The 72,089-nt window shown below is 44.1% G+C and overlaps 4 non-coding genes across 4 annotated transcripts; all 4 read left to right on the top strand.

Moving 5' to 3' along the window:
- The first annotated feature begins 7,971 nt into the window (after positions 1 to 7,971).
- On the top strand, positions 7,972 to 8,053 carry trnas-uga (transfer RNA serine (anticodon UGA)). The gene has a single exon. It is a non-coding gene; the product is annotated as a tRNA-Ser (tRNA).
- Positions 8,054 to 33,617: 25,564 nt separating this feature from the next.
- Positions 33,618 to 33,699, top strand: trnaf-aaa (transfer RNA phenylalanine (anticodon AAA)). Its single transcript has one exon. It is a non-coding gene; the product is annotated as a tRNA-Phe (tRNA).
- A 4,001-nt stretch (positions 33,700 to 37,700) lies between these two features.
- trnaf-aaa (transfer RNA phenylalanine (anticodon AAA)) lies at positions 37,701 to 37,782 on the top strand. Its single transcript has one exon. It is a non-coding gene; the product is annotated as a tRNA-Phe (tRNA).
- Positions 37,783 to 39,912: 2,130 nt separating this feature from the next.
- On the top strand, positions 39,913 to 39,986 carry trnar-ucg (transfer RNA arginine (anticodon UCG)). The gene has a single exon. It is a non-coding gene; the product is annotated as a tRNA-Arg (tRNA).
- Positions 39,987 to 72,089: the final 32,103 nt, after the last annotated feature.

The following is a 72,089-nucleotide window of genomic DNA, read 5'->3' as shown; positions in this document are numbered from 1 at the left end:
ACAGAATTCCGCTAACAAAATTGAGAATTAGAATGTATACACATTACTGATTTCACACAATATGCATGCGGTAAAAGTCTCTCATATCACGACGCCTGATGCCTCCATTGAGTTCAGGAACATTCCACTCATCTTTATTGGCGTCAACTCTCTGAACTGTCTTGATTTGAGGAGTGAATGTGCTGGTCATGTATCTACCAAAAAGGTAACTGGTGTACCTTCCACATATAACATAGAGGTAGGCATTGACATATATGCATCATTGTTATATTGAACATATTGTCCACACTTCGCAATCTCAATGTTCAATGTAGAGTTGGGACACATCTCAGTGCCCGTTAGGTTAGTAGAAGTCATTAGCATAAGGGATTCTCTGTTGCCAAGTATAAAGGAAAGAGGGTTACCTGCACCTTGTGGCCTGCCCACCTCAACCTCAGTCGTCCCCTGTCAGTCACCATGCTGTCCAGCCTCCAGGACTGATTGAGGCTGTCTGTGCGGGCACTGTCTCGACCAGTGGTCCATTGCTCCGCAAACAAAGCACCAGCCAGATCTATCTCTGAAAGTGCACTTCCGCGATCCCTTCCTCTTTTGTGAACTCCACCTGTGCCTCTCTCTTTTCCCGCAGTTCCTCCCTCCAACGGCTGAACGACCATTTGCATCATAATAAGCTGAGGTTTATGTGATTGCTGTTCCATCTTTAATTTCCGGTTATGGTTCTCTTGAGCCAGCGATTTTTCAGCATGTACCATGTATTGTTCTATCTAATCCAGCTTTCCCGTGTCCCAGGTAATACACGGATATTGTTACCTATTTTGTTGTTTCGTACTTCATTCCATTGATGAAGCTGCTCCTCAGGTGTGCCTCATACAGTGTGATCTCTGCCGTCGTTATGTCCTTGGGTGGTATCAGTCCACAATAGACTTTATCGACTTTCGTGAGGTGCTTAAGGTACTGGGACATTGCCTCGACTTCTTTAGGGATTCTTGCTTCAATTGATTGTGGGTACGATATGCTATTGGTGATTCAGCAGACCCTGAGGCGCGACCGTTGACTTGGAATCTTCGCGAAGTGGATCTCGTAGGGGGGCTGTAGCTCTTCGAGGGCACCCATTAAGGTCAGGATCTGATCCAGTCTTAAGACACTGTCCAGCTTCATTAGGTTGTTTTCCATGTGTGTGTGCATGTGCGCTGGTGTTTGTACGTGTACTTGATCTATCTTTGATGAGAGATGTTCTTTCCCTGAAATCAGGCTCAGCCTTCAACATGTTATAAGCACTCCAATTCACAGGTTCTATTTTACTTTCCATTTCTCCGTCTCTCTCCTCGAACGGTGACCTCAGCATTTGCAACAGCATGTTACTAAAACTTCCTTCCTCCAGAAAATCACATTCCTTGATTTGCATTTTTAACTGCTTTACAGAAAGTGGGCCATAATTATTTAGCATATATTGTATTTTTTCTTGACCATTCCGAGTTGTCTGTCGACCCTCATTTGTTCGCTCTTGCTGGAGCCGATTTTCATGGATATTGGAAAAGTGTTCATCTCTCTCTGTCTGTCTCTCTGTCTGTATATCTGTCTATCTGTCTCTCTCTCTAACGATACCATAATCTTCTCTTTGCCAATAATACTTGCTTTTACCTCCGGAGGTCCCCTCTCATTGGGCACCACCGTTTCATTACCTTGGTTTTCACAAAAACTTCCAGTTCGGCGAACAGAACCACAACAGTCAGATGTAAATTAGGTTGAACTTTACATTTTTCTGTCTTTTTGCAAAGTTAGGTCCATATTTCTTTGTTTCAAGCATGCTTTCACAGATTTCACAATAAATGATAATTTTCTATTACAGGGGATCAGGCTGACAGTGACTTAATAAGTGTGATGGAGTGAGGATGATAGTGACACAATGAGGGTGAGGTGTCAGCGTGGTAGTGACGCAGACTGTGTGAGTGGATCAGGCCTATAGTTACGCAGTGAGGGGGGTCAGAGTAATAGTGATGCAGTAAGTCTGAGGGATCAGACCGATAGTGACGTAGTAAGTGTGAGGTGGTCAGGGTGATAGTGAAGCACTTCGTGTGAGGGGTCAGTGTGACAGTGAAGCAGTAAAAGTGAGTGGTCAGGCTGATAGTGACGCAGTAATTGGAAGGAGATCAGGCTGATAGTGATGCAGTAAGTGTTACTGTGTCAGGCTGATCCTGACGCAAAAAGTGGGAGGGGACAGAGTGATAGTGACGCAGTAAGTGTGATGGAGTCAGGCAGAGACTGACGCAGTGAGTGTGAGACAGTCAGGGTGATAGTGAGGGAGTAAGTGTGTGCGTTCAGGCTGGTGGTGACACCGTAAGTTGAGAGCGTCAGGCTGATAGTGGCCAATAAAAGTGAGGTATTAGGGGATTGGTGACGCAGTAAGTGTGAGGTGTCAGGCTGTTAGGGATGCGGTAAGTGTGATAGGTCAGTCTGATAGTGAAACAGTAGGTGTGAGGGGGTCAGGCTAATAGCGACGCAGCAAGTGTGGTAGGGTCAAGCTGATAGTGGCACAGTATGTGTGAGAGGTCAGGCTGATATTGATGCAGTAAGTGTCCGTGAGTCAGAGTGATACTAATGCAGGAAGTGAGAGGGAACAGGGTGACAGTGACGCAGTGAGTCTGAGGTGTCAGCGTGATGGTGACGGAGTCAGTGTGAGTGTTCAGGCTGATATTGATGCAGTAAGTTGAGGGCGTCAGGCTAATACTGGCCAGTAAGTGTTAAGTGACAGGGTGATAGTGATGCAGGAAATGTGAGGAGTCTGACTGATAGACACGGTGAAATTGTGAGGGGTCAGGCCTGGCAGTGATGCGGAAAGTGTGCGATTGTCAGGCTGATAGTGACGCAGTAAGTGTGTTGGGAGCAGAATGATAGGAACGCAATAAGTGTGAGCGGCTCTGGATGAAAGTGACAGGTCAGTGTGAGGTGGAGGATGGTAGTGATGCAGTGAGTGTGAGGTGTCAGGATGACAGTGAAGCAGACTGTGTGAATGTGTCATTGTGATGGTGACATGGCAAGTGTGATGGGGTCAGGGTGACAGTGACGCAGATGCTTTCAGAGGGTCAGGTTGTAGTGATGCAATAATTGTGAGGGGTCAGGGTGATAGTGACGCAGTGAGTGTGAGATGTCAGTGTGATAGTGACGCAGAACATTTGAGAAGCTAGGCTTATAGTGACGCAGTATGGGCACGGAGTCAGGGTGACAGTGATGTAGATGCACTCACAGGGCCAGGTTGTAGTGAAACTATAAGTGTGAGTGTCTCAGGCTGATAGTGATGAAGTAAATGCGAGGGGCTAAGGCAGATAGGGATGTAGTAAGTGTGCAGGGATAGTGCTAGAAGTGACGCAGTAAATGTGAGTGTTGAAGCTGATAGTGACGCATTAAGTTTGAGGGGATCAGGCTGATCTTGACGCAGTGAGTGTGACGTTGTCAGGATGATAGTTATGCTGTAAGTGTATGGGGGCACAATGATTTTGACGCAGTAAGAATGGGGAGTCAGGGTGATAGTGACGCAGTAAGCATGAGTGGGTAAGTCTGATAGTGACGCAGGATATGTGAGAGAGTCAACCTGGTAGTGGCGCAGTATGTGTGAGATGGTCAGGCTGATATTGATGCAGTTAGTGTGGGGTCAAAGTGATAGTGACGCAATAGGTGTAAGCGGTTCAGGATGATAGTGACACAGTGGGTGTGAGATACCAGTGTGATAGTGACGCAGTAAGTGTAAGGGGTCAGGATGACAGTGACACTAAGTGTAAGGCCCTCAGTGTGATAGTGCCGCAGCAAGTGTGAGGTGTCATGGTGTAAATGACGTCGTAAGTGAGAGAGGAGCATTGCGACAGTGAAGCAGTAAGTGTGAGGGGGTCAGGCTGATAGTGACACAGTCAATGTGACGGGGCATTGTTTTAGTGACAAGATAAGTGTGAGGCGTCAGTCTGATACTGACACAATAAATGTGATGGAGTCAGGCTGATAGTGACACAGTAAGTGTGAGGGGTCAGACTGATAGTGACACAATAAGTCTAAGGATTCAGGGTGATAGTAACATGGGAAGTGTGAGGGCGTGACTGAAAGTGACGCAATAAGTGTCTGGCGGTTAGGCTGATGGTGACGCAGTAAAAATAAGGCCGGCAAGGTGAAAATGGCAAAGACTGTGTGAGTGGGTCAGGGTGATAGTGATGCAGTAAATGTGAGGAGGTCAGGGTGAGAGTGACGCAGTAAATGAGAGAGGATCGGAGTGAGAGTGACGCAGTAAGTCTGAGGGGACAGACTGATATTGACGCAGTAAGTATGAAGGGGTCAGTCTGATAGTGACACAGTCAGTGTGACAGGGGAGAGTTTTAGTTACACAGTAAGTGCGAGGCGTCAGACTGAAACTGATACAAAAAGTGTGAGTGGGTCAGGGTGATAGTGACGCAGTACGTCTGAGGGGTCAGGCTGATAGTGACGCAGTCAGTGTGATGGGGCACAGTTTTAGTAACAAGGTAAGCGTGAGGCGTCAGTCTGATACTGACACAAAAAGTGTGATGGAGTCAGGCTGATAGTGACGCAGTAGTTTTAGGAGTGAGGGTGATATTAACATAGGAAGTACGAGGACGTCACTGATAGTGACGCAATATGTGTGTGGCTGTCAGGCTGATGGTTACGCAGTAAAAATGAAGATGTCAAGGTGAAACTGGTGCAGTAAGTATGAGGATGGCAGATAGACAGTGATGCAGTAAGTGTGAGGGGTTCACGCTGATATTGAGGCATGCAAGTGTGAGGGGCCAGTTTGATCGTGATGCTGTGTGCCGGCGGGTCCGGCTGGTAACGACGCAGAAAATGTGAGTGTCTCAGTGTGACAGTGACGCATTACGTGTGAGAGGGTCAGGGTGATAATGACAGAGAAAGTGTGAGGGGGTCAGGTTGATAGTGATGCTGTAATTGTGAGCTTGGTCAGCGTGATAGTGAGGAGCTCAGGCTGATAGCGACACAGCAATTGTGAGGGGGTCAGTGTTGTAGTGATGCAAAACGTGTGAGCGGGTCAGGCTAATAGTGATGCAGTACGTGTGAGGTGTCTGGCCGATAGTGACGCAGTAAAGGTGAGAGTGTTGGTGTGCTAGTGACGCAGTACGTGTGAGCCGCTCAGGATGATAGTGATGCAATAAGTGTGAGGTTTCACGTAGACACCCATGCGGTAAGTGTGACGTGTTCAGGGTGACAGTGACGCAGACACTTTGAGGGTGTCAGATTGAGAGTGACACAGGAAATGTGAGGGGACAGGTTGATAGTGACACAGTAAGTGAAAGGGGTCAGGCTGATAATGATATACTAATAGTGATGGAGTCAGGATAATAGTGGTGCAGTGAGTATGCGCTGTCAGGGTGATAGTGACACACACGGTGTGAGTGGGATAGAGTTATAGTGATGCAGCAAGTATGAGGAGGTCAGAGTGATAGTGTGCAGGGTCTGGCTGAAGGTGACGCAAGAAGAGTGAAAGGTTCAGCGTGATCTGGACGCACTAATTTTGGGGGTCAAGGTGATAGTGATGCTGTAAGTATGAGTGGGTCAGTCTGATAGCGACACAGTACATTTGAAAGGATCAGGCTGGTAGTGATGCAGTAAGCGTGAGGGGGTTAGGCTGATATTGATGCACGAAGTGAGAGAATGTCAAGGTGTGAGCAGGTTATAGAGAGAGTGACGCCATTAGTGAGTGGGGTTTGGCTGATAGGGATGCAGTGGGTGTGCATGTGTCAGGGAGTGAGTGATGCAGGAAGTATGAGGGTGCCAGAGGGATAGTGACGCATTAAGTATGAGGGGATCAGAGTGGTTGTGACGCAGTAATTCTGAGGGGATAAGAGAGATACGAACGCAGTAAGCATGAGGGGGTCAGTTTGTTAGTGACGCTGTCAGTGTGAGTGCCTCAGCCTAATAATGATGAAATAAATTTGAGACAGTAATGCTGATTGTCAAGTGATAAGTGTGAGTGAGTCAGGCTGGTAGTGACGCTGTAAGTGTGAGTGTTGAAGCTCATAGTGAAGCAGTAGGTGTGAGGTGGTCAGTGTGATTGTGGCGCAGTAAATGTGAGAGGGTCAAGGAGATAGTGACATAGTAAGTTTGAGGAGGCAGTGTTGTCGTGACACGGTAAGTGTGAGGCGTCAGTCTGATACTTACATAATAAGTGTGATGGAGTCAGGCTGATAGTGACACAGTAAGTGTAAGGAGTCAGGGTGATAGTAACATAGGAAGTGTAAGGGCGTGACTGATAGTGACAAAGTAGGTGTTTGGCAGTCAGGCTGATAGTGACGCAGTCAAAATGAGGGTCTCGAAGTGAAAGTGGCGCAGTAAATGTGAGGGCGCCAGATGGATAGTGATGCAGTACGTTTGAAGGGTTCACGCTGATATTAAGGCAGTAAGTGTGAGGTGTCAGGTCTATAGTGATGCAGTAAGTGTCGGCGGGTCAGGCTGATAGTGATGCATTCAAAGGCCACATATCCAAGGCTCACTGTCGTGCTGAACAGCGAGACTTCTCAAGGCTAAGACAAAAATCAATAGTTCTCATCCTGGTCATTTTAATGCTTCATTTTAAAATTGTCCTCTCCTGCTCCTAGATTCACCAATGAGGGAACAAAATTTAATTGCACCACCTTGTTTATCTCTTCAAATATTTTGCAGCGCTCAATGAGATTACCTTTCTTGTTTTGAAACTGTTAAGAAAAGGCGGGATTTGCCCAATTTCAATTCAGAGGACTAACGTTCATCCATGATATCAAGGCTAATCACCATTCGTGGTATTCCTCATATGGCATTAGTATCTTTCCTAAATTGAGGATTATAATTCCTCATACTGTAGTCCAAGTGCAGTCGAACTGAGCCACCACACATTGGAAGTAATGCTTCGTTCTCGTGCCCTGAAATCTTTTTGCAGCTTTCACAACAGACTTCTACAACTGCTACTAGACTTCAATGACTTATTAAAAACTTCTTCAAGGTGCTTTTCTAAAAATCTGTACATCAGACTTTCTACTTCAAACCCTCGACAAATAATCTCCACACATGTCCCTCCTGACAAGTATGATAAAGTCAAATCGTTGCTATTTATTAGATCATGAGGGACATGGACAGGTTGACTCGTCAAGGTGTTTTCCGGCTGGTGAGGAAGTCAAAATTTAGAAAACATCGGTTTAAAATTAGTGGTAAGGATTTAAAAGTGACGTCAGAGGCAACTTTTTCAGACGTGTCCAGAATGAGCTGCAGAGAAATTGGTGGAGACTGGTACAACTGTAACATTGAATGGCATCTGGATGGATATATGAGTAACAAGGTTTAGAGGGATGTGGGCCAAATGTTGGCAAATGGGACCTATTAATTTAGGATATCTGTCCACCATGGTCATGTTGGAAAGAAGGGCCACTTTCCGTGTTGTATTGTTCAAAAACCTTCCAAATAATTCCGTCAAGACGATTTCAAAGTTCCAAATCTTCGGTTAATCTTCCTCTCTTGTGCTCACAAGTTCATTACCTGATGTCAGAACTTACGGATTAGTTGCTGGATCCATTCCTGTAAATTGGTTCTGCATTCTTTCTAATTCCGATTTTGTTTACGAATGTAGCTAGTGTTTATGGACTTAGCATCAATTTTTCTAATACCATATTTCGATGAATATTAAAACACAACAGCATATCTAATTTGGCACCAGATGATGAGCAATTGAGTCAAAATCGATCGGACGCAGTGAGACAATGATCCTCTCTTCGTGTGGTGCACATCCGTGACTCTAAATAATTCGACGAAGAATCATTCCCACAACTTCAGCTGTGTCAGAATCTAGTTTGCGGTGAAAGCCTGTCAATCTGCTAAGGTAATGATCGTCTGGGTCTCTGCAAAGGATTTGGCGAAATCTTTGGGTCTTGACAATTTGTTCTTCCAACAAATGAGTTCAGTTGTTTTACTGTGAAAATTGATGGCTGCGTCGCAGTTGTGATGGCTGAGAGGTTAAGGCGTTGGATTTGAAATCCAATAGGGTCTCCCTGCGTCGGTTCGAATCCTGTTCACAGCGTAGAATCTTTTAAAAATCATTAATTCCTTTGTAGGATTTGGATTTCGTGGTTTTTGAGCTTTGCATTCAATCGAAAGTAAATTTTCAACTGTGAAGAATCCGAAGTAATTTCAAGACTGACCCAGTCATCAAATTGAATAAATTATATGTCGAGACACAAAAAGCCACCAACTTCCAACACGCATCAGTTTCAACACATTGGTCGAACTATCATGAAATTTGAATGTTCGGGGGGTGGAACTCAGCAAAACAAGAAGCAATGCAATACATTTACCTGCAGGTGATTAATTTTTTTTTAGGATCAGTTGAAAGTCAAGCTGAGAAAGTTCAACCTAATTTACAGCTGACTCTCAAGGCCAATAATCTATTATATCAGCAGTCAATGAATTAGAAAAAAGCAACTCCATGTGTGGAAAGGAACTCGACTGATCCAGGTTCCTGGCTTGCGATGTGAAAAGGCAAGACGATATCAGCGATGTAGAATTTTCTGGAAATATTAGAAATGGAATGTTAACGGTGTTCTGCTGTCCACATTCGTAAAAAACTGTGCATTAAGAACTGAAATTGAAAATTAACGATGAAAATCAGACTTAGCCCTCTGCTTGTAGTGTAGCATTGTTTAGAACAATAGGTTGTTGTTGAGGCTAAAATTGACCAAAATAATCGATGGGGAACTTCTTCGTTGGAGCAGTTGGTGTGGAGAGCTCAGCTTGAAGAACCAAATGCCAATTATTAATCCTGGCTGTCTGAATTGCTTAGTTAAACATACTCCCAGTTTAATGAAAAAACCTTTGCTATCAGAGTTAGATGTTTCCATGTCAGCATGTTCCGATATGAGAAGACACTCCATGGAGTAGATGTGACTTAAATTTTGACTCTAACGTCAGAGATGTTGACACATTTCTGTACCAAAACAGCACTACCATTGCTATCAAATCAAACTGAACAAAGGACTCGTCACTTAGACATTTCCTGTCTGCAGACTCTGCCAATGGACCGTTCAGGCCCGATGTAGGAACAGGGCGTGGTGACATCTGTTCGCAAGTGGATCACTTCATTCTTGCTCACGATCCATAAACCGTAATTCATTTTGAACTTCTTAGCCATCAGCATGATAAGTGATACATAATGCACAGGTTTCCTTCTCGAAAGAAAGAGCGAAGTCTTATTCAATGCAGACTCAAATTCAAGTTATCCCTGGTCGACCAGAAGACAGATATCGCGAAACAAAGTGAATACAGAAAACAATCAATGTTTTCTGGGAGTCAAAAAGATGTACTGGAAGAACGGCAACATATAATTGGATCTAAAGTCACATACCACTTCCACAGACTAAATGTTCTTGATCCGTCATCTTAATTTGACCTTCATGTCCACCATTGCTGCAAAAATTATCTTAACAACTGAGAACGTTGTGTTCTTTGATATTCTCTCCTTCATGTTTCTCTTGATTTTCAAACTAAAACCGAGCAATAGTAATGCACCCTATTTCACTTGCAAAGATCAGAAGAAGATCAATTTATAAGAGAACAGTAATAAAGCTACGTCTGTCTTGCGAGAGAAAACACAGTAACCATTTCGACTCGAAAAAGTCTTCTTCAGAAGTCTGCGCAATGAACTCGAAATAGTAGACCGAAAATGAAAAAAAGAAGCCAAAATGCCGCGAATACACCACCCGCAAGCGCATCAAGTCCAACTCGAATATGCCGGATTTCTACTATCAACATCAGTGGAGAACGGAACAAAGCTCATCCTGCAGTTGGCAACCTGTTATGACGTAGTTTGTAAAGTCAGAAATATGATTAGGTAAGAAGCGGGATGAAAGCGGGATATAGGAAGTCTGAAAAAACAAGTGCGTGCTTTCCTTTGAAGTAGGTTGGCAGTGATGAAAATGGAAATTAACTACAGTGAGGGGAGCTTAATTAATACTCAGCATCGTTGCAACACACAGGGATGCAATTCTTTTTCCTAGGTTTCTGTTCTGCCATTTTATAATCACGACTGCTGTCGGGTTTGGTTTCCATTCCAGGCTTAGGTGACAGCCTGATAGAAATTTGCACATTCACCCAATTTCTGTGTGGTTGCTCTGGTTTGCTGCCACATTCTAAACATTTGCAGGTTATTTGGAATCGCCATTGAACGCACGCGGTTACAGAGACAGTGATGTCTCTGTAATAGGAGTGTCTGGATAGGACGTACTTCAGAGGATATTTGTGAACTTAAATAACAGAGTGGGGTTAGTCTGCTGTTTCCTGGGTGAGCTACATGGACAGAGAGGGGTCAGGGTCTTCTTCCCTGAGGGAGATACGTTGACAGAGTTGAGTTAGTTGCTCTTACCTGTTTCAGTCACGCAGATACAGTAGGGTCAGTCTGCCCTTCCCTGGGCGAATTTCTTTCACAGAGTAGTGACAGTCTGCTCTTCCCTGCGTGAGTGAAATAGAAAGAGCGGGGTCAGTATTCTCTTCCCTCGATAATTTATGTTGACAGTCTGGCTTCCATCTGCTTTTCCCTGGCGAGTTACATTGGTAGAGTGGGGTTAGTGTTCATTCATTGGGTGAGTGCCATAGACAGAATGGGATCAGTCTGCTCTTCCCTGCGGAAATTACATTTATAGAGTGGGGTCAGACTGCTCTTCAGAGAATGACTTATATTGACAGTGTGGGATCAGTCTGCTGAGTTACACTGAGAGTGTGGGGTCAGTTTGCCCTTCCCTCAGTGAGTTACATTGACAGAGTGGCGTCAGGAGTGGCGTCTTTGAGGAGTTGACAAAAGTAACTCGTCCCTGACATCTTTGGGATAATTAGGGATGGGCAGTGAATCTTATCTCATTGAAAGTCAACTGTGTCCCAGAAATGCATTTCTAATAATTGCATGTACTAATTCGACACTGCAAGCGGTCGGGAATAATTTGAGGAGAGGTGCAGGGAAGAATATTTAAAGTCAAATGAACTGATTACGAGGAGACATGACACAAGAAGTGAATGTGGAGCTGATGGTGCAAGGCTCAGTGTCAGTGCTATTGGTTCAGCATTTATTTCTCACTGTTCGCAATGACTCACACACCACTGATGTCAATTCACAACAATGAGCCTGTTCATCTTGGTTTGAAAATCCCTGCGTGTGAATTAACGTGGTTAATGGGGCGCGAGAGCGATGAGCACATCCTCTATATTCTGTCAGTTTAAACAGATGAAAATATCGGTTGGATGCTAATGCAAGAGGATACTGTCTTTTTCTGTGCCTTTTCAGTGGGGCATGCTCAGCATTGAAATGTCTGCTTTTGCACAAGCAGAGTTTGATTGCCATTCATACTGAGCAACGCTAATACAGAAAACGCGTTTTCGAATTCTTGTGATCAAGTGGTTCAGACATTGCACATATGGACGACAAATCTGGTTTTTAACGTGGCGCCGTGGCTTAGCTGGTGAAAGCACCTCCCATCACACTGGTGCCTGCTCATTGTATTGAAAGCTCGTTATTCCTCGCAAGTATTGTGTTGATAGAAGCTACAGGGACATAGTTACGCCGGAGAACAGAGGTAGCTGGGTAACAGTTAGAGGTGGGAAGGGGAAGAAGCAGGCAGTGCAGGGTTCCCCTGTGGTCGTTCCCCTAAAAAATAAGTATACAGCTTTGGAAAATGTTGGGGGGGGGGACAGCGTTGCAGGTGTAAGCTGCAATGAAGGGGTCTGTGGCTCTGAGACTCAGAAGGGAAAGGGGGAGAGGAGGAGAGCGCTAGTTATAAGGGACTCTCTAGTTAGAGGGACGGACAGGCGGTTCTGTGGACATGGGCGAGACTCACGGATGGTTTGTTGCCTCCCGGGTGCTAGGGTCCGAGACGTCTCAGACCGTGACTTCAGAATCCTTAAGGGGGAGGGTGTGCAGCCAGAAGTCGTGGTACACATTGGCACTAACGACATAGGTAGGAAGAGGGGTGGGGAGGTCATTCAAGAGCTCAAGGAGTTAGGATGGAAGCTAAAAGCTAGGATAGACAGAGTCGTCATCTCTGGGTTGTTGCCGGTGCCACGTGACAGTGAGGCAAGGAATAGGGAGAGAGTGCAGTTGAACACGTGGCTGCAAGGCTGGTGTAGGAGGGAGGGTTTCAGATATTTGGACAATTGGACTGCATTCTGGGGAAGGTGGGACCTGTACAAACAGGACGGGTTGCACCTGAACCAGAAGGGCACCAATATCCTGGGGGGTAGGTTTGCTAGCACTCTTCGGGGGGGTTTAAACTAATTTGGCAGGGGGATGGGATCCGGACTTGTAGTCCAGCAAGTAAGCTAGCTGTGTGTCAGGATGCCCAAGACTGTAGGGAGGCTGTGGAGAAGGTAGCACTGACAGGGACCACTTGCGGACACAGAGATGGGCTCAAGTGCGTATACTTCAACGCAAGGAGTATCAGAAATAAGGTGGGTGAACTTAAGGCGTGGATCGGTACCTGGGACTACGATGTTGTGGCCATCACGGAAACGTGGATAGATGAGGGACAGGAATGGCTGTTGGAGGTTCCTGGTTACAGGTGTTTCAGTAAGATTAGGGAGGGTGGGAAAAAAGGAGGGGGTTGGCATTGCTAATTAGAAATGGTATAACGGCTGCAGAAAGGAAGTTTGAGGGGGATCTGCCTCTGGAGGTAGTATGGGCTGAAGTCAGAAATAGGAGAGGTGCAGTCACCTTATTGGGTGTTTACTATCGGCCCCCCAATAGCAGCAGAGATGTGGAGAAACAGATTGGGAAACAGATTTTGGAAAGGTGCAGAAGCCACAGGGTCGTAGTCATGGGCGACTTCAACTTCCCAAATATTGATTGGAAGCTCTTTAGATCAAGTAGAATGGATGGGGCGGTGTTTGTGCAGTGTGTCCAGGAAACCTTTCTAACGCAGTATGTAGATTGTCCAACCAGAGGGGAGGCCATATTGGATTTGGTACTCGGTAATGAACCGGGACAAGTGGTGGGCTTGTTAGTGGGTGAACATTTTGGTGATGGTGACCACAATTCTGTGACTTTCACCTTGGTGATGGAGAGAGATAGGTGCGCACAACAAGGTAGATTTTATAATTGGGGGAAGGGAAATTACGATGCTTTAAGGCAGGATTTGAGGAGCATACGTTGGGAGCATAGGCTGTCAGGGAAGGATGTGGTGGAAATGTGGAACTTTTTCAAAGAGCAGATACGACGTGTCCATGATATGTATGTAGCTATCAGGCAGGAAAGAAATGGTCGTGTGAGGGAGCCTTGGTTGACGAGAGAGGTTGAATGTCTGGTAAAGAGGAAGAAGGAGGCTTACATAAGGTTGAGGAAACAGGATTCAGACAGAGCAGTGGAGGGATACAGGATAGCCAGAAGGGACCTGAAGAAAGGGATTAGGAGAGCTAAGAGAGGGCATGAAAAATCGTTGGCGGATAGGATCAAGGATAACCCCAAGGCATTTTATGCGTATGTGAGAAACCTGAGAATGACGAGAACGAGGGTAGGTCCGATCAAGGACAGTAGTGGGAGACTGTGTATTGAGTCGGAAGAGATAGGAGAGTTCTTGAACAAGTACTTCTCTTCAGTATTTACGAACGAGAGGGACCGTATTGTAGAAGAGGAGAGTGTGAAATGGACTGGTAAGCTAGAAGAGATACCTGTTAGGAAGGAAGATGTGTTGGACATTTTGAACAACTTGAGGATAGACAAGTCCCCCGGGCCTGACGGGATATATCCTAGGATTATGTGGGAAGCAAGAGAGGAAATTGCAGTACCGTTGGCAATGATCTTCTCGTCTTCACTGGCAACGGGGGTGGTACCAGGGGACTGGAGAGTAGCGAATGTTGTGCCCCGTTCAAAAAAGGGAATAGGGATAACCCCGGGAATTACAGGCCTGTTAGTCTTACTTCTGTGGTAGGCAAAGTAATGGAAAGGGTACTGAGGGATAGGATTTATGAGTATCTGGAAAGACACTGCTTGATTAGGGACAGCTGGCACGGATTTGTGAAGGGGAGGTCTTGCCTTACAAGTCTTATTGAATTATTTGAGGAGGTGGCCAAGCATGTGGATGAGGGTAGAGCAGTGGATGTAGTATACATGGATTTTCGTAAGGCATTTGATAAGGTTCCCTATGGTAGGCGTATGCGGAAAGTCAGGAGGCATGGGATAGAGGGAAATTTGGCCAATTGGATAGAAAACTGGCTAACCGGTCGAAGGCAGAGAGTGGTGGTAGATGGTAAATATTCAGCCTGGAGCCCAGTTACAAGTGGAGTTCCGCAGGGATCAGTTCTGGGTCCTCTGCTGTTTGTAATTATCATTTAATGACTTAGATGATTTGAGTCAAAGGGTGGGTCAGTAAATTTGCAGATGATACGAAGATAGGTGGAGTTGTGGACAGTGAGGAGGGCTGTTGTCGGCTGCAGAGGGACTTAGATATGATGCAGAGCTGGGCTGAGGAGTGGCAGATGGAGTTCAACCCTGCCAAGTGTGAGGTTGTCCATTTTGGAAGAACAAATAAGAATGCGGAATACAGGGTTAATGGTAGGGTTCTTAGTCAGTGGAGGAACAGAGGGATCTTGGGGTCTATGTACATAGATCTTTGAAGGTTGCTACTCAGGTGGATAGAGTTTGTAAGAAGGCCTATGGAGTATTATCGTTCATTAGCAGAGGGATTGAATTCAAGTTTCGTGAAGTGATGTTGCAGCTGTACAGGACTTTGGTTAGGCCACAGTTGGAGTACTGTGTGCAGTTCTGGTCGCCTCACTTTAGGAAAGATGTGGAAGCTTTGGAGAGGGTGCAGAGAAGATTTACCAGGATGTTGCCTGGAATGGAGAGGAAGTCGTACGAGGATAGGTTGAGAGTTCTCGGCCTTTTCTCGTTGGAACGGCGAAGGATGAGGGGTGACTTGATAGAGGTTTATAAGATGATCAGGGGAATAGATAGAGTAGACAGTCAGAAACTTTTTTCCCCGGGTACAACAGAGTGTTACAAGGGGACATAAATTTAAGGTGAAGGGTGGAAGGTATAGGGGAGATGTCAGGGGTGTGTTCTTTACCCAGAGAGTGGTGGGGGCATGGAATGCGCTGCCCGTGGGAGTGGTAGAGTCGGAATCATTGGCGACCTTTAAGCGGCATTTGGATAGGTACATGGATGGGTACTTAATCTAGGTTAGAAGTTCGGCACAACATCGTGGGCCGAAGGGCCTGTTCTGTGCTGTATTGTTCTATGTTCTATGTTCTATGATCGAGACACTCAGTGTCTGTTTGAATTGCTTTATATTCTGATTTCGAGATCCGGCTTCATTTTCCAGGTTTAAATCCAGTAGTGTATGTTGCTCTTTTCAACTACTATTTTAACTTCTGCTTCTCATCCTCTTATTCTCATTCCTTCATTCCCAGTTTTGTGGAAATTATGTGGTGAGGCAGGAGACACTGCAGCATTCCCGGGGAATGTTGTGGTAATGGCACTCACACCACGACATGATCACCCTCATTCTATGCTGTCACCATTCATTTGTTGTGCACCAAAAGTAAATGCATCCTTGTTCTTGTTCAGCTATCATGTAAATACTTTATTTTTCTGTTGGATAAGGAATTCAACATTAACTTCGAAAGGGTCTTTAGATTTTGAGGAAGAAATGTCTCCTTGCCTCAGGTCGAAGTGATAGACGCATTATCCAGAGAATGTGAGACTACTTCGACCGACTCCAGCCAGGCATCAGAAAGCCTCTCAGCAATTCGAATCTCAAACTGTCTCTGAATGTCAGGCTTTTCAAGAGCAGAAATGGGAAATGAGGGATATGGACAGCCAGAGAGTAGGAGAATGTGAAAAAGGCCCAAAGGATACAGAGACAAATATAGAAAAAACAAAGACACATATTGAGGCAGACACTAAAAGAAACAATTCTCCATTCGGCGTGACTGCTAAATAACAGAAAGCAAAAGGAAATGTAGCCATTAAAACATAGCCTTCCACCAGCTCAGGAAAATGAAAGTAGCATGACAGCTGATTCAGTCATTTTAAGATTGTAAATTCAACGTTTGTAAGCTCAAGAGTGATTTTGATAAATATCCTGATTCGACAGATAAGATTATCATTTTCCCAACAGTATAATCTAGAAATCTATAACTAACCTGTTTCCTGTCCATCCAAAAAAAAATCTGTTTCTCTCCACAGATGTTGCCAGGTGTAGCGGGTTTCTTTATCAATTCTCGTTTTTAGTTCAGCTTTCCAAAACCTGCATCTTTTTGATTTTTGATAACCTGGCACTAAACCAAGCATTACCAGGATTGGACCAGTGGTCAGAAATACTGGTACCACGATATATTTGCACAATAAAACATTCATTCCCTGTCCGAAAATAGAATTAATGCCATGGCAGTTCTAGTTGCAAATCCTACCTACGCGATTACACTGAATGAAGACAGACGCTCCTTTCATTTCAGATCAGTTTCACTGCAGATTGTTTTCTATTCGTCTTCAAGTTTTGCAGAATGGAAAAGCCCATTTGGCCCATGGTGCAGTCTGGTTTAAAGACATTCGTCTAATCCATTCCCAGTTTCCAGCTTTGGTCTATAACCTTATGTGTTCTGATGTTTCCAGTGCAAATGGCAGTGAGGTTCTCGCTTTGAACTTAGATGACACAACAATGGGATTGACGTTTGACATAGTCACACTGTGTTATTACCCACGTCGTGTCTCCGACAGAAAGAGACACACAGACACATTCCCCGAGAGCGGCAGAGTTCTCAGGATTTGACCAGCTCCTTGTGCTTTACTTCAGCTGTCCGCTCCAACATGCAAGTTCAACCAAGGCAGCTTTTGGTTAAACCAAAGCCAGTTCTACAGACAATGAGAGACGTTGATCTGAGCTAGAATTTGAAAGTGGGCGAAAGAAACTGTAAATTCGAAAACCCAAACCCTTCCGTTCCTGACAGACAACAGGAATGGACTAGCACGCTACATCCTCGTGATTTTAAATGCGAACGGACAATCCCCTAACTCGATGTCAGGCGTGTTACCAATTCCGTCACTGACCCAAAGACCAGGTTTGGCTGTGACAGTTTGTCGAAAGGTAATGTAAACGTCCACATCAGGGAAACAGCATTCACAAGGTGAAAAATCAGCAAACATAATCACCGTCACTGTTTCACTTGGAATTCCCCACTCTGTGAACCATTTCCTTTCACTGTACTTTTATATTTGAAGTTTTTTACATTCCAGAGCCTGAACTAATTCAGCGAGAAACCACTGGTCATTTCGAGCTCGTCATCCGGAATGAGGCGAGTTGAATGATATCTTTCTTGCTGCTAAAACATCAGCGCAGCTCAAAACGAGCTCGTGTCAGCATCAGTCTTTACTTAATTTGCTGCAGTATATCTGCTGAACAACATCAGATTATCACAGCATTGCCTTCTTCACATTGAAACTGAGGATGATAATATGAACCGACTTGGAAACTTGGAGAGAGAAACATTGCTGACGAAGACGACTATGACGTGAAGATCAGGCACTAGAGTTTGTACAGATCCCAAAGGCTACTGCAGTATCAATGAACATCCCTGCTTACGGGGCTTATTTTGCATTGCCCAGAACAGGCTTTCATTCTCAGTTAGGAGATGTAGATTTAATTCTCTTCTTGTGAATTAACCGAATGAAAACTAAATCCTGGCTGCACCCAGAACACACACACGGATCCTGCCAGAACAATTCAGTGATCGATCAGAATCTTTCTGGAAGGACAATGGCAGCAAATACAAGCGAAAGCTATCACCGCAATTACCCCTCCCAGGTTCTCGCGTTTCCCAGTTGAAAATATTTTGCTGTTCTTTCAATGTCACTACGTCTAAATCTTTGCCTCATGGCAGCATGCCTGTACCCCGCTACTGAGGACATCCAGGGTTATGAGGAGTAACTCAAAATCTCAATCTCTCAATTAGGGATTGACGGTGCATCCCATCACATTGAGCAATGACTTTATCCCGGTAATACGTTTCCTAAAGCTGCAGTTTCTAAGGGAACACTTGCAAGCTGTCGGGAATAAGTTGAGAAGTGGAACGGAAGAGAGGAAAATGTGAAAGGCAATGATGACTGGGAGGCATGAGACAGCAAGTGAGTGAGGAGCTGGTGTTGCAACGTTCAATGTCAGTGTCAGTATTTACTGACCACTATTCACTCTGACTCACACACCACTATTAACAATTCACCACAATGAGCCCATTCCTCTTAGTGTGAATTTACCTTTGCGGATATTAACGCGGTTTAAGGTGCCCAAGAGGATGGATGGATCCGCGTTATCCTGTCAGTTTAAACAGGCTAAGTTATCAGTTTACAACAAAAGCAATAAGAGATTGCCTCTTCCTGTGCATTTTCAGTGGAGAATATCCAGCTTTGAACTCTTCTGCATAACCAGAGGCCGTTTTAAATTTACACCGAGTAACTGTGAAACACCCAAAAAATGAGTCCGAGTTCCTGTGTTCGAATAGTCAAGTAAATGCACGCATAGCTTTGAATCGTTGAGCTTGGGCAGTCCCTCAGCCTTAGTTAGTGAAAGTTCCTGTGAAAAAACAGCTAAATATGGGATCAAATCCTAACATCTCACTGCTTACAGGTCTTTCATGAAAACAGAGTTCCCGACTTCACCTGTGGTTCTGGTCTTGGTGGGAATTCAAATCAATGACTGGATCGAGGTTATAGTTTAAAGACAGCTCCTTCGACACCTTTGCCACGCTGCCACACAAACCCCCACAACCACGGTTTTCATGATTAATGTTTCAGCATCGCCTCACTTCAGGCACTTACCCACACACACTTTCACTGGCGAACTTGGCGTAAGTTTGATAATATTTATGAGGATGTTACAAGGCATACAGTGTTTGGACTGTAACGTAAAGCTGAATAGGATGTGAAAATTTTCCCTGGAGCTTGGGGGCTTCGGGATGGGCTTACAGAGGTTTATATCAATATGAAGGAGACGGTAGAGTAAATGGTCAATGACTACTTCTTCCCAAGGCATGCAAGTTCAAAGCAAAGGAACAATGTTTTAAGGGGAGAGTGGTAAAATGTAAAAGGGATCTGAAGGACATTGTTTTTTTCACACAGAAAGGTTTGCGTGTTTGCAATGAATTGTCAGATTTAGTGGTGGAGTCTGGTATACTCTCAACATTTCAAAGGCATATGGATCTGTATACAGTCAGGAAAGTTGTAAAAGAATAAATGTGAAAATTTTGCAAATAGAGCGTTTGTTTACGGGCTCAGCCCCTCTGAGATGCTGCAGTGGCGAACACGAGTTTGAATAGGCACTCATCACTTGGTCGGTGCGTTGGGCTAGTTTTCTGGAAGATGGTTAGATTAGATTCTCTACAGTATGGAAACAGGCCCTTCAGCGCAACTAGTCCACACCGACCCTCCAAAGAGTGACCCATCCAGACCAATTTCCCTCGAACTAATCCACCGATCATTATGGGCAAATGAGCATGTCAAATTCACCTGCCTTGCACATTTTGGAGTGTGGGAAGAAACCCACGCAGACGCAGGGAGAATGTGCAAACTACGCACAGGAATCAAACGTGGAACACTGGTACTGTGAGGCAGCAGTGCTAACCACTGAGCCACGGAGCCGCCCTAAAAGGGGATGGAGAACGCAGCTAGCAACCCCGCAATCTCTCGTATGCAAAGCGAGTACTCTCCCATTTGAGATAACTCCCACAGGCTGCTGCGGTTAAAACCAGCAACGAATCATTTTTTTCTGGTCTTCGGCTGCCAATGACCATTCTTCTTGACACATTCCCAACTTCTCAGTGGGAGATTTTGGCTGCGGAATATGCCCCACAAATCATGTTGCCCGCGTGGCTCTCCAGCGAAACCAAAAACTGACAACTCATGAACAGAAGCAGAACTGACAAAGAGAACCTATTTTCAGACACACGGACTCATGAATGCCGTCTGTGAGGCAGAACGAGTCGTCTGGGTCATGAGCTGCTCACACAAATTGCAGCGAGGCAATTCCAAATGGTGCTTTCAACGTACTGGAGCCTTAGTGCACCAATACTTCCAGGAAAGTGCTCAAGTTACATGAGTCAGAACTGACTAACAATGAACCATGAAAAGTGAAGATTACCAGTTACAGTCTCGATTAGATGAGGTGAACAATTGGGCTGATGTCTCCACCGGATCGAGAGGACGAATCACCATCCTCTCTCATCAGGACAGAAATTAAGGAAATTAGGGAAAAGTAACCAAGTTTCATATCGCAATTTCCCTCCTTTTCGCAACAACAACAGAAAACTGCGAGCAGATTAAATGTAGAACCTAATTTCACCTCAACAGGGAAATAAATATCTCCATTCACTTTCAGAGAAAATGGTGAAAAGTGCAAATTGTCTGGAATATGAGCGCTTGGCGCAGCCTGCTTTTGAGTCGCGTATTATGCTGGTGGACTTTCGAGCTGGAGGGGAACATGACAAGTACAGCAGAAGGGGAAAACAGCGTGAGCACCGACATGTTGGTTGTTTTCTGCTGTGCCACATCACAGCCGGGTTAGAAGAAATGAGTGCTTTTTCTTCTGTTCAACTTTAACAAAACTCATCCCTGAAAAACGTTGCCAGCATAAACCATTAGCACACGTGGCCGCGCAGGGATGCAAACACAAGCCTTCTTAAGAAGTGGAATTGAAATCAGAGTCTCAGGTTGCTCAGCCACGCGAGCACACTGGCCAAAACCGGAAACCCAAGAGCATTTACCTGATGATACCCTGCAGCATACTCACAGAAACTGCACCAGTTCTGCAGAATAAGCGGTGGGAAGGAATTGCTCTACCTGAGCGATCGTGCTTGTTGTTCTCATCAGCAAATCTGGCTTTGAATTTGCTAGCCCATATATGCTACCATGCTGAAACGGAATGCAATTCCGATTAGTCGCTGTGTGAAACTTTGTTCATTTTCTCTCCTCAGATAAAGTGGTCACTGGAGATGATGAATTCTGCTCCAGCCAGAAACGCCGACTCTCCTGCATCTCGGATGAACTGAAAAACTGGTTTAGCACTGGAATCCGAGAATGGCAGAACACGTAGATTATTCGAAACCCAGAGCTAAAAAGAGTTCCAACTTTCCTTTTCTTTCTCCATAATAGTGCATTATCCAGCAGAGCCATGAGCAACTGCCACCTGGCTGCAAGCTGAGTTGGAAACCTATGTGGCAATCAAGGGCATGCGACTCACTTATTGTCGGTAAATCAAACAGTTCTCACTTTGAGGTGTACAAACATTAGTTTCTATATATATTCAGGGAAGGTCAAAGGTGATCTGAGATGTCAAAGAGGTGGTCACTGTTCGTGATTGCTCTTTGTTCGAGTTGTGAATAGGTTTCCCGCTTTAGTCGCATTCACGTTTCTTGTTGATGACTGAATCAGACAAAAGGTGTTTCACCAGAGCTGCACTTGACTTGCATTCCTCTCCCTCGCTGTCATACTTTCCTGGAACTCTGTGAGAACAAGAAAATAAAATACATACTGCGTCATTCGGCAGCCTGTCTGTGATTTCCTCATTTTCAGTTACAACATGGCTTAGACTTCAGGCCACACGTTAATATTAGTAACAGTATGAGAACAAGAGTCGATAGTTCATCTGTGCCTGTAAATCGTTTCATTCCTGTTGTTGACTGAATGAACTGTATCCGTGTCTGCTGCTTCGAAACTCGAATATGTGAACTGCTCGAAACTATGATTGAGGATTTCTGGTTTTGGTTGACGCACGTTGAGAAACGCCAGACAGCGTTCAAATGAAGCTTTCAGAGCACATTTTCGGATGCATTTGACAGAGACTAACATCATGAATCCACTGTTCGCTGTGACAGAAGGAAATGAATACTCTCCTTGTTACTGATCCAGGCCACCTTCGCATGTCAAGCAAATGCGGTACTGTTGTTACAGAAAGGATCAGTGCCCGGTAACTGTGTCCTTAAAGAGGACATGATCGAAAAAATAAAGAATACCATGTTGAAATATCCAGGAAATATTGGCTGAAAAGGCGCAAACAATTTTCCCTGCAGCGCCAAGACAGAGGAACATATGTAACTGCACTCTTAAACAGGATGGCCAGCAGTGATATAGACATCGCCACATATGAAGGACCACTGCGAATAGAAATTTGAAAATGATATTCACGCAGCAGGTATTCGGAATTATCTTCTTTTCACCGCTACAGTAGTATTGGGCGAGTAAATTCAAAACAAGGTTTGCTGATGAGAATACAATAAAGCCCCATCGATCATGATATGAAAGACTGTCGTCCGGAAAGAGGGAACAACAATGTTTCTTCTAAGCTTTGTACTGGGCCACTTTCGCACAAACTGATACTGCTACTCTCCAGAAAAGATCAGGGCCCGAGGCATGCTCTCTTAGAAATGGTGACCATCAGTGCTGGAAACATCCCGGCATATTCAGAACAAGGAAGAATACATATCGAATAAAAGCGTAGATGGCAATTAATTGCATTTGTATTCCCTTTCACCACAACAGCTAGAATGTGCGGGGATATACAGAGTAACGTTTACTGACCAGGTCAGAAAGCAATTACCTCCACATATCTTGACACACAAGCCTATCTTTCTTTCTGTCCGTTTTTTTTTTGAAGCGCTGATCATTTCCGTAGGAGATGAAGATGATTACTGCTCCCCCGCAGGGCGGCATGGTGGCACAGTGGTTAGCAATGCTGCCTCACAGCACCAGAGACCTGGGTTCAAATCCCGCCTGAGGCGAGTGACTGTGTGGAGTTTGCACATTCTCCCCGTGTCTGCGGGGGGCCCCCTCCGGGTGCTCCGGTTTCTTCCCACAGTCCAAAGATGGGCAGGTCAGTTGAATTGGCCATGCTAAATTGCCCTGGTAGTGGTAGGTGAAGGGGCAAGTGTAGGGGTATGGGTGGGTTGCGCTTCGGTGGGTCGATGTGGACTTGTTGGGCCGAAGGGCCTGTTTCCACACTGTCGGTAATCTAATCACAGTGGGGCCAGAGACCCGATCGAGCTGCTCAGAAAAGTTCGTGTTTGCCGATAATCACTGAAACTGAGATTGATGACATGTAGATACGGTGTAACAGCTGACAACACATGTGGAGGGTTTTGGGACGGATTAGGACCAACTCTGGGAAAAAGACTGGATCCTAAGACTGGGGAGTAAGTGTTCAGGTAGAGGACTGGAGAATGGGGTTAAGAACGATATTAGCCAAGATCGAATGGCGGAGCAGACTAGATATTCTGAAAGCGCTAACCGTCCTCCTATGTCTTCCAATCTCTGGCCATCTGGTATCTAAGGAAATAGAAACAGAGTTATTTGTTCAGTTGGAAGTCCTGGGCAAAATGAGAGATAGAACAAGCATGATACAATTTTAGAGACTGGGAAAATGTTTGGAGAGGAAGCAATAAAAGTGAAGCTGAATATAAAGTTTGAAGTCAGGACATATTCAATAAGAAGGAAGTTTGTAGAAAGACAGAGGGACATGAAGATGGAAAAAGAAGTGTCACCAGTCCCGAAATCTCATTCGGTTTTCATTTTCAAGATGCGACCGGACCTGCTGAGATTTTCCAGCAATTTCATTTGTTGATTCTGAAACAGAAGATGGGAGTGATCCTGGACTAATCAACTCTCTCATGTTCTGGGAATATTTGACTTACCCGTTCGATCAGATCACGTCTGTCCCACACTGAAACCTCAGAATCCTTCCCCACCCCCACCCTCGTTACTGGCAATAAACTGTTCATTACATCAACTTACATGAGCACACAACAAGAACATTTGCATAACGTTCAGGGAGAGCTACGTTCCGTTCCATCAGCACATTCTGAATCAGTTAATTTTTGTTCAGGACCCATGAGACATTGAGCCGTCTCTGTCAGACCACTAACAAATGGCCATTCGCGTTCTGTGTCTTTGAACACTTTGGTTGGTGCACGGATGTAGTGGAATCTCACGTTTTGAAATGGACATCATTCATAGTATTTTCAGCTGCACTTATAAAGTTGTATCTGGCGCTTCCAGTAAAGTGCAGACAGTTTTCGCTCAGTAACCGACATGTGATCAAAGCAGGAGGACATATGTGTCAGCGAAAACAACAAGAATGCTCCACCAGCGTTGGCTTGCAATTCTGCATGTGCAACGAAGAGCTGGAACACTATTAAACAGTGAAAACGACTATTATGGGGCTTGGACGCACGACTCTCTGATTAATCACATCACATTGCACCGAACTGAGATATCCAGGCTTGGCACACGATGAATTAGTTTGTTATTTCATTCTGAGCAGAATTCACCTGGCACAGCAATTTGCAAAGATCCAGCTCATTCCTCCCAATCACAAAGAACATCATTCACATATTTCACGTTTGTTATTTCTTCAAAACATTACAATCTGTATAACACTTGTCCCGGCATTTAAGATTCAACCCGAATATTTTCATATGAAGTGATTTCCAGTCACTCTGGCAGACAGTAAATCAGTCGGACAATTACCTTAGGAAACCCAATCATTTCTGTTCACAGTATTGGGAATTTCCCATCTGCCGACAAGGCAGAGTCCTCACAATCAACATTTTCTTTGTTCTTCCTGCCTAAAACGTTTACCACTTCTTATTTTCAAGACAGGAGTTTTGTTATAACACGTTCCAAAACAGAAACAACCTTCCAATCTCCTGAAGCCGTTTCCAATTTAAAATGGAAGTTTTGTTCCTTTCCCATGGGAAGAGTAGTTCATGAGAAAGGAGTTTCCACGAGCTGTGTTCCAGGGTTTAGCAGGAAGTCGCTAATTGCAGCTGCAGTGGCCGCTTTCAGTTGGCATCTGGGGATTGGAGAACATGGTGTCGTATTCTGCTGCGTGTAAACGTCTTGCTCCCTGTGGACTCGGGGTGAATCATAAATGAGTTTTCGGAACACCACTGCCTTCCAGCCTCTGGCCATCTGCTATCTAAGGAAATAGAAACAGAGTTATTTGTTCAGTTCGAAGTCCTGGGCAATGTGAAAGATGGAACAGTTCTGATACAAAATTGGAGCCTGGGAAAATGGTTGGAGAGGAAGTAATACAAGAGAAGCTGAATATAAAGTTGGAAGTCAGGAGACATTCAATAAAAAGGAAGAGTGTGCAAAAGCAGGTTGAGATGGACATGGAAAAGAAGTGTCACTAGTCTCGAAGTCTTAAATCGATTTATATTTCCAAGATGCTACCAGACCTGCTGAGATTTTCCAGTAATTTCATTTGTTGGTTTAGTAAGAGAAGATGGCAGTGATCATGGACCAAACAGCTCTCCCGTGCTCTGGGGATATTTGACTTACTGTGTCTATGTCCCACACTGAAACCTCACGATCTTGTCTCACCTCCCCCCTCGTTGCTGACAATATACTGTTCATTATGTTAAACACAAGAAGAACAATTGCAAAACGTTGAGGGAGCGTTCCCTTCGGTTTCCATCAGAACAATCTGAATCACTGAAAATTGGTTCAGGACCCATGTGACATTGATCCGTACCTGTCAGACCCCTAGCAAGTGGCCATACGCTTTCCGTGCCTTTGAACACTTTGGGTTGTGCTTGGTTGGTTTTGAACCTCACGTTTTGAAACGGACATCATTCATTGTATTTTCGGCTGCACTGATAAAGTTGTCTCTGGCGCCTCCAGTAAAATGGAAACAGTGTTCACTCAGAAACCGACGTGTGATCAAAAGCAGGCGGACAATGAAAGCAGCAAGAACATTCCACTGCGAAGGGTTGCAATACTGCACGTGGAACGGAGAGCCGGAATTGTATTAAGCAGTGAAAGTGCCCATTGTGAGACTTGCACCCACCACCCTCAGATTATGCATCTCACACTGCACCGACTGAGCTAACCAAGCACGGTGCACTGTGGATTAGTTTGCTATTACTTTGCGAGCATAATTCATCAGCAATTTGTTAGCAATTTGTTAGGATCCAGTTTATTCCTCCTCATCACAAAAATATCATTCACACCTTTCACTTCAGTTATTCCTTCAAAGCAATTGTCCGACTGATTTACTGTCTGCCAGAGTGACTGGAAATCACTTCATATGAAAATATTCGGGTTGAATCTTCAAAGCATTACAATCTATTTAGCACTTGTCCCGGGATTTAAGGTTCAGCCTTAATATCTTCGTATTTTTACCCTCACCTTTATGTCGCTGATTTGATTTCCAATCACTCTGGCAGACAGTAAATCAGTCGGGAAATTACCTAAAGAAACCCAATCATTTTTACAGTGTTGGGCATTTCCCATCTGCTGACGAGACAGAGTCGTCTGAATCAAAACTTTCTTTGTTCTTTCTATCTAAAACCTTTACCACTTCTTATTTTCAAGTCAGGAGTTTTATTTATAACAAGTTCCAAGGACTGGAGCGACATTCCAATGTCCTGAACGCCTTTCCAATTTAAAGTGAAAGTTTTGCTCCTTTCACACGGAAAGAGCTGTTACGAAGGAAGGAGTTTCCACGAGTTGTTTCCCATGGCTTGGCAGAAATTCGCTGATTGAAGCTGCAGTGGCCGCTTTCTGTTGGCATCGGGAGCTTGGAGAAAGTGATGTCATATTCTGCTGCGTGTAAACGTCTCACTCCCTGCGGACTTGGGGTGAATCATGGATGAGTTTTCCCAGTTGCAATGTCAATATATGGTCGGGGTAAATGCTTGTGCTGAAATATTTGAGGCTTATTCCCTGGGTGGGCTCGAACCACCAACATTTCAGCCAACTGCGCTGACCATTTGAGATACAGAAACTGGCAACACAGATATCCAAAACCAATGTTATCGACGGGATATGAGGATACGTCGGACAGCAGGAACTTGCGTTGTTTTCAGAGACGGTCGCTGATTTTATCACCGAGAGGGTAAGCATACTGAGGAGCTGCAAATACTCAAATTAAAAGGCATCCACGCATGCGCACTGCGCTCACATACATCTCCACACAGTAGCTCACTTACGATGCTGGTAGTTGAAGCCACGATTCGATAGAAACTGAAGCTTAAAATCCAGCATATTAGACCGCTCGACCACGCTACCACACAAAAGCCATCACTCAGATTTGTTTTGACTAGTGTTTCAGCATCGATTCACTTCAGGCACTTCGACCTCGTAAATTTTGTAATGAAATTGGCATAATTTAAGAAGAAAGACTAAAGAAAATGTACAGACAAGGAACAGGCCCTACATCCATTCAAGCCTGAGCCGATCCAAATCTACTGTTTAAATCTGTCACCCAATTCCTAAGCATCTGTATCCCTCTGCTCCCCACCTACTAATGCATTTGTCCAGACGCATCTTAAATGTATCTACCGTGATTACCTCTCCCGTCTCTGCTGGGAACGCGTTCCAGACACCCACCACCCGCTGTGTCAAGTAGTTGCTGCGTGTATCCCTCTTAAACTTTTCACCTCTCACCTTGAAAGCGTGACCTCTCGGTATTTAATCCTTCAACTGGGAAATAAAACTTTTCTCTATCTACCCTGTCTGTACCTTCATGATTTTGTAAACCTCAAAAAGGTCCCCCTCAAACTCCTTTTTTCTAATGAAAACAAACCTAACCTACTCAACCTCTCTTCCTAGATTGCACCTTCCATACGAGGCAACATCCGCTTAAACCTTTTACCCGCCCTCTCCAAAGCGTCCACATCCGTTTGGTAATGTGGCGACCAGAAATTTACACAGTATTCTAAGTGTGGCCAGACCAATGTATTGTTCCATTTTAACATGACTTGCCAGCCATTTTATTCAATACCCCATCCAATGAAGCCAAGCATACTATATGCCTGCTTGTCTACTCTATCCACCTGTGCAGCAACCTTCAGTGTATAATGGACCTGCACTCACAGATCTCTCTGTCCATCACCATTTTATCCCCAAAGCTCTTCCGTTTATTGTATAACCCCAGCTAGAATTAGACTGACCGAAATGCGTCACCTCACAGTTGTCTGTTTTGAACTCCAGCTGCCACTTTTCCGCCCAACTTTCCAGTATATCTCTATCCTCCTGTATTCTTAAACAGTCACTTATACTTTCTGCTCGTCCAGAAAACTTCGTGTCATCTGCAAACTTTCTGATCATTCAAACAGTGCTCTCTTCCAGATTATTTATGTATATCACAAACAACAGTGGCCTCAACACTGACCCCTGTGGAGCACTACTGCTCATCTTTCTCTATTTCCAGAAACTCCATTCAACTGCCATTCTCTGTCTCCTATTGCTCAACTAATTCTTTATCCACCTGTCTAGAACACCCTGCACACCATGTTACTTTACGTTCTGTATTTGGTTACCATGGGGAACCTTATATAACTCCATTCTGTAGTGCATGTATATGACATCAACAGCCTTTCCTTCATCTATCAACTTGGGCACTTCCCCGAAAAACTCTGTGCCTCTCACTGACATGCACATTATTTTATTAATATGAATAGATCCTATCCCTCACTACCTTCTCCAGCAACTTTCCCAACACTGATGTTAGGCCCATTGTTCTGTAGTTATCCGGAATATCCCTATTATCCTTCTTGTACAGTGGACAATATGAGTAACGTCCCAGTCGGCCAGAACCTCACCTGTGTTGAAGGATGCCACGAAGATATCTGTCAGGGCCCCAGTTATTTCCTCTCTCACCTCACTCAGGAACCAGGGATAGATCCCATCCGTTCCTGGGGATTTGTCCACATTAATTACCCCTAGCCTGCCCAACACAGCTTCCCTACTTATGGCAACATGATCCAGACGAATCAAATGTTTTACTCGAGATTCAACATTCATCATGTTCCTCTCCTCAGTGAACACTGATGCAAAATAATCATTCAGAATCATACCCACTCTCTCAGATTCGACATACAGCCTTCCTTCATTTTCCTTTAGTGGACCAATCCTTTCTCTGGTTCCCTGCTTGCTTCTTATATATGAATAATAGGCTTTAGGATTCTCCTTAATTGTGCTAGCGTGAAGTTGTTTCATGACCCCTTTTAACCCCCTTGATTCCTCGTTTAAGACTTGTCTTACTCTTCCCATGTTCCTCCAGGGACCATTATGTTCTTTGCTGTCGAGTCGTTATGTATGCTTCCCTGTTCCTCTTGGCGAGTCGTACAATTGTACTGTCATCAACAGTTCACGAATATTGCCTTCCAAATCCTTTGCCTTCATCGGGACATGCCTATCCTGCAATATGTTTAACCTATCTTTGAAAGCCTGCCACATATGAACTGTGGACTTTCCTACAAATAGCTGTGTCCAATCCACATTTCCGACCTCCTGCATAATTTTGATACAATTAGCTTTGGCCCACTCTCAACTTTGTCAATGAGTATTCTAAAACTTACAGAATATTGGACACTTGCCAAATAAATCACCCACAGCAACTGCTATCACCAGCCCTGGCTTATTCCCCAATATCAGTTCCAATATGGTCTATTCCCTCGTCGGACTATTGATATCATCCCTGACCAGCAATGCAACTCCTTCCCCTTTTACTTCCCTCCCTGTCCCGTCTGAAGCATCTATATCCTAGAACATTTGGTTGCCAACCATGCCCTTCCTTCAACTAAATCTCTGTGATCGCAATAACGTCATATTCCCAGGCACCAATCTCAGCCCGAAGTTCATCTGTCTATACTCCATGCATTAAAGTAGATGCATTTCAGGCCACCAGTTCTTTTGCATTCATCTGCTCTCGTGTACTCGTCCCATTATTAATGCTATCTTCCTGAGTCTAAGCGTTTCCAGTTTCCACCTCACTGCCGACTTGTTTACTCTTGTGGTTCCCAGCCCCCTGCCACATTAGTATAAAACCTCCCCAACAGCCGTAGCAAAAACTCCCGAAAGGACATTCGTTCCCGTCTGGTTCAGATGTAGATCGTCAATTTTCTCATAGTCCCACATTCCCCAGAACTGGTCGCAAAATCCAACAAATCTGAAACCCGCCCTGCAGCACCATTCCTCAAGTCACGTGTTCATCGTGCCTTTTTTATTTATTTCTACGCTGGCAGTCACATGGCACCGACAGGAATCCCGAGATTACTACCTTTGAGGTCCTCCTCTTTAATTTCTCTCCTAGCTCCCTGAATTATCCCTGCAGGTCCTCATCTCGTTTTTTTTTTCGTTGGTGCCTGTATGCACCAAGACAACTGGCTGTTCACAATCCCCTTTTCGAATGCTCTTTAGCCGATGGGTGACATCCCTCGCCTGAGCACCTGGGAGGCAACATAACTCTCCAGAATTGCTGATGCTCCACAGTGAGTCCACCCGCAGCTCCAGAGTGACCATGCGGTCAAACAAGTGCTGCAGCTGGACACACTTCTTGCAAGTGTAAGTTTCGAAAACCTTTACAAGGAATTGCAAAGTTTGCACTGCGTGAACATGAGAACGAAACTGAATAAGCTTCGTCAGATTCCCAGGAGCTTCATTGCTTAGATATGGCCTCACAGAAGCTTATAAAATCATGAGGAAGACAGACAAAGTAAACAGTCAGGGAGCACTTTTTCACAAGACACGCGAGTTCAAATCTACATAGCAAACGTTTAATGCGAGAGAGGAAACATTTACAAGGGATGTGAGGGACACATGCTTTTCACACAGAACTGTTGTTTGTGTGGAATGAATCGCCACATTTGGTGGCAGAGTCTGGTGCACACACAACATTTCAAAGGCATCTGAATGGGTGTATAGACAGGAAGACCTCGGAGAGATAAGGCACAATTATTGGCAGATATGTATGGATTAATTTCGGTTATCTATTCAGCAAAGGCAAGTTGGATCGCGGGAGTTGTTTCCATGCTCGACAACTTTGAGATGCTTCAGCCACCGGCAACGGTTTGAATACACCATTTGCAAAAAAAAAACGCATGATGTTTGTTACTCAGTCAGCGAGTTTGGCTATTTTGTTTGGAGAGTGGATGGGCCCAACCGATCCAGAGATGAAGGTTTTCCAGATATTTGCTTCCAATGACCATTCTTCTTGACACTTTCCCAAATTCGCCATCAAAGATTTTGGCTGAAGAAAAATACCTTCCATATCGCATTACCCACTTTGCTCTCCAGCGAATCCAAAAACTGAGAGCTCTTAGCGTGGAACAGAATTAAAACTGAAAAGGCAGTACCATGATCAGACACACCGAAGCTTAAGTGCTGTCTGTGAGGCACTGTGAGTCATCTCTGACATGAACCGCTCGCACAAGTAACAGCGAGGCAATTCCAAACCTACTGGAGATTTAGTTTATCGCCAAGTCCCAGAAAGTGCTCAAGTATCATATAAAAAAAAGAACAACAACGAACCATTAAAAGTGAACATTTCCAATTATATCCGTGATTAAATTAGGCTATCAATGCGCCGGTGCCCCCATCTGATCGAGAGAGCCAATCGCCTTTCTCCCTCACCAGGACAGTAATGAAGGAAATGAAGGTATAGCAACGTTTCACATCGCGATTGCCCACCTTTTCGCCACAGCATCAAAAAGCGGCGAACAGATTCAATGCAGGATCTTCTTTCGAAATATCGGTGAAATAACTATGTCTATGCACTTTCAGAGTAAACGGGGAACAACACAAGTTGTCTGGAATATGAATAACCAACATAGACTACTTGGGTCCCAGATTCTACTGATGCACAGACTTTCATATGAAAAGGTACCTTGGGTGATTGCCCTCCACCCAGAAATCTTCTGTCTGCCGACTGTTTGCCCTGTCACATTAAACTTGTGCTGCTCTAATCGAATTTGTAGTTCTTGCCATTTGTCCGTATTGCTACTATAGCTGGGATAGCTGGTCGTGGCAACTCGTGACTGCCACACAAATTATTTGCCAAAATTGGATTGTCCCGCAACGTGAATCGCAGTGCACGAACTTCGCAACGAGGATATGCCACGCGGCAAGTTACAAAGCATGCTTTCATTTATTAAAGTCAGTTTCTGGGAACTGACAACCAGATTCCTCCTTACACTCGGAATTATGACAACACATAAACCAACAGCCTCTCTCTGAGACAAGCGACCAATGCCCATCTTGTGCCGGACAAACGTAGTTGACAAGATTGCACGCAGGGACTGCACAGAAAACTATAGAGGAGAAGCAGACAGACGACCATCGAGCTGCATTCATGCAGTTCAGTTACCCGATAAACCCCATGCACATCTGTTCCTTGTAGGTACACACAGGGCACTGAGTCTCTCCGACTCCGGGACTTGGGACTCGGATTATATGACCGTCTGCAGCACTGGTTACTTCCTTGTGTGAGGTAACTCCCGATGGAACATATGTAAAACATGATAGCTGATTGAGAAAAACGTCTAAAATAGTACCCATGAGACGTATTTCTGTTGAGTTTCTGGTCCTGTTCCTGACATGACATCCAGCATTGTACTTATTGTGTGCTTCCTGACGATTCGGTGGATGCTTCCATGATTGCATTGTGTGTAGTAATCTGCGTTTTAGCTGCAATTACGTGCGTTTGAAATCCAGGACCACCTGCCTCTGTTTTCTTCTTCACATGCGCAATTGCAACACAGTAAACGATCAATTAATATTGGAAAATGACAGAGACAGGCTTGTGAAAAGCCCAGTTTCCGTGGCAATTATGCAATGGTTAGAGATTACATTGATTCAGGAGATAAGGATGGAAAATGTGTTTGGGTAGAGATGAGGAACATTGAGGAAAGAGGAAACCAGCCGGTGTAGCTTACAAGAACATTAACAGTCACCACAGTGTAAAAAAAAAACGTACAGGAAAAATACCACCTGTGAATGCTAAAAGAAGGCAAGAATTATGGGAGACATTCATTTCCCTTCTTCCACTCCCGTTTCAATTGTAAAGAAACTTTGAAGAAAAACAATCGAAAAGTTATATATGCAACATCGAACAACGTGCGTCATACCTTGGCCATTGATTACTGTAGATTAGAATACTTACAATGCGGAAACAGGCCCTTCGGCCCAGCAACTCCACACTGACCCGCCCCAGCCCAAATGCATTCCTCTCCATTCACCACGTCAATTTAGCACGGCCATTTCACCTAACCGGTACATTTTTGGACTATGGAAGAAAACCAGAGCAAGTGCACGCAGCCACGGGGAGAATGTGCAAACTCCACACATTCAGTTGTATGAGGCGGGAATTGACCCTGACTCTGTGATATTGTGAAACAGCAGCGCTCACGATGGTGTCAGCGTTAGATGGGACTTATTTGCCGTCTTTTATTGGGAAAAATCTCTTTCATTGTGAGCATCTGGAAAGACCAGCTCCTTCGCCAGAAAAAGAAATGAATATGTCACTAACCTTGGATTGTTTCATGTCCAAGAACACTCAGATCAATACCTCTCTTGATCAGCTCTGTTGACCATGTTTGCAAAGAGATCTAGCAAATTGCCAAAGTAGGATTGTCCTTTAAATCAATAATTTTGACTCAGTTTGGCTGCAAATATCTTTTCCTGACTTTGTGTCTTTCTTCCTTTGCATTGGTGTCTCGCACCTTACAATTGACAGCATAGGAGGGAGAGGACAATGGAAGCATTCAGCTCATCAAGTCAACGGTAGCTTTCAATGAGATTACGGCTGATCTGGTCAATGCTCAACCCACCAGAGCTGTCTGTAGTTATGGCCGAGTGGTTAAGGCGATGGATTAAAAATCCATTGGTGTTTCCCCACGTAGGTTCGAATCCTGCTGACTACGTTATGAATGCTTTCCTGCTGGTACAATTTTCGCTCAAAGTTCAGAAAAACTATTTTGTGAACCAGGCCGGTAATTTGATTAGACTTGGGAAACTCGAGTTCTTCATCAGAAGTGTTCCATATTTAAAACATTATCTCTGTTTCTCTTTCCAGATGCACTGCTCGACACATCGGGTTTCTGCAGCTGTTATTGAACGTCCTGAGCAGAAGTGCTGCTTTTCATTAGATTCCTTTAATCCCTGTCCTCTGTTCACGGACTCGGGTCACTGGCAACACTTCCTCCTGCTCGTCAAAGTGCTCATTCCCCACCGCTCCCTCTCCCATCATTAGAAACAACCGCAGGAAATCGCCACATAACCATCTTTGTTCCAAAGTGAAACTCATCAGCCTCGGGAATCTCTCCACCAAACGGGACTTCTCATCCCTGGACATGGTGCAAGCCAGAGGATTGTGAAGAGATACTGTGAAAACATTGTCAGTTGGCAGTTGAAAAAATGTTGAGGAAGCAAACCATATAATTTAGGCTCCAGCTTTGTAAATCTTGAGAAACTCTTTGGGAAATGGAATCAGAGGAGAATGAAGAAGTGTGAACTGTCGGACCGAGTAGAGGACGGGACATTGACTCTGATGTTCCCGGGACAGGAACTGATCTGAGACATTGAAATCATTCTCGCTCACGTACGTGAGGAATGCAAACTTCATCTGGACTCTGGGACAATGAAAAACTCTGGGACACTCAAGACAATATCCAAATACTTACTGGGAACTCTACAGTACGAGTACTATAGATGAGTCATTTTTTGCCCAGTGTGTGCAGGAGGGCTTCCTGACACAGTACGTACACATGCCTTCATGGGACGAAGCCACTTTCGATTTAGTACTGGGTAATGAGCCTGGCCAGGTTTTAGATTCGGAAGTAGGTGAGCACTTTGGAGACAGCGATCACAATTCTCTCAGGTTTACTTTCGTGATTGAAAGGGATAGATGTACTCCACGGAGCAAGAGTTTCAGCTGGTGGAAGGGAAATTACGATGCAATGAGGTAAGATGTAGGAAGCGTAGAATGGGGTAGGAAACTGCAGGGGGTGAGCACATTAAAATGTGGAGCTTATTCAAGGAAAATCTCCTGTGTGTCCTAGATAAGTATGTACCTGTCAGGCAGGGAGGAAGATATAGAACGCGTGAGCCGTGGTTTACTAAGGAAGTGGAATCCCTGGTCAAGAAGAACAAGAAGTCTTATGTTAGGACAAAATGTGAAAACTCAGTTAGAGCGCTCGAGGGTTCCAACGATATCAGGAGAGACCTAAAAAGAGAGCTGAGAAGAGCCAGGAGGAGACATGAGAAGTTGTTGGCAGATAGGATCAGGGTTAACCCTAAGGCTTTCCATAGGTATGTCAGGAATAAAAGAATGACGAGAGTTAAATTTGGGACAATCAAGGATAATAGTGGGAAGTTGTGTGTGGAGTAGGAGGAGATAGGTGAAGCACTAAATAAATATTTTTCGACAGTGTTCGCGATAGAAAATGAAAATGTTGGCGAGGAAGATACAGAGCTACTTGCGTCTTGACGAGAAGAGATTGAGGTTCACAAGAAAGAGATATTAGAAATACTGCAGAGTGTGAAAATAGATAAGTCAGCTGGGCCGGATGGGAGCGATCTGATTTTCTTTAGCAAATGCACTGCAGGAAGGTACAAATCAAGCTGATGCTTACAACGGCTCGTTTTGAGCCGCTAATTTCAGTGAAGTGGCGGCGCCAATAAAAGGTGTCAGGCATCTCGTCTAATTCCACATCCTGAGCTCGAAATGACCAGAGGTTTCTCGCCGAGTTTCTGCAGGGTCTTGTTTGGACGACACCATGACACTTTTTCACTGGAGTGGATCATGAAATCGCGTCCTGACTGTGAATAAAACGATGGAAACGTCCAGCAGAGAAGGACGCGACCCTGAACCAGGCAGCTGAGGACAAATGTTTCTCCTTTGACAGTGAAAGGCACTGCTTCACAAATTGGAAACTTCGAAGTGAAGCAGTGTTGGTGATTATCTTCGGTGCTTGTTCACCTTTTTAATTCTGATTCCGTGAAAGTCCATGGCATTACATATCGACATTCTGCCAAGTGCAGGCCTGTCTCTTGGGCCAGTGGCATAATGGATTACGCGTCTGACTTCGGATCGGAAAGTTGTCGGTGCGAGTCCTACCTGGCTCGAGGGAAAATGTTTCGCTTTAACCGTGGTATACGTTGACGCTCCCCTGTAAAGTTCTCTCGGGACATCGCCTCTGTGCTTCCGCATGAAAAGCTTGCATTTGTCCTATTGTCCATTTCAAATTCCAGCTCTCCACAACAGACACCTCCGTCAGTTTGGCGGTATCTTCTGGTGGGTCTCCCTCTGTGGGTGAGAAATGAGCGTGAGTTCCTCAAAAGAGATACAATTCGTTATACTTCTGTCCCATTTTTGTGCCATGTGAGAACATAGGATGACCTCATTGACATTTGACCTGGAAACATGAGAACACACGAGACTTTGGGCCAAAGTTCCAAACTGCGAGAAGAATAGATGGCTCTCTGATTAGCCGCAATGCACACGGGCGGAATGGCCTTTTCCCACTTTGTAAATCTTCGAAGACAATTTGAAAAAAATCTGCAACGAAAATGTTCAGACAGGGTGTTTTATTTACACCAAGTACGATAGTATCTATCGCGTTGTCTTGTTATTTACTTGTGAGGATTCGGTATTCTCAGCACCGTGGCCCGGATCGTATTCCCGCTCATGGAATGATTGTATTGTTCAGCAAACATATCGGTGTCCCAGTACTTCTGCCGATTTTCTGATGCTGGCAGGTCATTGGTTTTGTCCAAAACATTATGAAGGTTAACATAAAACAAATAGCTGCAGGTGCTGGAAATCTGAGCCAAAAACGAAAATTGTTTGTGCAGCAGAGCATGACTGGCAACAGAAACGTCGACTCTCCTGCTCCTCGGATGCAGCCTGACCTGCTGTGCTTTTCCAGCATCACTCTGATCTAAAGTCAGGTTTCCAGCATCTGCAGTCCTCACTTTTGCCTAGTTTCTTCAGTGTCTCTGGTTCCCAATTCAAGAACTCCATCTCTAGAGGTTTCATGTTTGTACCTCCGTGCTGGGGAGTTGAAGAGTGAAGAAAAGTAACTCACCTCCTCCATCTCTGGGGTAATTAGGGACTGAAAATGAATCGTGTCACATTGAAATATATCTACATGCGAATTGATCTCTGTCTTTTATTGGGAACCATCTCTTTCATTGTAACCATTAGGAAAGATCATTTCATTCGCCAGAAAAAGAAATGAATATGTCACTAACCTTTGTTTGCTTCAGGTCCGAGAATACTCAGATCAATAGCTCCCTTGCTTACTTCTGCTGGTCATGTTCGCAAAGAGATATGGCAAATTGCCAAGTATGATTTTCCTTTCAATAAATAATTTTGACTCAGTTTGCCTGCAAATATCGTTTCCTACCTTTGTGCTTTTCTTCTTTTACATTGGTGTCTCGCACCTTACAAATGACAACAAAGGTATGAAAGGAGATGGGAGCATTTCGCTCGTCACGTCAACGGTAGCTTTCAATGAGATCACGGCTGATTTGGTCATTGCACAACCGGCCTGAGTTGTCTGTAGTCATGGCCGTGTGGTTAAGGCGATGGATTAGAAATCCATTGGGGTTTCACCACGTCGCTTCAAATCCTGCTGACTACGTTATGAATGCTTTCCTGCTGGTACAACTTTCACTCAAAGTTCATAAAAACTATTTTGTGAACCAGGCCGGTAATTTGATTAGACTTGGGAAACTCGAGATCTTCATCAGAAATGTTCCATATTAAAAACATTATTCTCTTTCCAGATACAGTGCTCGACACATCAGCTTTCTGCAGCAAAGGTATGGAAGGAGATGGGAGCATTTCGCTCATCAATTCAACGGTAGCTTTCAATGAGATCACGGCTGATTTGGTCAATGCTCAACCCACCCGCTGTTTGTTGTCATGGCCGAGTGATTAAGGCGATGGATTAAAAATCCATTGGGGTTTCCCCATGTAGGTTCGAATCCTGCTGACTACGTTAAGAATGCTTTCCTGCTGGTACAATTTTCGCTCAAAGTTCAGAAAAACTATTTTGTGAACCAGGCCGGTAATTTGATTAGACTTGGGAAACTCGAGTTCTTCATCAGAAGTGTTCCATATTTAAAACATTATCTCTGTTTCTCTTTCCAGATACACTGCTCGACACATCGGGTTTCTGCAGCTGTTATTGAACGTCCTGAGCAGAAGTGCTGCTTTTCATTAGATTCCTTTAATCCCTGTCCTCTGTTCTCTGACTCGGGTCAGTGGCAACACTTCCTCCTGCTCGTCAAAGTGCTCATTCCCCACCGCTCCCTCTCCCATCATTACAAACAACCGCAGGAAATCGCCACTTAACCATCTTTGTTCCAAAGTGAAACTCATCAGCCTCGGGAATCTCTCCACCAAACGGGACTTCTCATCCCTGGACATGGTGCAAGCCAGAGGATTGTGAAGAGATACTGTGAAAATATTGTCAGTTGGCAGTTGAAAAAACGTTTAGGAAGCAAACCATATAATTTAGGCTCCAGCTTTGTAAATCTTGAGAAACCCTTTGGGAAATGGAATCAGAGGAGAATGAAGAAGTGTGAACTGTCGGACCGAGTAGAGGACGGGACATTGACTCTGATGTTCTCGGGACAGGAACTGATCTGAGACATTGAAATCATTCTCGCTCACGTACGTCAGGAATGCAAACTTCATCTGGACTCTGGGACAATGAAAAACTCTGGAACACTCAAGACAATATCCAAATATTTACTGGGATCACTACAGTACGAGTACTATAGATGAGTCATTTTTTGCCCAGTGTGTGCTGGAGGGCTTCCTGACACAGTACGTACACCTGCCTTCAAGGGACGAAGCCACTTTCGATTTAGTACTGGGTAACGAGCCTGGCCAGGTTTTAGATTAGGAAGTAGGTGAGCACTTTGGAGACAGCGATCACAATTCTCTCAGGTTTCCTTTCGTGATTGAAAGGGATAGGTGTACTCCACGGAGCAAGAGTTTCAGCTGGTGGAAGGGAAATTACGATGCAATGAGGTAAGATCTAGGAAGCGTAGAATGGGGTAGGAAACTGCAGGAGGTGAGCACATTAAAATGTGGAGCTTATTCAAGGAAAAGCTCCTGTGTGTCCAAGATAAGTATGTACCTGTCAGGCAGGGAGGAAGATATAGAACGCGTGAGCCGTGGTTTACTAAGGAAGTGGAATCCCTGGTCAAGAAGAACAAGAAGTCTTATGTTCGGACAAAATGTGAAAACTCAGTTAGAGCGCTCGAGGGTTCCAACGATATCAGGAGAGACCTAAAAAGAGAGCTGAGAAGAGCCAGGAGGAGACATCAGAAGTTTTTGGCAGATAGGATCAGGGTTAACCCTACGGCTTTCCATAGGTATGTCAGGAATAAAAGAATGACGAGAGTTAAATTTGGGACAATCAAGGATAATAGTGGGAAGTTGTGTGTGGAGTCAGAGGAGATAGGGGAAGCACTAAATAAATATTTTTCGACAGCGTTCGCTATAGAAAATGAAAATGTTGGCGAGGAAGATACAGAGCTACTTGCGTCTAGACGAGAAGAGATTGAGTTTCACAAGAAAGAGATATTAGAAATACTGCAGAGTGTGAAAATAGATAAGTAAGCTGGGTCGGATGGGATCTATCTGATGTTGTTTAGCAAATGCACTGCAGGAAGGTATAAATCAAGCTGATGCTTACAACAGCTCGTTTTGAGCCGCTAATTTCAGTGAAGTGTCGGCGCCAATAAAAGGTGTCACGCATCTCGTCTAATTCCACATCCTGAGCTCGAAATGACCAGAGGTTTCTCGCCGAGTTTCTGCAGAGTCTTGTTTGGACGACACCATGACACTTTTTCACTGGAGTGGATCATGAAATCGCGTCCTGACTGTGAATAAAACGATGGAAACTTCCAGCAGAGAAGGAGGCGACCCTGAACCAGGCAGCTGAGGACAAATGTTTCTCCTTTGCCAGTGAAAGGCTCTGCTTCACAAATTGGAAACTTCGAAGTGAAGCAATGTTGGTGATTATCTTCGCTGCTTGTTCACCTTTTTAATTCTGATTCCGTGAAAGTCCATGGCATTACATATGGACATTCTGCCAAGCGCAGGCTTGTCTCTTGGGCCAGTGGCGTAATGGATAACGCGCCTGACTTCGGATCAGAGAGATTGTAGGTTCGAGTCCTACCTGGCTCGAGGGGGAATGTTTCACTTTAACCGTGGTATACGTTGACGCTCCCCTGTAAAGTCCTCTCGGGACATCGCCTCTGTGCTTCCGCATGTAAAGCTTGCATTTGTCCTATTGTCCATTTCAAATTCCAGCTCTCCACAACGAACACCTCCGTCAGTTTGGCGGTATCTTCTGGTGTGTCTCCCTCTGTGGGTGAAAATGAGCATGAGTTCCTCAAAAGAGTTACAATTCGTTATACTTCTGTCCCATTATTGTGCCATTTAAGAACATAGGATAACCTCATTGACATTTGACCTGGAAACATTAGAACACACGAGACTTTGGGCCAAAGTTCGAAACTGCGACTAGAATAGATGGCTCTCTGATTAGCCGCAATGCACACGGGCGGAATGGCCTTTTCCCACTTTGTAAATCTTCGAGGACAATTTGAAAAAAATCTGCAATGAAAATGTTCACACAGGGTGTTTTATTTACACCACATACGATAGTATCTATCGCCTTGTCTTGTTATTTACTTGTGAGGATTCGGTATTCTCAGCACCGTGGCCCGGATCGTATTCCCGCTCATGGAATGATTGTATTGTTCAGCAAACATATCGGTGTCCCAGTACTTCTGCCGATTTCCCGATGCTGGCAGGACATTGGTTTTTTCCAAAACATTATGAAGGTTAACATAAAACAAATAGCTGCAGGTGCTGGAAATCTGAGCCAAAAACGAAAATTGTTTGTGCAGCGGAGCATGACTGGCAACAGAAATGTCGACTCTCCTGCTCCTCGGATGCAGCCTGACCTGCTGTGCTTTTCCAGCATCACTCTGATCTAAAGTCTGGTTTCCAGCATCTGCAGTCCTCACTTTTACCTAGTTTCTTCAGTGTCTCTGGTTCCCAATTCAAGAATTCCATCTCTGGCGGTTTCATGTTTGTACCTCCGTACTGAGGAGTTGAAGAGTGAAGAAAAGTAACTCACCTCCTCCATCTCTGGGGTAATTAGGGACTGAAAATGAATCGTGTCACATTGAAATATATCTACATGCGAATTAATCTCTGTCTTTTATTGGGAACCATCTCTTTCATTGTTCCCATCAGGAAAGATCATTTCGTTCGCCAGAAAAAGAAATGAATATGTCACTAACCTTTGTTTGCTTCAGGTCCGAGAATACTCAGATCAATATCTCCCTTGCTTACTTCTGCTGGTCATGTTCGCAAAGAGAAATGGCAAATTGCCAAGTGTGATTTTCCTTTCAATAAATAATTTTGACTCAGTTTGCCTGAAAATATCTTTTCCTACCTTTGTGCTTTTCTTCTTGTACATTGGTGTCTCGCAGCTTACAAATGACAGCAAAGGTATGAAAGGAGATGGAAGCATTTCGCATAAGTCAACGGTAGCTTTCAATGAGATCACGGCTGATTTGGTCAATGCTCAACCCTCCTGAGCTGTCTGTAGTCATGGCCGAGTGGTTAAGGCGATGGATTAGAAATCCTTTGGGGTTTCCCCACATTGGTTCGTAATCCGGCTGACTACGTTATGAATGCTTTCCTGCTGGTACAATTTTTGCTCAAAGTTCAGAAAAACTATTTTGTGAACCAGGCCTGCAATTTGATTAGACTTGGGAAACTCGAGTTCATCATCAGAAATTTTCCATAGTTAAAACATTATCTCAGTTTCTCTTTCCAGATACACTGCTCGAAACACATCGGGTTTCTGCAGCTGTTATTGAAGGTCCGAAGCAGAAGTGCTGCTTTTCATTAGATTCCTTTAACCCGTGTCCACTGTTCTCTGACTCGGGTCAGTGGCAACACTTCCTCCTGCTCGTCAAAGTGCTCATTCCCCACCGCTCCCTCTCCATCATTAGAAACAACCGCAGGAAATTGCCACTTAACCATCTTTGTTCCAAAGTAAAACTTATCAGCCTCGGGAATCTCTCCACCAAACGGGACTTCTCATCCCTGGACATGGTGCAAGCCAGAGGATTGTGAAGAGACACTGTGAAAATATTGTCAGTTGGCAGTTGAAAAGATGTTTAGGAAGCAAACCATATAATTTAGGCTCCAGCTTCGTAAATCTTGAGAAACTCTTTGGGAAATGGAATCAGAGGAGAATGAAGAAGTGTGAACTGTCGGACCGAGTGGAGGACGGGACATTGACTCTGATGTTCTCGGGACAGGAACTGATCTGAGACATTGAAATCATTCTCGCTCACGTACGTGATGAATGCAAACTTCATCTGGACTCTGGGACAATGAAAAACTCTGGAACACTCAAGACAATGATGTGTTTCTGTTCGCCGAGCTGGAAGTTTTTGTTGGAAACGTTTCGTCCCCTGTCTAGGTGGCATCCTCAGTGCTTGGGATCCTCCTGTGAAGGGCTTCTGTGGTGTTTCGTGCGGCATTTATGGTGGCCTGTCCTTGCCGCTTCCTGTTGTCAGTTTCAGCTCTCCGCTGCAGTGGCTGCTATATTGGGTCCAAGTCGATGTGTTTGTTGATGGAGTTTGTGGATAAGTGCCATGCTTCTGGGAATTCCCTGGCTGTTGTTTGTTTGGCTTCCCCTATAATAGTAGTGTTGTCCCACTCGAATTCATGTTGCTTGTCGTCTGTGTGTGTGGCGACTACGCATAGTTGGTCGCTTCGTTTCGTGGCTAGTTGATGTTCCTGGATGCGGATCGTTAGCTGTCTTCCTGTTTGTCCTATATAGTGTTTTGTGCAGTCCTTGCATGGGAGTTTGTATACTACATTAGTTTTGCTCATGTTGGGTATCGAGTCCTTAGTTCTGGTAAGCTGTTGTCTGAGTGTGGCTGTTGGTTTGTGTACTGTTAAGAGTCCTAGTGATCGCAGTAGTCTGGCTGTAAGTTCGGAGATGTTCTTGATGTGTGGTAGTGTGGCTAGTCCTTTGGGTTGTGGCATGTCCTCTTTCCGTGGTCTATCCCTTAGGCATCTGTTGATAAAATTGCGAGGATATCCGTTTTCGGTGAATACCTTGTATAGGTGTTCCTCTTCCTCTTTTTGCAGTTCTGGTGTGCTGCAGTGTGTTGTGCCCCTTTTGAATAGTGTCTTGATGCAACTTCGTTTGTGTATGTTGGGGTGGTTGCTCTCATAATTCAGGACTTGGTCTGTGTGTGTGGCTTTCCAGTGTACCTTCGTGGTGAATTCTCCGTTAGGTGTTCTCTGTACCATCATGTCTCGGAATGGGAGTTGGTTGCCCTTTTCTTCCTCTCTGGTGAATCGGATTCCTGTGAGTGTGGAGTTGATGATCCTGTGTGTTTTCGCCATTTCCGTGTTTTTAATGATTACAAAGGTGTTATCCACGTATCTGAACCAGTGTTTGGGTTGAATTTGCGGTAAGATTGCTCTAACCTTTGCATTGCTGCTTCTGCTATGAGTCCCGAAATCGGTGAGCCCATGGGTGTTCCGTTGATTTGTTCGTATGTCTGGTTGTTGAATGTGAAGTGTGTTGTGAGGCACAAGTCCCAAGATTTAGGAAGATTAGGTAAGATTTAGGAAGCGTAGAATGGGGTAGGAAACTGCAGGGGGTGAGCACTTTAAAATGTGGAGCTTATTCAAGGAAAAGCTCCTGTGTGTCCTAGATAAGTATGTACCTGTCAGGCAGGGAGGAAGATATAGAACGCGTGAGCCGTGGTTTACTAAGGAAGTGGAATCCCTGGTCAAGAAGAACAAGAAGTCTTATGTTAGGACAAAATGTGAAAACTCAGTTAGAGCGCTCGAGGGTTCCAACGATATCAGGAAAGATCTAAACAGAGAGCTGAGAAGAGCCAGGAGGAGACATGAGAAGTTGTTGGCAGATAGGATCAGGGTCAACCCTAAGGTTTTCCATAGGTATGTCAGGATTAAAAGAATGACGAGAGTTAAATTTGGGACAATCAAGGATAATAATGGGAAGTTGTGTGTGGAGTCAGAGGAGATTGGGGAAGCGCTAAATAAATATTTTTCGACAGTGTTCGCGATAGAAAATGAAAATGTTGGCGAGGAAGATACTGAGATACTTGCGTCCAGAGTACTAGAGATTGAGGTTCACAAGGATTAGGTGATAGAAATACTGCAGAGTGTGATAACAGACAAGTCCCCTGGGCTGGATGGGATCTGTCCTAGTATCCTCTGGGAAGCAAGGGAAGAGATTGATGAGCCTTTGGCGTCGATCGTCAAATCATCGTTGTCTACAGGAATAGTGCCTGTGGAATGGAGCATAGCATACGTTGTTCCCTTGTTCAAAAAGTGTCGTAGAGACAACCCTGGTAATTACAGACCAGTGAGTCTCACTGCAGTTGTTGGTAACGTGTTGGAAAAGGTTATTATAGATAGGATTTATGACCATCTAGAAAAGGATAATCTGATCAGGGACAGTCAGCACGGTTTTGTGATGGGGAGGCCTTGCCTAACGAATCGTATTGATTTTTTTGACAAAGTGACCAAACAGGGAGATGACAGTAAACCGGTTGATGTGATGTATATGGGTTTCAGAAAGTTGTTCGATAAGTTTCCCCACAATAGGCTATTATACAAAATGCGGTGGACTGGAATTGTGGGAGAGATTGCAGCTTTGATCAGTAATTTGCTTGCCAATAGAAAACAGTGTTGTCGTTGATGGAACATGTTCTTCTTGGTGTCCAGGTACTGGCGGCCTAACACAAGGATCGGTGTTAGGTCCACTGCTGTTACATGAGATCTAACCTTGCCAATCAGTCTCCCATGGGGAACATTGTTGAACGCCTTACTGAAGTCCATATAGATCACATTTACTGCTCTGCCCTCATCAATCTTCTTTGTTACTTCTTCAAAAAAACTCAATCAAATTTGTGAGACATGATTTCCCACGCACAAAGCCATGTTAACTGTCCCGAATCAGTCCTTGTCTTTCCAAATACATGTACATTCTGTTCCTCAGGATTCCCGCCAACAATTGGAGTATTCTTGGCAGATGCAGTTTCATGTCGGGAATGCGAGATCATATACTTTTTTGGGAAGAATCAAAAGACACGCTACTCTTAAAATCGATAGAAACGCAAACGATGTGCAGTGCAGAGGAGTCTCGATGTTCTTATACATGAAACGAACAAAGATTAATCACATATTTATTTCTTCCTGGCAAAAGAAAGCCTTTTCTGATGCTCACAATTAAAGAGATGGTTTCCAAGAAAATAGGAAAATTAAGTCACCAGTAGAGTAATCAATTACCAAGATATCCCTCGTGATGTTTTATGGGACTTTTTTGATGATGGTTCTCCAAACGTTTTTATAATGGAACCGAGAGTTTTAGATGGGAAGTTAACATCACGCATGACTATTGCCATTTTTGTTACTCACACACAATATTTTTTCCTTGTACGATATATTTCACTTTCTGGTTTCTGCGAGTGGGCTTGTAAACCACACATGCTTGTGAGTTCATTCCTCATTGTTCCTCAACTCCAGCCAAACAGACTTTACATCCTTATTTCCTGAATCAAGGTAATCGCTAACCATTGCATAAATGTCATTAAAACTTCGGTATTTCACAGGCCCCTGTATATCATCTTACAATATTAATTGATCCTTTACTGTATTGCAGTTGCGCATAAGAAGAGAAAAATAGAATCGAGAATGGTGGACCTCCACTTCACACACCCGTTATTGAAGCGAAAATGCAGATTACTGCCCATAATACGATCGTGGAAGCATGTGCTGAACCCTCAGGAAACACAGAATAAGTGCAGTGCCACAGGGCATGTCAGGGACAGCACCAGAATGACAACAGAAATGCTGCTATGAACTCCTATTTTGGATGTATTTCTCAATGAGCAATAGAGTGTTACATGTGTTCCATCAGGGGTTACCTCACACAAAGAAGTAACCAGTGCTGCAGACGGTCATATCATCCGAGTTCCAAGCCCTGGAATCAGAGACATTCAATATTCTGTGCATAACTGCAAGGAACAGCTGTCCGAGGCGTTTACAGTCCAGGTGAAATTACGAATGCAGCTCTCTAGTTGTCAGCCTCTTTCTCCTATGTCCTGTTTCGTGCAGTCCCTGCATGGAATCTCGTCAACCACGTTTGACCTGCACATGATGCGGATTGGGCCTTGTTTTCTCGTGAGTTGTTGTCTGAATGAGGCTCTCGGTTTTTGTGCTGTCATAAGTCCGAGTGTTCAGAAGAGCCTGGATATCGTTTTCCAGAATTTGTTTTTAATACAGGGAAGCATGATTTAAAAATTACATCAAAGCATATCCTCGCTGCGAACTTTGTGTGCCATGCATCTGCGAATGAAGGTGTGTGGATATTGGTTCTTGGCAAAGAATTTGTGTGGGCGTCAGTCCAGCAGTCCCTAGTAGCAATACGTACAAACGGCAAGGGCCACACATTCGACTAGAATAGCACAACAATAATAGGACAGGGCAAGCAGAAGACAGCCAGACAATTCCTGGAAGCAGGGCACTCATCTACGGATTCCATCCGTTGGACCCAATCTGCAATCCCAACAAATGGAAGCAGCGAGAATGAAACCAAATGAATTCGTACCAAAACATGAGAGCAACGCTTCACAGGAACCTCTGTAGCGCTGAGAATGTCACCCAGACAAGTGACATCTTCTCGAGTCACCGAACTTTTCAACAAGAACTCCAGAAGCATCCGAACTTCACATCTTTCTGCTCCAAAACACTCCGCTGTTCCACAATAGAGAATTGCACACTCAACTACCGCGTGTAAGATGAGAATACCAGCCCCTACACTACCAAGGGCGGCAGTAAGAGCGAGGGGAAACAGCTGCCACTGTCATTCCACAGCTACATACGCTCTTTTTGAAAGTTACATTTTCGTATGAATGTCGGGGCAGCAGTAGAATATGGGAACTTAACAGCCCGCTCTGTGTATTCATATTCTGGACAATGTGAGTTGTTCACAGTTTTCCCTAAAAGTGAGTGGACGTCGTTATTTCACCGCTGTTGTGAAGCCAGATCCTGCACTAAATCTGCTCCCTCGTTTTTTGTTGTTGTGGCTAAAAGTTGGGCAATCGCAACGTAAAACGTTGTTATATTTCTCTCATATCCTTAATTACTGTTCTGGTGAGGGAGGCTGGAGATTAGCTCGCTCGATCAGGTGGAGGCACCAACGCATTGTTGAGCTAATTTAATCGAGAATATAATTGGTAATATTCACTTTGCATGGTACATTTTTCTGTTATGTTTTATGTTACTTGAGCACTTTCTGTTACTTGGCAATGCACTAAATCTCCAGAATGTCGGGAAGCTCCGTTTGGAATTGCTTCGGTGCTATTTGTGTGAGCAGTTCTGGACATACACGTCTCGCACTGCCTCACAGACAGAAGTAATGAGTTTGTGTGTCTGATAATGACTCTGCCTTTTGAGTGTTGCACCTGGTCCACGTTAACAGCTGTCAGTTTTGGATTCACTGGAGAGTTGATGGGACAACACGATTGGTGAGGTTTTTTTTAGTCAACGAAATTATTTGATGGAGAACTTGGGAATGTATCAAGGAGAATGGTCATTGTCTGTAAATGTCTGGAAAACATTCCTCTCTGTGTCATTTCAAAACATTACGCCTCAAGAAAAAATAAAATTCAAACACGCTGATTTAGTAACAAACAGCATGCGTTTTTGCAAGTGGTCTATTCAAACTGTTGTCAGGTACTGGAGTGTCACAGAATTGCCGAGCACGGAAGCAAACCTTCCTATCCAACTAGCACCTGCTGAACAGATGACCGTAACTAATCTAAACATATTTGCCAATATTTGTCCCTTATCTCTCCGAACACTTCCTGTCTGTATACCCATTTAGATGCCTTTGGAGTATTGTGAGTGCACCAATCCCTGCCACTAAATTTGGCAATTTATTCGACATGCACAAAAATGTCTGTATTAAAAACAAGTGTCGCTCACATCCCTTTCAAATTGTACTGCTCTCACATTAAACCTATGCTATCTCGCTTTAAACTCACGTGACTTCTGAAAAAGTGTAGATTGACTATGTTCTCTGCTCCTCTACCTCATGATTTTGTAAACTTTTCCAAGGACATCCCTCAGGCCTGAAGCTCCGGGGAAAACTGTCGAAGAATATTCAGCTTCTCGCTAATGTCCACACTGTGCAAACCTTTCAAATCGTTGTAATTTCTTTTTAATTATGCGAAGGTATTCAAAGAAAGTGCCAGGGGAAATTGCCCGAAGTGAAGAGATGCTGAAACATTAGTCTTGATAGGTTTGGCGCTTAGTTATCGTCAGGGAGCGTCGCTGAGTGGTTTAATGTAGGTAAAAACAATGAATACAGATGCTGGAGACCAGATTCAGGATTAGTGGTGCTGAAGAGCGCAGCAGTTCAGGTTGCATCCGAGGAGCAGTAAAATCGACGTTTCGGGCGAAACCCTGGACTCCCTGAAGGGCTTTTGCCTGAAACGTCGATTTTACTGCTCCTTGGAAGCTGCCTGAACTGCTGTGCTCTTCCAGCACCACTAATCCAGAGAGGTTAAATGTGCTGGGTTTAGGGTCCAATCTCTATTGCGTCGTGGGTTTGAAACCCAATTTTGCAATAGAACAACAGCAGGCAGCTTTTTATGACAGAACTACACAGGTCCTGATATTGTTTTGTGGGTGTGTTTGTTACTCCTCGGGTCTCTCACCCTCTCTGCGGTAAACACGGGTACATGAGCAACTGATTCTTAAAATAATGAGAACTACTGCTGTCCACATTATTCCTGTCCGTTGGACCCAATCTGCAATCCCAACAAACGGAAGCAGCTGGAATGAAACCAAATGAATTCGTACCAAAATATGAGAGCAGCGCTTCGCAGGAACCTCTGCAGCGCTGAGAATGTCACCCAGACAGGTGAGGAAAAGTCTGCAAACCATCTTCCTCGCGTCACCGAACTTTTCAACAAGAACTTTCGCTGTCCTCTCGAGCGCTGTGCGTTTGGATGTGTACACGCACAATTTTGCTGCCAGTTGCTGTGTCTCAAATGGTCAGAGCATTTCGTCGAAATGTTGGTTCTCCTCGCCGAAAAACAGCACAGAGCTGTACATCTCTATAACTCTATGACTCTAAGTATTGAGACCGACCATCTTCTGACAATACAACCACGAGAAGTCATCCATGATTGACCCTGAGTCCGCAGTGAGTGAAACGGTCATGTGCAGCAGAATGTGACCCCACTCTCTACAAGCCCCCGCTGCCAACAGAAAGGGGCCACTGCGGTTTCAGTCAGCGGCTTCCTGCCCATACCTGGGACACAGCTCATGGAAACTCCTTCCTCAGGAACGGCTGTTACCGTGTGAAAAGGTAAAACATTCTAATTCAAATTGGAAATGGCTTCAGAAGATTATTCCTGTTTTTAAAACATTTTATAGTCAGAATTCCTGCCTCGAATATGAGAAGTGGTAAACTTTGTAGGCAGGTAGAACAAAGAAAGTGTTGATGGTGAGGACTGTATCTCTTCAGCAGATGGGATTCCCTACACTCTAATCAGAAATGATTTGGTTTCATGAGGTATTTTCCCGATTGATTTGCAGTCTGCCAGATTGTCTGGGAATCACTTCGGCGACCTAAGGATCAGGGTCAAAATATGAAAATATTAACAGAGAATCGTAAATCCCGGGGCAAGGCCTAAATGGATTGTAATGGTCTAAAGGAATAAATCTGAAAATTGATAGACTTTAAAAATGTTATTTGCAATGGGGAGGAATGAACGAGATTTTTGAAAATTGCCGTTTCAGCTGAATTAATCTCAGTATGAAATGATAAATTAACCAACATCAATCCTGTCCTGGCTCGCTCAGTCGGTAGAGCTTGAGACCTTAATCTCAATGGTGTGGGGTCGAGACCCACGCAGGGCGCTGTTGTTTGTTAATAGGTATGCCGCTCTCCATTAATGTTGCAAGAGTGAATTCGCTCGCTGAGGCAGGTTTTGTTGACACATTTTTCCTCCGTTTTTGATCATCTCTTGGTTTCTGAGTGAAAACTGTCTCCACTGTACTGCAGGTGCAAGAGACAAGGTTATCAGTTCAGCCGAATATGCTTTAAACGATGTCCCTTCCAAAACGTGAGGTACCATTCCAAACGTGCCCCAACCAAAATGTCCAGAGACGTCGAATGCGAATGGTCACATGACAGTGACAGCTGCATGTCAAATGGTGCTGCAATAGAATTAACTGAATGAGAATGCTCTGATGGAATCCGAATGGAACTCTCCCTGAATTTTTCCCAATTCACTCGGTAAATGATGCTGTTGTGCACCCATATGGGTTTACGTCATGAACAGCTTATTGTCAGTAAAACGGATGGGGGTGATGCAGGATAGTGAGGTTTCTGTGTGGGTCAGAAGTGATTTGTTCAAACAGGGAATTCAAACGTCCACAGAGCAGACATAGCTGATTGGTCCAGGATCACACTTCTCCCTTCTGTTTCAGTACCAACAAAAGAAATTGCGGGAAAATCTCAGCAGGTCTGGTAGAATCTTGGAATGGAAAACCGAGTTAAGTCTTCAGGACCAGTGACACTTATTTCTCCATGTCCGTCTCCGTCTACCTTTTTATTGAATATCTCCTGACTCTCAACTTTATACTCAGTTTATCTTTTATTACTCCGTTTCCAAACATTCTCCCAGCCTCCAAATTTAATAGCAGAACTGTTTCATCTCTCACCTCGCCGAGTTATGAGAGGAGGACTTCGAAATGCACGATTAACTCTGTTTCTATTTCCTTAGATACTGGATGGCCAGAGGCCAGAATGCATTAGAGGACAGTTAGAGCTTTCAGCCCATCTGGTCTGCCGCCGTTCGATCATGACTCATATCATTCCCAAACCAATTTTCAGCCTTCTATCTGTGACACTTAGCTCCCCTGAATTTAGGATCCAGTCTTTTTCCCAGAGTGCGAATGAAACCATCCCAACCGTCTCCACATCTGCTGGCAGCTGTTACACAGTATCTGTGTGTGATCTCGCCTTTCAGAGCTGAAACGATCTTGCTGTTGATTCAATGTCGCTATGTCTAATTCTTGGACATCATGACTGTATCACTGTGTTGAGCACTTCGAGGACGAAGTAAAGTAACTTACCATCTCAATCTCTTGAGTAATTGTTTTTGGGCAGTGAAGCCTATCCCAAAGACGTGCATTCTCCAGAATTTCGTTTGAAAAAGCTGCAGTTCCCAAGTGGATACCCGAAAGTGATCCGGAACAAGTGTAAAGTTTCGAAGGGAAAGTAGGATAAACTGAAAGTCAATGATGACTGTGATGAATGAGGCAGAAAGTGAGTGAGGAGCTGTTGGTACAAGGATCAATGTCAGTGCTAATGGTTTAGCCCTTACTGCCCACTGTTAACACCGACTCACACACCACTCCTGGTAAATTCACCACAATTACCCTGGTCTCTTGGTATGAGTTTTCCTCTGTGGATATTCACGCGGTAAATCGGCCCAGGGATGATGAACGCATACTGTTTATCCTGTCAGGTGAAAGAGGTGAAGGCATCCGTTTGAAATCAAAGCAAGAAGAGATTGCCTCTTCCTGTACATTTTCAGTGGAGAGTCACCAGCTGTGAACTTCTTTCCTGCACAAGCAGACGTTGATATAAATTCTCATCGAGCAGCTTTATTACAGAAAGGTGGTCCGATTAACTGTGATCAAATACTTCATTAAATGCCCTTATTGATTTGAAGAACAGTGTCTGTAGTTTCGTCAGTTAAAGCATATGGTAATAACCAGGCGTTAATGGTGTCAAATGCTGTCAAATGTTCTGTACATTGAAAGGAAATTGTTTAAACTTCTTGTAAAAGCCGTATTGTTTATCCAACATCGCGAAAGTGATAGTTCAGCATGCTTCTCCTGTTTGAGCTCAGTCCGTTGTTATTCGTGCTACCAAGCCCTACCGCCTGATGTGGACCCATTAATCTATGTTCTATCCTACTAATTCAACGCAGAGTTCTTTTTACTCTGTTCGACAAGGATTTGTCTATCTCTTCTACTATTATTCTCCATCCGTCTTTTCAAGTTTTTTTTGGGAATAATGAAGAGACGCAGGAGACACTGCAGACTTGCAGGACAATGTTTTAGTAATAATGCATCCAATGAGATAATGGCTCTCATTGTCTGCTGTCACCATTCATTGATTTTAGGCAAACGGCAATGGCATCATAGAAATCCTATAATTGGAGTGAAACTGCTTTTTTTCTGTTCTATTATGAATACTATTTAGAATTGTAAAAGATCATAACGTTTTGAGTGAACAAATGTCACCTGATCTCAGACCTAAGTAACATAGACATTACTTAGAGACTGTGAGCCCAGTTCTACACACTCTGGCCGGGCGGGGAGGAGAAAGCCACGGAACAGACTCCGATTTTAACACTTTTCGAAGAGTAGAAATGAAAAATGAGGGATATTGACAGACAGAGAGTGGGAGAATGTAGAAGAGAGTGAGATGGTACAGAGAGACAAAGGGAGACAAACAGAAATTCTCCATTCACCATGGCTGCTCATCGACATAAAGGACAAGAAAAAGGTCATGAAGACCAGCCTTTCACCAACTCAGGGCAACAGCAACAGTATTACAGCTAATAAAGGAATTTTGCATTTTTACAGATGACGTCTGTCAGCTAATGAGAGATTCTGGTAAGTATGCTGTTTCACGAAGTGAAATTGACAATTACCCAGGCAATAAAACAATAAAAAGCATAAGTAGCCTGAATCTGTGATATGATACATTAAATCTCTTTGTCTCCACAGATGCTGTCAGGCCCTGCAGTGTTTCTCTGTCAATCCCTGTTGTTGATTCAGATTTCCAGGATTCACACTTCTTTGTTTTATGCTAGTCTGAATCCTGTTTGTGACAATACTCGATTAATTGCCAGTTCCATACAAAATTCCCTGCTTTGCGAAGGTTGTCAACAACATAAACGGTCAGAGGAAATCCCCCATTGCTACAGCAGTGAGAGCACTGAGTCCTTAACAGTAGACTTCCACGGAAAGTGAAATATGGCGCTGCATGTTTTCTCAATGAATCCACTTTTACGTTTTTCATTTGTGATCATTTTAGCTGCACATCAGTTTCTTTCTTTCTTCCATTTCTGTCAGCTGGGAAAAGGCCTTTCCGCCCATCTGCAGTGCGGGTATTGGACATTCATCTTTTCGAGTCCAGGAGCTACTATTTCTTGGAGGACCTTCTGCACTGCATCTCGGGTGGGGTGTGTACCACTATATTCACCTGTCTATAGATATCGGAGAAGGGTCTATCTATTCCACATCACCAGGCTTCCTCATCGCTCTTCTGAATCTTGATTATTATTACCCTTGCCATGGCACCTCCTTCTTTGATACTGGAAACTGATATCCCGTGTCAGGTGTACCTGTAGCCGTGGTGGATACTACTCAGTGCCAGTAACTGGGTACACAAGGATCTCTGCATAAATATTTATTGCCTTATTTATAGTCGTCCTGGTTACCAAACGGGCATGGGTGGCATGTAAAGGTCAACTTAACATCCTTGGTTAAGATTACCATCTGCAGTTGTACCCCAGATACTCCTGCCTTCACAACTCGTCCTGCCATGCAGCCCCATATTTCTATGAATCTTCTAATCACTACTTACACTTATTTGGATCCGGTGTTGTCCGATGTCTCCTCAAGGTCAGCTACATGTTTGCAATGGCTGGCGTGTATCAACGTGGCTCTTTCGGCGATCTTAACAGCTATCTGTGTTGTAGGAAGCCCTTGGAACGGTCCCAGCCAGCTCTTCGCCTTCATGCTTTTGCTCCTGAAATCTTTCACCACTATCCAGTCTTCAGGTTCCAGATTATGCATCTTCCCTTCTGCTGATTGGGTGCCCTTCTTTTGATTCTGTATTTGAGACAGAAGTGTGGAGAGTTTTATACCGTAACATAACATCTCGTCCTCACAGTGGTCTGTTATCTGTCTTACAATCGGTCTTGGGCCAATTCCTGTATTGGGACACCTTCCAAACAAAATCTCAAACGTCCTAAGATTTACTCTTCTTCTCCTTCATATACATTAGAACAATTGGAAATGCCTTTGCCTATGTCACCTTTAGTTCCTCACAACATTTTGCCAATTTATTTTTAAGGGTAGTTTCCTCTCTTTCCACTACCTCACCGCTCGCTGGGTGGTAGGCACAATGTTGCCTCACCATTATTCCCAAGTAATCACTGATCTGCTGTAGGGCAATATTTATAAATGGCATTTCATTGTCGCTGCTTAGACTTTCAGGGATGCCCCATCTCGGAATTATTTCAGTTAGCAAAGCCTTGGCTACCGCACTAGCATCCTGTTTAGACGTGGGAGCACTTCCACCTCTTGGCAAAACATCGACGATTACCAAACAATGCCTTTTCCCTTCGCTGGGTGTTAGTTCAATAAACTCCATCTGTGAATGTTCAAAGTGTCTTTGGGATTGGGGGGTGTTCTGCCTGATTCATTTGTATTCCCCTCCCCACATTATTAGTGGCACAGATAACAGATTATTCACATTATTATTATGAACAATGAGTAAATCCCTTTCTGTACCAGCGTGTTGAAATATTGTCGTACATCCTCACTTTTGACACATGGTCCTTACCGTGTGTTACTTTGGCATAGAAAGGGAATAAAGATCGTGGTAGACAGGGTTTACCATTGGGGCCACACTGCACCCATTCCCTCATTCTGCCCTTGTCCTTGTCCATTCACGCTTCTCCTTCGTTGTGGCCTGCGACTGTAAGTCCCATAAGTCTGCTTTGGATTACAAATATTTGACATACACATGTCAAACTGATCACTTGGCGGCTGATTGGCTGCCGTCCTTGCCGCTGAGTCTACATTTTCATTGCCTTGAGAAATTGAATCATAATGCTTCCTGTGGGCTTCACGTGGACACACAGTGATTGATTTAGGCAATCGGACTGCTTTCAGGAGGTCAGAGATCAGGCCATGTTATGTGATTGGCTTTCCAGTGGAGGTCAGAAAGCCCTTGTATTTCCCCAAGGATCCAAAATTATGTACAACCCCGAATGAATATCTGCTGTCGATGTAAAAATTCACTGTTCTGCCTTCGGTCAATTTACATGCCTCAATCAAGGCAATCAGCTCTGCTGCTTGCGCTGACAGATGTGAAGGAAGTGATCCCGCTTTGACTACCTCGTGGGTAGTTGCTACATCATACCAGACACTGGCCTAGCTCTTTGCTTCTGAATACTGACCTATCCACAATAAAACGCCGTATCCAGATTCTAAATTGGCGAATCCGACATGTCTGGTCTCGGGCTTCAAACCTAAGAACTTCAACTGTTGTTCCACAAGTTGTAGTTTTGCGAGACTAGATGGCAGAGCATCGCAAGCCTACCTTTCTCACATTGTTTCTCTGTTGATGCTGCGATTAAGCATTCGCTTACATACTGCAGAAGCACTGACCCCCCCGGTTAAAACAAGTGTCTCCAGACTCCTGTATAGAGCCTCGTTAATTATGGTGGGGACTCACAGTTATCTTGAAAATGTCACGTGAAAGTATACTATTGGCCTTTGAATGGAAATGTGAACCAGAATTGAATGTTGGCGTGTAACGGTACACAAAACAAGGCATTTGCTAAATCCACAATTCAGAGCCATTTACATCCGGTGGAATTTGAGCCAATATAATATAGGGGTTGGGGACATTTGGGGTGTGTGGAATAACAGCGTTATTGATAACCTGCAGGTCATGAACAAACCTCTATTCTCCCGATTGACCTGGAATGTTTGCCTTTTTGAACGAAAAAAAATGGGTGTGCTCACCAGTGATTATTCACGGGGGATTATCACTCCAGCCTATAAGAGAGATTCAAAGACTGGGGTAATTCCTTGCACAGCCTCGGGTTTTATCGGTTCTTTTGCTTTGCAAGGACGATAATCAGACTTCGGGGTTATTCTTAAGGGTTCGTATGAACCCCACATCGTGTTAGCCTTTTCCCCTGAAATCAGTTGGGACCCTTCTTAATCTTGGGTCCGAGACATCTACCAAAGGTAAACGCCAGACGACACGACTGGTGGGTATTACCTGGACTGCCCTGTCTTCCTGAGTTAGCCGATTTAGTATCTTCCTATGCGTCCTTATAACTGCATTGAAGCAGATAACCACACCGACCCTGAAGATACAATCTTTTGTTTTTTTTGTGGCTGTCGTACCCATGGTCCCAAATTCTGACACCTGTCGCTGGATGCCTTCGCCAATGATCCGTGAGGAAAAGAGCCTTCCACATCAAAAATAAACAGGGTCTACTTAGCGTCACAGATATTTTAAAAAGTTTAAAGTGACAGCACATCTGTGACCATTCCAATAAAATTCGCACAACAACAACTGATCAGGTTTAACCAATCTCCTTAACCAATCCTTCTCTTATGATTTGTCAGGACCATCGCGGTGTTTGTGTGCTGTGCAGTGCAGCATATCTCCAGCAAGAAAATCGCTGTTAATGGGATTAACATGGCTACTTGCTTCCTGGGTGAGTGAATCGCTGAAGGAACCTATCGCTCTCTGACATGCATCACGCGTCATGATTCGTATTTTCCAGCCTGCACTGTTAAATCTTCTTTTTGTATTACCTGCAAGCCCGTCGGGATACTGTGCAAATCCGACCCCAGTCTCACTATGAGATCCCGAGACATCAGATATACAGAACAAGATTCTGGTAACAGAAATGAGAATTGGAATTTCTCCGCATTACTGGTTTCGCACAATAGGGGTGCGGTAAATCTCTCGCGTGTCACGAATCCTGACGCACCCATTAAGTTGAGGAAGCTTCCGTTCATCTTTATTTGCGTCGACTCTCTGAACTGCCTTGAATTATGAACTGAATATGTTGCCCTTGTATCTTCCAAAAAAGTAAGAGGTGCACCTTCCACATATAACATAGATGTAAGCATTGACTTATATGCATCATCGTTGTGCTGAAAATGTAGTTCACGCTTCGGTAACTCAGTGCTCAGGAGAGAGGTGGGACATGTTTCAGTGCCCATACGTTTAGTAGTAGAGATGAGCATAAGCGAGTATTCGTTGCCAAGCATAAAGCAAAGAGGTTTACCTATAACTTTGGGGCTGCCCACCTCCAACTCAGCCTTCCTCCATTAGTCACCCTGCTGCCCAGCCTCCAGAGCCAATTGGGACAGTGGTCCATTGCTCTGCAAACAAAGCACCCGCCAGATTTACCTCTGCCAGCCCTTATTTTCACGCAGCACCTCCTTCCAAAGGCTGGGAGACCATTTGCATCATAGTCAGCTGAGCCTTATGTGTTTGCTGTTCCATCTTTAATTTCAGTTTTTCCTTCTCTTGGGCAAGAAAGTTTTCAGCATGAAGCGCGTGGAGTTCCATCAAATTCAGGTTTCCTGTGTCCCAGGTAATACATTGGCAAAACGCCTCATGTAATGGGCGCCTGATAGCTTTCACATATTCCCTTTAAGGTACAATTCGCTTCTTCTTAGCAACACTTCAAGGTCAGTGGCCTGAAACATTCGAGTTCCTTTCCAGATAAGGAGTTGTTTTTTTTTCTACTTCCTTGGCTGTTGATATGGTAGTTTGCTGGCCTTGTACGTCTGCTATTAGTTCGGTTTAAATATACATATATTTTATTTCTGTCTGCAACACTTGCCCTCTGCAAAGTCAGGCCCTTACTTTTTTGTTTCCCTGTGGTTTTATTGGTTTCAAAAGAAATGTTAATCTTCCATTGCAATGGACATCCCATTATTTTCACAGGTCGGTGCAACATCGAGAGCCGAAGTGCCTGTACTGCAATTAACGTTCTATGTTGTAAGATACATTTCCTGCTGGTTTCCGATGTCTCTCCTTACTGTGGAAACTTCTGGACACATCTTCCAGTGATTTGTCTGCACTTCATTCAATCCAGAAAACTGTAGTTCCTGCTGAGAATGTGATCTCTCTACAATGGAGAGAGGAAAACAGAGTCGGTGACAAAGCTGAGATCACTTAAGTTCTGTCCAGAATCAACAAAAATTACCCCGGTCTTCCAGTGTCCTGTCACTTTAACATTGCATTGTGTACCCAAGCCATCATACCAGTCTCTGGTCTCCTGCAGTTCTCCTTCAAGGCACAGCGCAAGCTGGAAGATCGGCAACTCATTTTCTACTGAAAGACCATGCAGATTTCAACATCGAGGACTCAACATCGAGTTCAATCATTTTGGATCCTGTCCGCCCTCTTCCACATTTTTCACCCACCTACACATCCCATCAGTTCCGAACACGAATCATTGGACTCGAAGCGTTAACTGTCCTTTCTCATCATAGATGATTTTGTTCAGACATTTTGGCATTTCTTCAAAGAACATTTCTTCTTCCGTTGTAATCGCAAGACTGCAGGAACCGTCTGACTGCAGGAGGAGAAGTTTACAGGAAATGAAAATAATGCCAAGGGCTGGGCCATTCCCATTGTGAAGGTAGATGAGCTAAGCTGGGACTGTGTAACTGAGCACAGAGAAGGCTGAGTGAGAAACTGATTAACATGCACATATTATGAAGAGGATAGATATGTATGACAGGAATAAGGCTTTTTGGGAAGGAATAATAACCAGTGACATAGATGAAAAGCAGGAGAAAAGCGGTTTAGAGGAGATTTAGGAAGAACGCTTTCACCATAGAGGGTTGTTAATCTGGAATTTCTTAACTGAACGTGTGGTAATGCTAAGTGTTATGAGGACATTTCAGCAGTATGTAGCCGAACACTTGAAGATCCAGCGCACACGTGGATAAGGACCAGATACTGGAAAGTATGACGAGGTCAGACAGACGTGAGATGGGCGTCCCGAACGAAATCATTCTCAGGCAAAGTTTAGTGCTGAAAACTGGGTGAGGCAGCGACTCTGTGGTGCAATGGAAAGCGCGTTGAATTTCTACGTCTTTCTTAAGACTGCCATTCAAAAGTTGTGGATGCAAATCTCATCAGAGTCGAGTTTTCGTTTATGGTTTGAAAGGTGTTCAGACCAGACTCGGCTGCTCATCTGCAAAACCTTTGACATTCATGCAGAAACCTAACTGTCCAGAAATGCAGCATTTTCCTCTCAGCGATGAATAACTTCGATGTCTATTTATGGTAGAGAGCGATAAATATGTGTTCGCCACTTGGCAACACGATGATATGGATACGCTGGAAAAAGACATAAAAGTGATGTCTGAGCTATGATGGTACATAATGGCGTGGCGGGGCAGGAGCGATGTTAAGAATGCCCTACTTCTGCTCATTTCTGCTTGAGTCTTTTCTGGCCCAGGTTTTTAAACAATCACAATTAGAACAATGTGAATCTACACCAATTAATATTTTCTGTCTCACCTCCACTTCGCTACCCTCCAAGCTGGAATAGATAGCTCCTGTTTCAGCTTTAGGTCAGACAGTGGAGGATTCTCACAAGTTCTCTGTTAGGCTGAACATCCCTTCACAGAGGTTTCCAAGTGGACACATGGAGCAAGCGATTACATGGATGCTGGGGATTGAGGGACAGATTTCCCTCTTGCTGGGCTAGAATTCTGGCCAAGGTAATGAACGTGAATTTCTGACATTTTCGAACTTACTCTGGATTCTTGCGACTTTACTAATTAAACTAAAATTCAATTTGCCCTTGCATAACATGATTAATTTTACACTATTTATAAAAAAACATGCGACATGTCCTTGGATGTAGTAATGCAGAGAATTGTTGACCTTGTGTACAGTGTGGGTCATTGTGCCGTATGAACATTCCAAAGGATGCTGGTGAAGTACCAGTGAATCGAATTCTCTGACGAATTGATACCGATAGAAGGAAAATCCCAGGACAGTGGCGACATGACATTGCCTGTGATCAACGCAGGAAGCCACGGTAAACGAACACAGAATTCAATTATGCCTATTTTCACCACATTTTACTATGTCATTTTCCTGAATCTGATGCTCCATAATCGATAATCCATCATCAGTATAACTTTCTCTGCGCTGTGTTTCATTTCAGATCTTCAGCAAAATTGGTTTGAGGTGCCCAGTGGTAAGATCAGTAGCCATTGGTCATCAGTACACGGCAGCACCAGTGGTGCAATTCGTCAGTTTGATGGAATTGCACGACATAATGTAAGTGCGTAAGGTGCCAAAGTTGCACATTCGGTTTTCGCCAGGTTTTGGTTTGACTGATAGTGACCAGAGATGATTGCAACTTCAAGCTGAAGAACAGTTCAAACACCGAATATTACACCGCAATAAAGTTCATTTTGGCCCTAACGTTGCACCGACCTGTGATACCAATCTGACTAGTATTTTACCATCATAATCCGCCAGTTTATACAATGACCATTTCATTGCCCTGAAAGTTGCTGAGTCTCCGAGTGTTGAAGGAAAGCCGTCCAGCCCCCTGACTACTCCCTGATAAAGGCACCTACCTCGGTATCTATCACCCTCAATTTACATCGATGTGCTCTTATGCCAAAATTACCATTTGAAGAAAAATGCCTTCACTGTCCACCTTCTGGCAACCTCTGATCATCTTCTATGTCTCTCTAAATTCACCCCTCAAACTTTTTGTCGCGAACAAAAACCGCCTCAAGCCCCTCAACCTGTCCTCGTAAGACCATCTCTCCATCGAAGGCAACATCCTAGAAAATGTCCTCTGCACCCTTTCCAATACTGTCACATCCATCGCATCATGTGGCCACCAAAAATGCACGCAACTCTACGAGTGCGGCCACACCAGTTAATTTCTGGAGCCGCAAAGAGATAATTTCGCTCTGAAACTGGATCACTCTCCCAAGAAAAACTAACACACCGTACTCCTTGCAAACAAACCTGTCAACGTGATTAATAACTTTCCGAGTTTTACATACATGGGCACCGAGATCGCTCTGCACATCTACACTTCCAAGAATATTACAATTAGCCAACAACTCTTTATTCTTGTTGCTCCTTCCGAAGTAAATTATCTCACACTTTTCCACATTCAAATCCATTTGCCACTTCTGAGGTCAGCTCGGCAGATTATCCATGCCCCTCTGTAACCGTCAGCAGATATTGGCACTATTGACAACATCGTCGATCTTAATGTCATCTGAAAACTTACGAATCCATCATTCCATGCCCTAATCCAGGTCATTTATAAAAATGACAAACAACAGCGGACACAAAAAGGAACCTTGTAGTACACCATCAGTTACTGAACTCCAGGATTATCATTTCCCATGAACTGCCACACTCTGTCTTCTTTCAGCGAACCAATTTCTGATCCAAACCGCTAAACCATCCTCAATCCCATGACTCTATATTTTATGCAACAGCCGACAGTGCCTTACTGAAAACCATATCCACCACATCAACCACTTTACTCTCATCCACCTGTTTGCTCACCTTCTCAAAGACCTCAATAAGGTTTGTGAGGCACAATCTGCTATTCATAAAATCGTACTCACTATCCCGAATCAACTTCTTCCTTTTTCGATGATCATAAATCCTATCTCTCATAATCTGTTCCAAAAAGTTAGCTGCAAGAAAGCTAAGGATGACTGTACTATAATTACCAGCATAGTCTCTACTCCCCTTCGTGAAGAAGGGGACAATATTTGCTAAACTCGGGTCTTCTAGCACTAATGACATAAACACTGACACAATAAAGCTTATAGTCAAAAGTTCTGCAATCTCCTCCCACGATTCGCAGAGAATCCTCGGATACTTCCCATCAAGTCCAGGGGACAAACGTATTTTTATACTTTCATGAATTGCTAACAACTCCTCTTTGTGAATGTAAATTTTGTTTATTCTAATAGGTTGCATCTCAATACTCTCTTCGACAACATTGTCTTGTTCATTTTTGATATTCTGTACACTACATTAGTTTTGTTCACGCTGGGCCATACATCAGGAGCATACATCAGGAGCATTTCCGAACTGACAGCCAGACTACTGCGACCACTAGGACTTATAACAGCACACAAACCAACAGCCACTCTCAGACATCAACTCACCAGAACGAAGCAGCCGATACCCAGCATGAGCAAAACTAATGTAGTGTACAAAATCCCATGCAAGGACTGCACAAAACACTGCATAGGACAAACAGGAAGACAGTTGACGATCCACATCCACGAACATCAACTAGCCATGAAACGACACGACCAGCTATCCCTAGTAGCCACACACGCAGACGATAAGCAACATTAATTCGACTGGGACAACACTACCATTATAGGGCAAGCGAAACAAAGAACAGCCAGTGGATTCCTAGAAGCATGGCACTCATCCACAAACTCCATCAACAAACACATCGACCTGGACCCAATATACTGGCCACTACAGTGGACAGCGGAAACTGAAAACTGGAAGCGGCAGGGACAGGCCACTATAAATGCCGGAGGAAACACCAGAAAAGCGCTTCATAGGAGGCTCCCAAGCACTGAGGATGTCACCTAGACAGGGGACGAAACGTTTGCAACAAAAACTCTTAGCACAGCGAACAGAACCACAGCAACGAGCACCCGAGCTACAAATCTTCTCACAAGCTTTGATCAGTCCGTTCTACCTCAGCAGATTCAGTCACGCCCTCACCAATATCCTTTTTGCTACCAAAATACTGTCTTTGACGAATAATGCCACATCTCTCCCTCTGAAACGACTGTCCTGTTCTGACTGAAAAGTCGAAACTGAGGTACCAGGAACAACCATTCTCTTCAGTCCTCCGTTCATGTCTCTGAAATGGCCACAACATCGAAGTCCCAGGTAACAACACATGGCACCTTCCCTATCCCAGATGCTTCCGGCGTTGAAGCAAACACACTTCAAGCCACCTTCATCCTTGCCAGTACACTCTTGTAAACTTGAAACGCTATTTATGACAAAACCACTCACAACCACCTGCAAACTGGAGCTACAATTCAGCTTCCCACTCTGCGGCTGAATTCGTTCAAACTCTCATGAAGAGCTTTGGCAAATTATCCCCTCAGGGTATTGGTACTCTTCTAGTTCAGGTGAAGACCACCCTGTTTGTAAAGGTTCATCGACTCCAGTATGAGCCCCAACTGTCCAGGTATCGGAATCTCTCCCTTCTGCACCATCCTTGCAACAACATTTTCAAATGCACACTCCCTACACATCACCTCACTACGACGTAGAATGGGCAACAAATCAGAGAGAACACCTCTGTTTGTTTTAGATTTAAGATGTCACCCTCGATCCCTGAAATTCTGCCAGACATCCACATCACTTTTATTACCGATGTTGTTAGTGCATATGTGGACAATGACTTGGGGTTGCACACTCTCTCCCTTAAGGATCCTGAAAACACGATGCGAGACATCACAAACTCTGGTAGCTGGGAGACAACACAGCAATCACGAGTCTGCTCTATATCCACAGAATCTCAATCTGTTCCCATCGATATGGAGTCCCCAATATCAAATGCTCTCCTCCACTCTCCCCCACCCTTCTGAGAACAAGGGGCAAACTCTGTGCCAAAGACCTATACCCAATGGCTTTCCCCTCGTAAGTCATCCCGCCCAAAAATAACAAATATGATATGCATGTTACTGAGGGGCATGGCCACAGCAGATGCCTGCACTGTCTGCCTGTTAGCGTTTCGGCTCCCGACTGTATCCCATCTATCTATTTCTTGTACCTGAAGTGTTACTGACTCCCTATAACTTCGCTCAATTCTACTCAGACTCCAAATGATCTGACATCAAGCTACAGTTCCCGAATGCAGTTGCCGAGGAGCTGGAGTTGGGTGCACTTCCTGCAGATGTGGATATCTGGGACATTATTGAAAACCCTTACCTCTCACATTCTACAGAAAGAAATGTCAAATGTCCGGCAATCCATTCCTAATATTGTCCACATACACACACTCATATATATATATATGTATGTATATGCACATCTATACATGTATATAAAAATGTGTGTGCACTTGCATGTATACGTGTGCGCATATATATTTAAAAGTTGCAAAAGAAAGTTGATTGAAACGGCATTTATTTTTTTAAGAAATTATTTTGTGGAATATTCTGTCGTTGGGAAATACCTCAGTTACTTACAACCAGCAGATATACTCCCTGAGTAAATATCCATCTCTCAATAGAGATACAGAGGTGACGTTTGAAGATGCTGACGTTTCTCATATCGCTGATCCTGTGCTGTGTTAAATTCTGGAAAGGATGTTTAGTTCGTTTCATGTTACTTATTTTGTCGCATCCTCGCACAGGCCATTAAAACAATCCAAACATTATTAGATTTATCTCATTGGCCAATGTTGTCGGCAAAACTGGAACCGAAATGATAAAGATGTTTGAAGTACTGCTATAAAGATTATAGGATTCAAACAGGAACATTTTTCGAGTCTTGTCACTGGATATTTTGGGGGGAGATGGGTGCGCAGCAAATGGTCTCACTCCCTTCTCTGTGATAGCAGCCAAATGTCCAAGGCAATAGATGAAAATAAAATGGTGCATTCCATCGACAGGTCAGTTCCCACTCACTATAGTAGAATTTCGCTTTGATTGTCGCCAACGTATAAAGGGTTAGGTGAGTGGGGAGATCGGGATTCTGGTGGTAAGCTGAGACATTGCGATAATTAATCCCACACTGTTGGCATCACTTTATATCATAAAACAATTATCCAGCGGACTGAGCTTACCGACTTCCCTTTAGTGCTGAGCTAACAGAAACAGCTCAGTTCATTTACAATTTATGGAAGTTCATGTAGAACAAGCTGCTAAACCTTTCTTCACAATTAGCACTTTCTACACTTAGTCGTACTCAGTTGGAGGTGATATGTGGTATATTTCCATTTAACGTTAAGCAATTAGAAATTGTGCACCTAACGCTTACCCGACCCGGCCGACCAGACTCCCTGTCTTGGTGAAATTCATTCATTATGTTTCTGCACGTATTTTTACAAATACTTTAGAATCAGCTTCTGACACATTTTTCATGAAAAATAATCATTTTCGATTTCAATTACTGTAGAATGAAAAAGAAAATGCTCCAAACGTTTCCTTATCATTCATCGCTGGTTTTGAAATTCGAAAGTTTAGTTATAGATCCATCTGAATGAAGGATTTTCCCTCCTGTTTACTCTCAGCAAATGCACATCATCAGGGAAACTTCCACATGGACGCAACTCAGTTTTGCCTGGTTTCACGCCACATGATCTATTTATCTGTTCCACCACCCCATGAAACCCCGCCTTGTCTTTTCTAGTGGCGTTATGCCCCAGTACTTCGTTGGCTTCCTTTCCATTCTTTTTTGTTTCCCAGTAGACGCTGTCCATTCTTCCTGACGTCTTTTGATTCCAGTCATCGGCATCCATGTCTTTTATCATCTCTTTTATATTCCCGGGAAGTCCATCTTGAGAAAGAATGTTGTTCCAATGCAACACATGAAAACCCGCTCGAATGGTGTATACTGTCATTATCATGTAGGGAAGACGGGAGCTAGTTCAGTTACAGGTGAATCGGTTGGTTGTCGCACAATGGATCAACCACTGACTGGGGAAATGACTGTTTTTCTTCACTTTTCTCCCCTCTCTGAACATGTGATAAAACAACACAGTAAGGTATCATAGAATGCCGACAGTTAAAAAAACTGCCCACTTGATGCAACAAATTCACACCGATCCTCCAGGGATTAACCCTCACAGAACAATTCCTTACCCTATTACTCTTCATTTGTTCGTGAATAAGGCACCTTACTGACAGTCGACCCATTTGGATTAATACCATGTCTCAGGCTCTGTGAGGCAGCAGTGCTAACCAGTGAGCCAACTTGCGGCCCTGCAGCAATATTTCAAGGCACATGCGGAGGCGTGGAAAATGCGTTTCCTGTCAAAGATGCTCCACTTTTGTTGTTGTCCTTAGCCGGAACAATAATCCTGCTTCCCTGACCAAGCATTGCAACCAAATCACAGCGGTGATAGTGCTGAATTGTAACCACTAGCTGACATTTAGGACGGCAGGTGCAACTGCATATTCTCTTAACAGCATAGTATTTTTTTCCTGCGATGAGACGTTGCTTCCAAAAAACTATTCGTGACACCGAGCTTTTATAGCACAGAATAATGAATTATGTCAATCCCAGTCCATCAAATATCCATCCATTCTCATTTTCAGCTTCCAGTAGCCCGCAGCCTGACTTCTGAAGTGTTAATCTCAAAGAGACGTTCCCTGCAAAGGTTTAATCTCAAATGAAGAAGCGAATGAGACTGAAGTCAGATACGATTAAATTTGATCATGAGCTGCGGGAGAACTGAACCGCATTTTCAACCAAAGAGGGAAATATACAGACACATCTTGTGAGAATGACAAAGGCCTTAGGTTAGGAGAGGCCAACATTCAGAAAATGAGGAATTGAACTGTTTGCCTCTTCTTTCTTCACTTCGGGCTTTAAAACCCGATTCTGTTTGCATAAGAAAAGGGGTAAAAAGGCAGGCGACTGTCCTTCGAGGTCTGGCACAGTCGTGAATAATTGGTACATACTAATCGTTGAATTCTCCACCTGTTGAGGTAGCCTGGCTAGCTGTGCTCTTCCAGCCTCCTACCTGTTTCATTTGAATTCAAGCAGATTCCTGCCTCTACAGAAGGAATGGAAGCATTCAGCCGCTTCACTGTATGTTTTCCTCCCCCACTATTTCACCGTTACTTTACTGCTTCGACTGTATCACGTTGTTTTTCCCGCTAGACGAGAGCATTCTTGGCATCAGATGCTTGTCGTCCTAATGTTCCTCGAAGTAGAAACACAGATGGGGATTTAGAAAGTCAAGCAGATGAGGCCTGGTCCGTGGGGAAAATCACTTCACGATGTTCCCTCAGGAATAATTCCAAGAAACACGGAAAATGCTTCTGTGAATGTTTGTTGCAACCAAATTCAGCAAGGCCCAAGCGAGATTCGAATACACGACCAATGATTGCTCAGACCAATGCGCTCGCCTCTTAGCTATGGAGCCACCGGCAAAAAATAAATATTTTTTCTGACTAACAGAAAATGATGAACTCTAGCACAGCAAATTCCGTCGTCCGAGGTTCGTGATGCAAGCTTCGATTTCTGTTTTAAAATACGACTTGAAACCCATTTCTTTCATCACTTGTTTCATATAACATTTTGTCAGCTTCCCAATATCTCATAATGTGACTGGGATCAAAATTTGTTTAAACTCCCTCCAGAGGAACAGCTTTGAAGTAAACATTATATGAAAGGCACGATGTAGTATTGATAGCAATTAATTGCCCTTCATTTCAACAAAGATTACAGCTTTTCTTCTTCTCTTGTTGACTAATTCGTTTCCTATAGCATTGTGCAATTTACGTAGTCAAGAGATTTCACAATCTATGACCATCGCAGATGAAGTTTAGGCACCAAACGTGGAACAGTTCAAATCGAACATACTCCGGCGGTTGGAATTCCAGGCTATGCAGGTATCTGAGAGGGCGTTTTAAAACAAAATCTTGGGTGTCGTGTTCACTGGCTGGGTTGGCATTTATTGAATAACACTAATTGCTCTTGAGTGGGCTGGAGGACATGACAGTGATAGACAGAGTGAAGACAGTAAAGAGATTTGCAGAAATGATAAAAACGTTGGAATTTAGCTGCCCGGTAATGGTGAACAACTCTTGTTGTTAATACTCCCATGTGCAGCAGATTTGTTGAAAGATCTCAGGACTACATCGTTGGGTGAATAACCCGCAATCCCTGCCCTTCCAGCATGTGGGAGCCCGTGTGGAAAGATAAAGCTGCGAAGGCCGCAGTGCACGTTTGGGAAAACGTGCAGTGGTAAAAATATCATTCAGTTAGGAACAATGAAACACTGAAAAGAACGCAAGTACACCCTTGAATAGAGGCAGAGGGAGTTAGGCCAGAGCAGAGGGGGAATTTCTGGAAGTGTGTTACCACCGTTTTATCCGAACGAATGGATGAGAGTTTGAGTTGCAGAAGAGGGGAGACGTGGAAGTGTTAATTATGTTAATGAGGTGCAAGTAGGCTGACATGGTGACGATGGCGACATGTGGTTGAAAACACAAAACGCGGTGAAGGATGTCCCTATGGTTATGACGTGTCTCGTTCAGACTCAGACTGTTGCGAGGGAGAAGATTGAATCAGTGGCGAGGCATTTTCTCCTCGCACATGATCAATGATGCTTTCCAGCTCATCTCATCCATTTGCCGCAACTCCACTCTCAAAACCCATCCCTCCCTTATTCATCACTTTAAATTCCAGCAACCTTCAGAGGCATCATGTTCTTCTCTGACATTTCAACCAAATGAAAATGAACCCCACCAGCTAAGATGAGTTTCCCTCCCCACCCTTATCCGCTTTCTATAAAGATCATTCCCTCTACGACTACCTTGCCAAGTGCACGCCCCTCACCAAACCACCCTCCCCTCCCGCCCCATTCTTATTCCAACACGGGATTTGCAAAACCTCCACCCACACCTCCACTCTGTCGCAGGCCCCAAATGAGCCTTCCACATCCATGAGAGTTTTACCTGCACTTCCACACATGTCATTGAATGTATCCATTGCTCCTGATGCAGTCTACCTATATTGCGGAAACAGGATACCTAATTACAGTTCGCTTCAGAAAACACCCCCAAACACCCCTAACAAACAACATCACCGACCCGTGGCCGAACATTGCAACTCTCCCTCCCAATCAGCCAAGTTCATGCAGGTCCTGGGCTTCCATCGCTCTCATGAACTGTCCTATGTATCAATCTTCCTTCCCACCTATCCGCTCCGCCCTGCTCTGCGACCAATCACCACTACACCCACCTCCATCCACCTATCACACTCTCAGCTACCTTGCCCCAGCTCCATCCATTCCAATTTGTCTCTCTACCCCCTCGGTTTACAAGCTTATTTCTTGATGATGGCTCTTGCCCGAAACGTCGATTCTCCTACTCCTTGAAGGCTGCCTGCCCTGCTGTGCTTTTCCAGTAGCACAGTTCCGACTCAGGAGCGAGGTAGTGGATTTTGATTTCGGGACTGAAGACAGAGGCCTCAGCTTTGCCATGATGTAATTGTGAGAAATGTCTGCTCCAACAGAACTGCATGTCAGACAAGGCAGGACAGCGTTTGACCTGGAAAGAACAGGGAGGTGATCGTGTTTATGTCCACCTGCAGATCTATTTGTTCTCTGTGGTGGATGATGTGTGCATGAAAGATTCTGACGAAATTCTGGTCACATTCCAAGTGTCGAAAATCCCTCACCCTCAGACCATATCTTAGAAAGTATCCAGAGTCTTGTGAAAGTTGCTATCCCACTCTCATTTTTTGGATAACATCAATTTCGCAGGATATTAGAAGGGGAAGATTTACAAACCAACCTCTCCGCCGTGATCTGATAAAGTCGCACATTTTATCACAAGTAGAACTTGATCAGATAGAGAACATGAAAGGAAGAAAAAAAACCCTCTGGTTACAGTGAGAGAGAAATCATTCTCTTATTGTGTGCGTGGACGATGGTTCTGCCCATCATCGGAGCTCATAAACTACAAATGCAGTCATACTCAGAAAAGTCAATGGAAATGTGCGTATTCATTTCCTTGTCTGAGCTGAATTCCCATGGAGGCAAAGATTCCAAGAAAAAGCGATTCACCTTTTCAGAGTGTGGAAAGGGATTCACTCTGTCTCTGGCCTGCTGCAGCACCTGCTCGTTCAAACTGAGGAGAAACCATTTCAACGTCTGGACTGCCGAAAACGCTTTAAAACGTCCAGCACAACGCTCATACTAATTAGAAACCTTTCATCTCGCCAGACTTTGGCAAATGTTATCAAACCTCTGTGTGCTTCATCTCTGAGAAATATGCTCATATTAATGAGAGACCTTTAAGAATTTTGGAGACGTGCCGTCTGATCTACCTGCTCACCTGGGAGGAGAGACATCTTCGTTTCCAAATCGATTGGACCTGCTGTAAAAGTCCGAGTGACCGGGGATGGCTCATAACATTTCTCACAATATTAACGTGTCTTTCTAAATGCCCTGACTGCAGGAAGCGCTGCACAAGTTCCTGGAGACGAACGTGTCATCAACGCGATTACACTGTGGAAAGACATTATTCTCTCTAAACGTTCCAGGGGGCAGTTTATCATTAACGTCTTTACGTTGAGGCGACGTCGTCACGCCTCAGGCGTCTGACTGTGTGGAGTTTGCACGTTCTCCCCGTGTCTGCGTGGGTTTTCTCCGGGTGCTCCGGTTTCCTCCCACAGTCCAAAAATGTGCAGGTCAGGTGAATTGGCCAAGCTAAATTGCCCGTAGTGTAAGGGGTAAATTAGGGGTATGGGTGGGTTGCGCTTCGGCGGGCGGTGTGGACTTGAGGGGCTGAAGGGCCTGTTTCCACACTGTAAGTAATCTAATCTAATCTAATTGAAGAGAGACATATCAAATGTATAGTCTGTGGAATGTGCTTAACAGTCTCTGTAGAACTGATGTCCCTTCGACATTTTCACAATGTGCGAGACGTTTCAAGTGTAGGTATTCTAGGAATAGGTTCAAGCATTCATCTCAACTCTCAGTACACCAGCAAGTTTGCAGTGGGCAGAAAGCATTTATTTGCTCCATGTGAGAAACACAGTTAGCTAACTCATCGACTCTGCTGAGACAGAAGAGGGATCCCACGAAGGGAAAAAATTCACTCACTCATCGACACTGCTGAGACAGTGCAGAGATTACTTATCTCAACAGCGATTTAACCTTGTTGTTCATCATATTCAGATCTGAAAGCAAAGTTTTGTTATTCTGGGTAAAAATCAAATAAATCAGCTTTGTATTAAATTCATTGTCAAATGTCATTGGAAGGATGGGTTTACCGAGTACTTGAGGCATCAGCACAGGTTCTCAGGGGGAAATAATGTCTGACAAATATATTAGGCATCTGTGAGGATGTAATGAGCAAGTAAGACGAAGTCTACCCTGTAGGGTGACCAGCTGGAATTTCTAAAAGGCTTTTTGCGAGGTACAGTATGACAAACTGCTCAATAATGGTCAACTTCTACTTTAGACGACGGTGTGTTTGGAGTTTCCACATCCTCTCCGTTTCTGCCTGGATTTCCTCCCCAGACGAAAGCTGCGTCAGTGATCTTCGTTGGCCATGGGGAATGCAGAGTTACAGGAATTCGGTTGAGGTGTGAGTTTGGGTGTGATGTCCGTTGCAGGATTAAAGGAATCTTCCTGGGACGAATGGCCTATTTCCACATTGTAGGTATTATATTAGGACAAGGTTGATCGGAGGGATTAAGGCTTTTGTCATATGAAATTCTTTTTTAAAAAAGGTCACAATTTCAATATAAACATATGATTTCAATTGAATCTGTTGAATGACATAAGGAGGGGATGGGCATTCTTAAAGAGGACATCATAAAGGTCAAGCGAGAATGTCAGATCGCTTTAGCATGTAAAGTTAAGGATATAATCTAAAGAGATTCCACAAGTTCATTCAGAACTTGAGACGAAATAGGACCACTTTAAGATGAAAGAGCTCACTTTTGTTTTTAACCTCAGCAGATGGAGAGATATATAATGTTCACTTCGTGGAGAACGAAATGGACCCTACAACTAAATATTGATGTTTATAAAGTCGTTTCCATTGAAAAGGGCAAGTGCTGGAGGACTTGGAAAATATGAAGATGGATATTTCTCCGGATTTGATCTCATGTATCCCGGAACTTTGTGGCAAGTTAGGGAATGAAACTGTTGGGCCTTTCGTAGAAATAATTGTGTAAGCTATTACTATGAGTGAGGTGCCGCAAAAATGGGGAGTGGCTAATTTTGTGCTTTTGTTAAGAAAAGGTTACATGGAGAATCCTGGGAACGATAGACCTGTGTTTCTGACGGTGGTCTTAAGTAAACTGTTGGATGCAATTATAAACGATAGGATTTAAATGCATTTGGAGATACAAGGAATAAATAGGAATAACCAGAATGTTTTTGCGCGAGGGAAGTTGTATCTCACAAACATGACTGAGTTTTCGAGGGCATAACTAATATGATTGATCCGGACAAACTGGTAGATATTGCCCACTTGAACGTTAATAAAACCTTTTTCAAGGTTCCACATGTTTGCCTGATTCAAAAAAGTGAGATCACAGAGAGTTCGGTGAGATTTCCAATTCGATATAAAATTAGATTAACAGCAGGAGGC

Source organism: Chiloscyllium plagiosum, unplaced genomic scaffold (assembly GCF_037043375.1).
Source record: "Chiloscyllium plagiosum isolate Xiang-an unplaced genomic scaffold, Cpla_swu_hap1 HiC_scaffold_45, whole genome shotgun sequence".
Lineage (NCBI taxonomy): Eukaryota > Metazoa > Chordata > Chondrichthyes > Orectolobiformes > Hemiscylliidae > Chiloscyllium > Chiloscyllium plagiosum.
This window is presented reverse-complemented; position numbering and strand designations above follow the sequence as displayed.